Source organism: Cavia porcellus, unplaced genomic scaffold, assembly GCF_034190915.1.
Source record: "Cavia porcellus strain 051 isolate PalLab524CR breed Dunkin Hartley unplaced genomic scaffold, mCavPor4.1 scaffold_2, whole genome shotgun sequence".
In the NCBI taxonomy this organism is placed as follows: domain Eukaryota; kingdom Metazoa; phylum Chordata; class Mammalia; order Rodentia; family Caviidae; genus Cavia; species Cavia porcellus.
In genome coordinates, this window is record NW_026947485.1 from 84,099,265 (window position 1) to 84,171,353 (window position 72,089).

The 72,089-nt window shown below is 38.8% G+C and overlaps 1 protein-coding gene across 1 annotated transcript; it reads left to right on the forward strand.

Moving 5' to 3' along the window:
- Window positions 1–18,170: 18,170 nt before the first annotated feature.
- Window positions 18,171–51,416, forward strand: Smc3 (structural maintenance of chromosomes 3). The gene is made up of 29 exons (XM_003475165.5): window positions 18,171–18,327; window positions 19,192–19,267; window positions 23,832–23,870; window positions 25,465–25,532; window positions 26,496–26,567; window positions 26,958–27,037; window positions 27,485–27,563; window positions 28,708–28,825; window positions 29,723–29,898; window positions 30,361–30,441; window positions 30,663–30,827; window positions 31,192–31,313; window positions 32,269–32,482; window positions 38,129–38,232; window positions 38,425–38,524; window positions 38,898–39,058; window positions 39,367–39,508; window positions 41,154–41,304; window positions 41,885–42,037; window positions 43,485–43,636; window positions 44,791–44,949; window positions 45,709–45,816; window positions 46,839–46,947; window positions 47,570–47,817; window positions 47,899–48,111; window positions 48,367–48,558; window positions 48,687–48,864; window positions 49,936–50,042; window positions 51,020–51,416. Exons 1-29 carry the CDS (start codon window positions 18,313–18,315, stop codon window positions 51,089–51,091), a joined length of 3,654 nt encoding a protein of 1,217 aa, XP_003475213.1. The 5' UTR covers window positions 18,171–18,312; the 3' UTR covers window positions 51,092–51,416.
- The last annotated feature ends 20,673 nt before the right edge of the window (window positions 51,417–72,089 follow it).

Below are 72,089 nucleotides of genomic sequence, written 5' to 3' on the forward strand. Positions count from 1 at the left end.
AACTTTGATCACTGTTGAGGTTGTCAAGAATACCAGGTATGGGTCGTTGTAACCTGGTTGTAGTCTCTGTGATGATTTGCCGTAACAGGACTTTAGTAAGTATATCAGCAGTCTCCCTGGTTGTGTGAAAGGCTTTTATGTATCCTGAAAAAGTATAAAAAAAGTGAGAAGACAAAATTTATCTGTCAGTCTTGACCAGGGTTGTCTGAGAAATTGGTGAATAAGAAAGGAAGGGGGTGATCTATATCACTAAGGAGAGGTTTACTAGCAATAACAGGTGTAAGCTGTTGAGGCCTCAGTGTCTGGGTCAGTCTGTATAAACACAAGGGAATAAAAAGCATTTTTAAGATTTAGGAATGTAGAGTGAGTGGTGGAGGGAAGATTTGGCACCACTGGGTGGATTGGGAAGAAGCAGTCTGGAACCTGCACGAAATAGGCCCTGTTTGTAAATGGCATAGGTTGACCATTGATATCCCCTAGAGATTGAGGACTTACTATGGGGGCCTGAATACTCAGGAGAACTCTGTATATATGGCCTCTATGTCCACAAATATAGAAAACATCTTACCTGAGACTTTTAGTGGGACTTGGGACCCTGAGACAGACACCTTAAAGTGGGCTGCTGTTGGCCCTGAGCCCCGTCAGTCCTCAGCAGCAAGTTTAAGCAGATCTGTCAGTGATGAATCTGGCAGAGTTGGCATCTCCTATAAGGGCTGGGAGTTAGGATGGCTTACCCACTTTCTGGTGGCTAGGACAGTCCAGTAGCCCGGGGGTAAGATCCCAAAGGAACGCCAGGATGGGGCACTCTCTTGCCCAATGTCCTTCTGCTGCATGAGGCATGGTCCATGGAGGGGGGGATGCCCAGGCAGCTCCACCTTGTGTCGGTTTACCTGTCTCAGAACTCCAAGTGTCACTGTTATCTCTGTTGTTGAAAATATGAAAAGTCATATTAAGGAGGCTCTATGGAGTTTGAAGGTCAAGTTTTGACTTTTTGTTTGGGATTTGGTTTACAGTAGAAAGTATCTATAGAATTAAGTAAGTATGCAGGAGTCAAATATAATTAACAGGGTATTTATGACTTTAGTAATGGCTTCTCATAAGGAGGACAAAGTCCAGGGAATTTTAGGAACTGAGATGTCATTCATGTCATATATATAAGTATCTCTTTATGTTGTTAAAATGTCTAATGCCATATGATTTTTGGAGGATGGCTTGTTTAATTTTTATCTTTTTATTTAGGAGAGAGATCAGCCACAGTGTCATTTAATATCAGTTGAATATAGTTAATTATGGCTTGGTGGAGGACTGAGCCAGGGTAGGCAGACAGGCTGGGAAAGGTTTAAGTTTGGCTTCTGCCGCAGTGTTGGTCTTGTTGTTTTGCATGTATCATATAGCCCTTGTTTTGGAAAAGAGCTAGTAGTTCCCAGAAAAAGGAATTTATAATTATTTCTTAATTTTAGTTGTTAAACAGTTAGGAGGTTGGTAACAGTACAGTATAATATGTACAGTTATAAGCAGTAAGCTTAACATAGAACATTACTAGTGGTTCACAGCAAAAGGAATTTATAATTACTTCTTAATTTTAGTTATTAAACATTTAGGAGATTGATAGCAGTACAGTATAGAACATTAAATGGTAATCATGAGCATTTTTAACATTTGAACGCCCAAGAAATTTGTGAAACATCTCTAAATGTATATCTGGATCTGAAAGAAAACATTTGTCATGGCTGGAACACAAGAAAAAGGCAGCAGAAACAATCTGAATCTCATATCTGAAAGCACAAATACACCGTTAGATCAGCAACTATGAATTGTCTTAGTCATATGAACTTTAGTTGAGGTATCTCATATAATGCTATGGAGATTTCTAAAGGCTTTAATTGATAAACAAGGCTGGTAAAATTACCAGGTGGCCACTTCCCCATTTATCAGCTTGTCTATTGCTGGCTTATTTAGGCTAAATAAACCTTGATTAAATGGTTTGGGAATGTAAAAAAAAAGGCTGGTATGGACCAAGAAATGAGATCTCTGAGAGCCTCTGAGCTGTGTGGGGGCTGGGACTGTTTGGGAGATGTGCAGCGCCTAAGGTGGGATGGAACTTGTGGGTGGGCAGGGTGTGCCCAGGGCGGGGGCGGCACATGCAGAGTGGGTGCACAGCATGCGGGGCGGGGCTGGAACTGTTCTGGGGAAGGGCACAGGGCTGGGGGTGGTATAAGCAGAGTGGGCCAGGAGGCAGGTGCACAGTGCCCAGTTGGGGGTGGGTTAGGGGTGGGGTGTGGGGTAGAGCTGGGACCCTGCATGCCCGGGACCCTGCGCAGAGCTGGGGCACCACATGAAGCTGGGACTTGTGCGGCCCGTGGAGGAGTTGGGGTGTGGTGTTAGAGCCAGACCCCGTACAGAGCTGGAGCACGGCATGAGAGCCGAGACACCGTGCGGAGTTGGGGCGTGGTGTGAGAGCTTAAAACAGCCTACATGTACCTCTCAACACTGTTTGGGGGCACCTCTCCCATCTCAGTGGGGAATGGGTCGGTGGGCACGGCGGTGGGGGGGGGGAAGCAGGGAGGAAAGGAGATGCTGAGAAAGCTTTGAAAGGCTGTAAAGAAAGATACTATTATCTCTTTAAGTGTGGGGAGGGGGAGGGAACCTGGAAGAGCGGGGAAAGGATGCACATCCCAAAACAAAGGTTTAAAGATAGAGAGTTTTGTAAACTTGTCGTCAGTGCGATAAGCTATAAATAGGTATGGTTTTTTTTTTTTTTTAATTTAAGAGTACTCAGATTAGAAATCAAGCATTGCAAAGGTGTGGTCTTTGGGGAAGTAGAAAAGATATTTTTTATGGCTAAATCTCAGGCGAGAAACGGACTGTGGTCCAAAGGTTGGGCCATCACCCGTGTCCTTTGGAATGAACGGTAGTTATGATCAGTTCCAAATCTCGTATTTTTCAGTCATCACCGAGAGACCCACGAGTGGATTTCTCATGGATTTTAGTAATGGCTCTGCCATTGAGAGCTTAAAGCTCTGAAGGACGTGAGAGTTTCTCAGTGTGGGCCCAGGTTGGCCCAGAAAAAGTCTGCCTTGGGCTGTCTAAGGACATGAGAACATCACACGAATCCATGGAAAGGGGGAGAAAACCCACGTGGGGCCTAGCCCAGCACCAAAGAATTCTCTGGAGTTTGCTCACCTGTGATAAGTTGGGCCGGTGTTGTTTGTGAGCGAATGGTGACAAGTTTACAGCTCCTGAGTGCAGAAGTAAGGAATTAATCCAGGATGCAGTCCAGTCTGCGAATGGCAGGGGACTTAGACTGGAATGGTCCCAGGAGTCTCTTGTCTGCTGTTCCTGGTCAGGGAACCATATGATAGAATTGTGGTGGTGGCTGAAAAGATAAGAAGTATGGAATACAAATGACCTTTATTTTAAGAATGTGGCGAGAAAAAAAAAAAAAAAAGAATGTGGCAAGAGACCCCCGACCCTCTGGGGTCTGACATTGTCTCCCTGGGGTCAGCAATCTCTCCGTCAGACATGTGGAGTGGGGGCATACATGTCGCTTAGGTTGGGGATGGTACCTGAGGGGCATTAGGGATGCACAGGTATCTCATTGGTATTTATTTTGTGTCAGAGCAAATTCCTAGGGGTGGGGAAGATAGAGCTCCTTGGTTCTGCCTGAGGCTTTACCGGCTACAGTGTCCCATCTGGGCCATAATTCTTTCACTAACCAGTTGCCCAGGTAACAGTTCCTGTTACTTCTGTTTCTTCCGAACAGCTGGTCACAGTGATACATAGCTGGTCACTACGATGCAAACTGTAAGAACCAATCAAAAATAGCCAAGTCCTCTGCTTCTGTACACTTCCCACATGCAAACCCCATAGAAGCCCTAGACCATCAGAAATCAGGGACTGATTTCTTTTTATAGGTCAGTGCCCATCAACATCAATAAATCTGCCTCCAAATCCTGGGTGTCCATGTTTCTGTTTGCCATAGCAGGACCAAATGTAGAATGCTGTCCCCCAGTGTCACCCCAGAGCCACCCCACAGAGATGAGATGAATGCAGAATGAAATAAGGGAGCAAAGGCCTTTTCTGGAAAAAGAAAGGAAGAAAGAAAGGGAGAAAAAAAGAAAGAAAGAAAGAATTAATAGTAAGAACTACACCATCCTGGCAACAGCAATGAAATAATCAACAATAATATAATATAGCAGCAATAATATAATATATATAAAATTTCTCCATATTTTGAATAATATAACAACAATAATAAAATAAAAAACAAACTAGATGTTAATATACTGTGAGAACCAATAAAAGCCACCACTGTACCACCCTTAACCATAGGACAGAGATCTGTAATAATATAGACACAAAGACAAAGCAAACATTGACATACAGTAAATAGCTACTAAATGCAACAACTGTACCACCACTAACAGCAGAAAAGAATTCAAAAATAATATCATTGAGTTAACTAAATATGTAAAGTGTTTTTTTTTAGGAATACAAAAATTTATTAGAGAATAGAAATGGGGAATATGAATAACTCCTGAGAAACAGGAGGGGTCCTGAATGGTTTGCTCATCTAAAGATGAACAATGCTTAATAGTAATACTACTACAAATGGAAGAAATTGAGCTGAGTATGGTGGCACACACCTGTAATCCCAGGGAGGGGAGGCTGAGGCAGAAAGGTTGCTACAAGTTTGGGCAAAATAGTGAATTTAAGGCTAGCTTGAACTACATAGGGAGACCTTGTCTCAAACAAAAACAAAGCAACAACAATAACAAAATGAAGGAAGTAGTGGAGAAATGGGAAATGAAAGAAGTAAAAATTTGAAAAAAAATTTTAAAAAGTAAAAATTTGAAAAGTAAAGAAGACAAGAAATATAGAGTAAAAGAAAATGAATAGAATTACATAAATGTAACAGAAAAGAATAAATAAGAAAAAATAAACAGAATAAGAGAAAAAAGAATAAAAGAACAAAACACCAATGAAGAAAACAAAAGAGGAAAATAAGAAAAAAATGTTTATTTCAAGGTGAGTCTCTGCTGTCATTAGGAGACACCATGGACAGAGTCCAGATCTGAGTTTATTAATCCCAGCAAGCCAGCCATAGCTTTATGGCAGGGTAGTGAATAATCCCAGCAAGCCTGCACCTTTAATTCCACTGTGGTTAGGGCTGATTTCCGGTTGGGAGACTGGAATCTGATTTGATTGACTTATAACACTGTGTGCTCCTGTTGGCTTGAGTTTAGCTTCCTGACCTCAGCCCACTTGAAGTTGGCTGTCTCACACTGACACTGCAGTCCCTAGACGGAGCCTGCCCACAAGAGTTCTGAGTTTTGAGCTCAGCTGGTCCTTCTGCAAGATGTCTTCTGGCCAGTTGCCCTCTCCTAGGGGACATCCGAACCTGAATAACTCCCCAGCCACTGCAGCCCACTGTGTCCACTGCCCTGTTCCAGTGGTACACTTCTCCAGGGAGGCCTCTGAGGGTGCCAGTGGTCATTGTGCACCTGCAGGTTTCCACTGCCCTTCCTCCCACTCAGGGAGTCTGGGTTCAGGGACAAAGTGTCCCTGCCTCCTCCCCCTTCATCATGGAAGTCTCTCTCTTCACTCTCCCCATGGACTTCAAATTCTAGTTTCAGATCCTTCCAGGGTCACTTGTTCTCTTCCTCACATTGCTGTTTTTCACACATCTGAACAACAACTCTGAAAGAGGCTCTTTCTCTGCTGCTCGCTACTCTGCCATCTTACCAGAAATCCAAAACACCCATGAAAAGAAAAAGAAATGAATCCAAAATTTTCTCCATGTTTTTGGGTGAGTGGCTTCTTTCTGGGGTCTGTGTTACTGGAACCCACCAGATACAGAGGAGGGGCAGTGAGTCAATACTAAATCCTATTTCATTTGCACACTCATGCTTTTGTGTGTGAATGATGAATCCTGCCCCACTTTCCTACTGGGGCATGGTTGGCCAGTGGTTACTATGCTAGGGCCACTCCCATGTCCGTGTCCTTCTATGCACCCCAGATCACTGCGTTGTCTGCCTAGCTTTATGGCCTGCCCCTCTGTCAGGGCACCTCAGGCTGTGGCAACTGCCCAAAGCAGGTATATCCCTGATCTTGTTGGCAGGTGGTAAAGCAAACAGACCACTGAGTTCTGTGCTGGGATCAGGCAGCAGGGTGGGGATGGGAGTCAAGCAGTTTTCTGGATTCAATGCCAGCAGTTTAGGCCCAGACCTTTTTGAAAATCACACACAGTCAGTGTGACTTCTCACCATGGGAGGGGAAGCTCCCTTGTCCTTTCTAGCCTGAGCTTCCACTTCTTAGACGCCTTTGTCTAGCCCATCCCCTTTCCATGATAATTCTCTAAAAGGTGTTCTATACTTCATTTTAAAACAAATGAACCCTTCCCTAAATGGTTCCTGATTAAACACTCTCAAATATTGTGACCCTTCTGCAATTCTAGCCTGCCATGTAGAAGGAGTTAATTTCAGAGTAAAACCCTATGTTGTTTTTATTTTTATTTATGTTTATTTGTTTATTTATTTACCCCTGCTGTTTTCCGAGGCTTTTTCTGGGAGCTATCACACTGGCCTGGGTCACTGTTTCTCCGTGCAGCTGGCCCTCTATGGGCTTACCTTGTGTTAGCAAAGACAGAGTCCCCCTCACTAGGAGCTGGCATCAATTAATCCCTAGATTGATTTCTCTTTCTTACCAGCCAGCTTTGTTCTTCTCTGTGTTGTGCTGTTTCTCCAGCTTCTCTGCAGTTTCTAGTTTTCTATCAGCTCCCTTATGATTCCCAGGAACTATTGTAAATCCAAATAATGAGTTCAGTCATCCAAGTATTGTCATCCTCTCTCTAGTCTTCCTCACAACCCAAAAAGTTATGCTTATAATCCTATTGAGATGTCATTGGAATCCCAGCAAGTTAACTCCAATCTACCACCACCAATGCAACCCATGCAAGAGTAAAGACACAAAGGCATGTTCCAAGTTAAGGGCAGCCAAGGGATCCTGAGTCCAATCCTCGTGAGGACATGGGAACGAAGGCCTTGATCCTAGGCCTCTCCCAGAATTAATTATCTTGTGAAGAAGTGGGGTGGCTCAGGGATAAGTGACAGTGAGGATGGCGGGAATTACTTGAGTAACTTGAGCTGGCTGGCCAGGTGCAAGATTGGCATCTCTGTAAATTGCAGAGGTAAAGATATGCAGAAGATCAATTTACATAATCCAATTAAGGTAGCAGGGGATTGTTTTGGGGGGCTATGCAGAAGATCAATTTACATAATCCAATTAAGGTAGCAGGGGATTGTTTTGGGGGGCTATCGTTTAGGTTTCTGATGTGCAAACTCTTGTGTCCTAGGGAGTCATAGTCTCATATCTTGAGGCTCTACCCAGTTGACATCCTGGAGCTATTTGCTCTAACATCTCGGATTGCACATATCCTGTACATGTTGTATGAGAATACCATGCCCTGTGTGTTGGCTATGGAGATTGCATATTAGCACATTAGCACTCAGCTAGCCTTATTTGCAATGCTTAGAGCCAATTGAAGAGAGAAGGAAACACCCTTTTAATTTTCAGTATATCTGCCAGCTTTTTACATATCAGTATAAGGAAATGAGTCTTCAAATAATCAAAATCACATTTACTGTTTTGGATTCAAAGGGAGTCACTGGAGTTGTCTCCCATAGGAACCTACTTCTTTTTTTTTTTTTTTTCTCCACCAAGTTTCTGTTTTCCAAGGGTCTTTGATGCCAGAGAAGCTGTATTTTGCAGCCAGTATTTAATCTGCCATTTTTAACCCCTAGATTGATTTCTCTTTCTTTCTTTTGTTCATTCATCTTTCCTTCCTTCCTTCCTTTTATTGACAGGGTCCCACTTTGTAGTTCAGGATGGCTTGGGTTTACTATGTAGCCCAGGCTGGCTTCAAACTCATGGCAATCCTCTTGTCTCAGGTTTCAAAGTGCCGTGCTTACAGGCATGTGCCACCATACCCAGTAAAAATTTCTTTAAAAAAAAATGTCTTGGAGACACATTTTAAACATCAAAAATGTTCATGAAGCCTGTTTTAATCTTCTAGCATTAGATTTTTGGTATTCATGCATTATTCATTCAAAAAGTACTTTTCTGCTGGGGATTTAGCTCAGCAGCATAAATGCCTGCCTTGCAATCACAAGGTTGTGAGTTTGATCCCTAGTACAAAAAAAAAAAAAGTCATCCCAGAAAATACTTTTCTAAATCCTGATAAAGTATAGAATGACCAAATGGTTCTATTGACATCTATTGATCCATTTTTATTTTTTGTTATGGGATCTTAGTGTGTTGCCCAAGCTGTTCTTCGACTTCCTGGGCTCAAGTGACCTTCTTGTTCTCAGCCTCTTGTTCTCAAACAGGTGGAACTACGGTCATGTGTCACTGCACCCGGTATCTATTACCCTTGTGAAGGAATGTGTGTATATCATCTTTTGAAAACAATGGTGTTTATCCCGTCAACTCCCCTAAACCCCAGTACAGTGCCCCCTTCCAGCAGGAAGCAATAAAAAAAAGAAATCTTTGTCCCTTTTCATAATAATAATCATAAGATGGGAATGAAAGAGTTTTGGCCCAGACAGGACACTGTAGCCGGTAAAGCCTTAGAGGCAAAACCAAAGAGCTCCATCTTCCCCATCCCTAAGAATTTACCTATGGCTCTTCTTCCCTACCCCTAGGAATTTACCTCTGGTGCCAAATGAATACCAATTGGCTACCTGTGCATCCCTAATGCCCCTCAGGCTCCCCCCCAAACCTAAGCTACACGTATGCTTCCACTCCACATGTCCCACAGAGAGATCGTGGACCCTGGGGAGATGCCACACCCCAGGGAGTCGGGGGTCTCTCCCCGCATTCTTAAAATAAAGGTCATTTATATTTTATACTTATCTTTTCAGCCACCCCACAATTCTATCAAACAACATTAAAAACATGGAAAAGTATTAAACCTCACTCATGAAAATAAAAATCCAGTTAGAACACATTAAAATACCATTGTTCGCATTTTAGATTACCAAAGATGAAAAATTTGGTTACATTGTGTCGGTGAAGATGTGGGAAATCATTAACCCATTTATGCTGAAGACTGCAATTTTTAAAATTTTTGCATTAAAGTCATATATGTTACTCCCCCAAAAAATTAAAAATGAATTTGAAGAGAAAAAATTTTATGTTCCATAGTTATGAGTGTTCTAAAGATGGAATGCTAAACTGAGGCATTATTGATCACCTATTGTGAGTCTATGCTGGGTACTGAGCAACCAACAGTTAACAAAGTATACAAAACCCCTTTTCTCCAGGAGCATATAGCCGAGTGAGTTGGAAGGCAAATACAATTAATGAAATAAATGGAAATGACTCTGTGTATTGGATAGGAAGTGCTCTAAAGAAAAATAAAGCAATGCAAAATCTGGTGAGTAACTGAGGGGTAGTGTTATTTTAGGCAGAGTGGTGAGAGTAGACCTCTCTGTTAGGGTGACAGTAAGCCGAGATCACAGTGAAGTGAGAGGTGAACCTTGAAGCTCCCAGGGAATGTGAAGTGGTCAAGTGAAACCTTTCATAGATATGAATTAATAAACTGGGCAATTTGCTTAGCAGTGGTTTCTTAGAGATGGCACCCCAAAGCACAAACAACCAAAGATAAACTAGATAACGATAAAAAAATTGGGTTGGGGCTGCTGCTTAGTGGTGCAGCATTTGCCTAAGCAGGTGTGAGGCCCGGAGTGTGATCCTCTTGTTACATACAAAAATTATAGTCAAGAACATAGATGCTTCCAAAGATATTATCAAAAAGTAAAAAGACAACCTCCACAAATGGTAAAAATATTTGTAAATTTGATAATGGTCTGGTATCAATATATAAAGAATCTTAAAACTATACAAATAAAATGATAAATTAGATAAAAGTATGCAAAGCATTTGAATAATTTCTCTAAGGGATTATACAAACAGACAATGAAACACAGGAAAAGATGCTCATCATTTGTCATCAAGGAAGTAAAATGAAAACCACACTGAACTACCATTCCACACTCAGTGAGACAGCTAAAATAAAAAGGGAGACAATGCCAGGTTTTGGCAAGCATGAAAATTGGATCCCCCTACATTGCACATCCCTCATACAAATATACAATGATACAGTTCCTTTGGATATCAATTTGACAATTCCTTAAAAAGTTAAATGCAGGACTATGGAATGTAGCAATCCTACACCTAACAGTACATTTAAGCAAAGTGCAGACAGATGTCTACATAAAAAAAATTGTACACGAAAAGTAAATTGTATACAAGTGCTGTTATGGTTTGTGTCTTGATGTCCCTCAAAGCCTCATGTGCTCATAGGTGGGGGTTTCTCAGGGTGGCTGAATCTAGAGTGTGTGATGCTGGGATTAAGGGGGTGTGATTACTAAATCAGCCCACTGATTGGTTTGGCACCATCCTAATCCCAGCAGCCTAGACAGAGTATAAAGGGGGAAGAAGGAAGCTGGGGAAGCCTCATGCTCGCTTGCTTTTTACCTTCTCCCCACTAGGGACTGATTCTCCTTGGTGAGGCTCCTCTGCCATGCTACCTGCCTTGGAGTCAGATAATTATGAACTGAAACCTCTACAAACCATGAGCTAAATAAACTTTGCCTCTCTTTGGGCCTCAAGTATTTTGTTTCATCAATGAGAAAAGTAACTAAGATAACTGCTCATTACACTTTAGTCATAGTAGGCAAAAAGCGGAAAAAACCCAAGGGTCCGTCTACTAAAGAACAAGTGAACAAAATGTGGAATGTCTACACAATGAAATACTACCCAGTAATAATAAAGTACATTAACGCATACTACAGCATGAATGAATTCCGAAATATCATGTGAGGTGAGAGAAGTCAGACACACAAGGAATCATGGTATATGATTTCACTTCTATAGAGGATGAAGGGGGCAGGAATTTGGCAGGGATTGGGTTTGTTCAGGAAATTATTTTTTCAATGATTGGTTTTTCATAATGTTTGCATTTTTCTCAATACATCTTGGGGAATGTTTCAGGTACCCAAGAAGGCTCATCATTAAGTTTTCATTTTCTGCAAGATCCTTATTCAATAAAATGGTGTAAAACGTGGAACTACGGGGAAAAGACTGCATAGCATGCTAGGAGCATATGGCAGAGCAAAACCACCTATCTCAAGGCTGAAAGTGAAAGAAGGGAAGAAGTTGGGGGTTCTTTAAGTCCTGCTCCCCAGGACTTGAGGACCTGCCACCTGACCCTGCCTTTTATCGTTTTTACAACCTCTCAGAAGTACCACTCTGGGAACAAGGCTTAAACATACATGCTTTGGGGGTATTCCAGACCCAGACTATCACAGTGAGGGAAGATAATTTCAGGGATCGGGAAGGGAAAGGGCAAATCCTTGAGGTAGGGGACACTTGACACCTTTAAATGCACCTAGAAAGAGGGGAAAGTTAGCAACAGATGAGAATACACCAGATTGCACAGGACTATTATCACTCAACATGTTATGTTAAATTTCAAAATAAAAACATTGTACAAGATTTACAGTGAAGGCCGTGTAACTACCACGTAACTTCCCCCCGAATGCCTTGTCATACCTGCTTTATTGCATCTGCCATCTGTTCATCCATCAAGGTTTTAGATTCATTTCCAAATAAGTTGCAAGCATCAGTACTGAATATTTCCCAAGTACTTCGGCATTCATATCACTAGAATTTCACATTTGTTATTTAATGTAAAATTCACATACAGTGGAATACAAAATTTGAAGTGAATAGTGAATGAGTTTTGGTAAGTGCATAAACTTCAGAATCCAAATTCCTATAATGATACAGAACATGAGCACCATTCCCCAGGAAATTTCTTTGTCCTTCTTTCCAGTGTCCTATCTTCCCTGAACAATTCCTTTTTTGTTTTCTATCACAGATTTGTTTCATCTGTCCCAGAACCTTCTATAAATAGCATAGATATTCATTTGAGCACTAAGTCTTTTATTCAGTATTATATTTTGAGACTTATCCATGTTGTTACATGTATCAGTAGTTTTCTTGTCAGTGTTACACTTGCCTTTATTCTGATGGTTACAAAATGACTTTCCATTTTCAGCACCTCTTCTGCTTTTTATCATGAGACACTTATATTCTTATGTTTTGTTTCTTCTTCTTCTTCTTCTTCTTCTTTTTTTTTTTTTTTTTTTTTTGTGTGTGTGTGTGTATGTGTGTGCTGGGGATCAATGTCATGACCTTGTGCTTGCCAGGCAGGCACTTATTCCACTGAGCTAAATCCCTGGCCCACATTTGTATTCTTTTTTTTTTTTTTTTTTTTGTCTTTTTCTTTTTTATCGGTACCAGGGATCCAACTCAGGACTGCCTGCTTGCAAGGCAGGCACTTATGCCGCTGAGCTAAATCCCCAGCCCCCACATTTGTATTCTTTTTTTTTTTTTTTTTTTTATTTTTTTATTTTTTTAAATTTTATTTAAGGAGAAAAGAAAAAAAAAGCAGGGAAAGGGTACAAGTTATACAGATTTACAGAAAAAAAATGAACAGTAGGAAATTACTAGTTAATGGATTACATATTATCATCTTAGAAATAATTGTTCAAGTCACAAAATTAAAGCTTGTAAAGTGGACATTCCATCAATGATACTGCAAACAGTTCTGTTCATTGATCCAATAAAACTCTGTGATATCATTTTCTATCTTATACACTTAAATATACATGCAGTTATATAGTTTGGAGCACTTTCTTTTCCTCTCTTTTGTACCATGACTATTACACATTTTGGGTTTCATTGCTCCCACGGTTCTTATTACTTTTTTGGAAGAGAGTAAAACCAAATGTGACATAACAGAACAGAATCGGTCAAGTCAAAAGGGTGGACATAATAGATAATGTAAAAACATAATACAAGGTGATCAACAATGGTTACCATAATGCCTCCCGCTATCTCTAATAGAATTGCCTATATCATTAGTTATAATACAATTGAACAAAACAGTAAAGAATAAAACCGACAAAACCAAAACATTGGAGACATTGTAGGTCTTCAAAAGTAGATAAAAGTCAACAAGAATGGGCGTCATAATGAATCTCATTATCTTCACAGCTGATGCCTAAACTTTCGAACCTGATACTATCCAGCAAAACAGAATAGGGGAACATCAGTTAAAAACCAGATGGTGAGAGTAATACAGGGCTTTAAATCAAGGTAATGAAAAGTCAAAGTGGGTTACTATAATATATCCTGCTATTTTTTTTCCTTTAATTAAAAGGATAAAGATAAAAAAGTAAATAATGGAGTGGAGATTGAGATAAAAGAGGGCATAACAACGAAACAGCGCAGATCGAAACATAACCATTTAAGCAGAATAGTGTTTCACCACCAGATAATCCTAACCTAAAAGTAGTTACCATATTGTTTCTTTCTTTGAAATCCTTGAGTACAACTTCGTATACTGTAGCATTAAGTATATCAAAACAATGTAAAACCATTCAAGAGAATGACAGCATTACAGAGTATTTAGAATCGACTAACAAAATGAACAATGGTTTCTGTATAATCTCCTTGTCTTTAAAAGGTTTTTGCTTATACTATCGTACATAATAATATCCAGTTTTTGCTTATACTATCGTACATAATAAAATCCAATAAGATACAGCCTATTTAGACCATTGGAGACAGAAGGACAAAAGCTAGATGAGACTTCAAAACAAGATGATACTAAATCTGTATTACCTATTAAGATGTCATTTTCTCCAAAATAGCTGTTCCTATCATCTAATCTTCTCTGCCTCATTTCTGTTAAGCTCTTTTTCTGTCCGTAGCTGTCAGTTTGTCTTCTTCATTTTGTTCTCTGCTCCATTCGTTGTGGCCTCTCTGCCATTATTTCTGGATTCTTTGTATTTTTCTTTTTTTAGAATATCCTGCAATACTCTCTGTAGAGTTGAATTGGTGGTTGCAAATTCCCCCAGTTCCTCTTTATCCTGGAAGCACCTTGTTTTTTCCATCAATTTCCAGGGACAGTTGTGCAGGATATCTCAATCTTGGCTGGAGATTATTATCTTTCAATGCTTGAATTATTTCCCCCCACGCTCTTCGTGATTTGATGGTTTGTGCAGAGAAATCTGCTGTAATTCTGATGGGTGTTCCCTTGTAAGTGGTCTGTTTCTTGTCTCTTACAGCTTTTAATATTCTGTTCTTGTATTGAATTTCTGGAATTTTTATTATTATATGCCTGGGTGTTGCTCTGTTTGGGTTGTAGGTAGCTGGGGTCCTGTATGCCTCATACATCTGAGTATCTTTACCTTTTGCTAAATTAGGAAAATTCTCCTGGATTATTTCTGTGAGTAGCTTTTGTAGTTCACTTGTTTGTGTCCCTACTTCTTCTTTTATGTTCTTAATCCTTAAGTTATGGATCCTCTTATCATCTTCTTGTCTTTGTATTATTGCTGTTTGTTTCTTTGTTACTTTTAAGAAGTTTTTCATTTCATTCTCCCATATTACAAGTCTGCCCTCCAGTTCAGATAGTCTGTCCTTAGTTTCTTTCAAGCTGTTATGCCAGTCTTCTATAGACTTTTTAGTATCTTGGTAGTCCCTTTGAACCTGCTTCACGTATTCTATGCTTTCTCTGTTTTCTCCATCAAACAATTCTCCCCTTTTTTTCTGTTCTTCCATTCCACCACCTGTTTTTTCTTGGGTGGTACTTAGCATTTCTCTAACTATTCTGCATACTTCTAGCTTCAGGTCATTGATAACTTCATTCCTGAATTGGTCTATGAGGCACTCTATATGGTGCCTTATGTGTATTGGTGTGGTGTCTGCTATTGCCTGTTTCTCAGAATTGGAGGCCGAGGAGCCTTTCTTGTTGCTGCCTCTTCCCATGCTGCCTCTTCTTCTCTGTTCCTTATATATGCAAGCTTATATAAGAGGCCCAGCTTCTCTCCCCGTCAGCCACAGCCTGATCGAATTGCGCCGGTTAGGTGTTCCCGCTCACCGCTGCGCACCAGGGAGTTACGGACCAGGCAGCCTACGCGTCTCCCCTCCCGGCCACCGTCAGGCTCTGCGATCTGGGTTGGGACAGTCTACCAGGTCCGCCGGCAGCGTCACGCAGGCCAGGCACTTTTCACCAATCCCGCCCGAGAGGGGGATGTGTGACTGGAGTCGCCACCGCACCCTGCTCCCGCAGGACTGCTCGGGCCCAGAAAGTCCTCTGCTGGAGTCAAACTGTGGTAGTGTGTCAGTTTCTCTCACTCACCTCACCACAAGTCAGTGCACGCCTCCCTGCCGTTCGCAGATTGCCGTTCTCAGAGCTTCCGCGCGTCTCTCTCCTTGCCGCGCCCTGTAGAGGCAGCCAGCCGCCGCGCGGCGGGAAACCCAAATCGCGGCTTACAATGGCGTGGTTCCAGCCTCCACACCGAGTCTTTTCTGTTCCTGTTTTAGCAGCAGGACTGCATTCCAAGTTGGCTTCTCTCAGCCCAGTTCGTTCCTGAGTCAGCAGAGCATATCTCCACCGACTTATGTCTCCTTAGTCCGCACCATTCCTGGCTTCTGAGCCGAGTCTTTCAGAGAGCCTCCGGTAGTTGCTGTTATCTGTCCGCCATGTTCTCCCGGAAGCTCTCCCCACATTTGTATTCTTGATATCTCGATTAGCTGGCATATAGGAGCCAGATGCTTTGCTTCTTGTATTTTCATTCATAAGTATTTATTATTTTTTATGAACTCATTACTGAGGAAATGGCTAGAACAAAATAAAGTAGGAACTCTTGTCCAGAGACAACTATATAAACAAGTAAGAAAATAGCACTATCAAATGCATTTTGTAAAACTTTTATTTTGAAGGTAGTGAAAATACAACAGAAGAAGACAAAACAAAGTCAGTGGGGACAATGCAGTGAAACTGGTACAGAACTTCACAGCAGGTTACTAGGATAACAGTAATAGGTACCATAGTATATCTTGTTATCTTCACAATAGTTGTCCAATCAATTAGGTATAGCGAAATCAAACCAAAACCAGAATATTATAAAACCAATTGAAAGAGAATATTTGATAGGACAAAACAATCATAGCAAAACAAACAGTGAAAACGTTTGCCTTCAAACAGAACATAGAACGAAATCCCCATATTTGCTATATTGCATATGGTAATCCTCCCAAGAGATGCTCAGACCTCTGTCTCCAGTTGCTAAGGGGGTGGGGTTGAGGGGTTTGGAGGGTGGTGGCAGATGGGATGTTTGATTCTCAGCCTGCATGCAGATGCAGGCCCACCAGAACGGCTGACAGGTTCTCTTCCTGGTTCACCCCGGTGGCACTTACCAAGACGGTGGGTGAATTGCTTTCTTGTGCAGCCACCTAAATTCCACCATGGCTGGATCTCGGGAGCGGCTGACTGGTTCTCCTACTGGCTCCTGCCCGAGGTGCTTACTCAAACACATTTTGATGTTTTAGTTTTTCATTGAAAACTAAAGTGTTTCTGCCTACGTAATAGTTGATTATATAAGATTCACTTAAACCCGGGATAGCTGAGGCAGACAAATCAAAAGTTCAAAAGCCAGCCTGGGTAACAGCCAGATCATTTCAAAATAAATATTAAAAAGATTGGGAATAGCTGGAGTGGTGCTTGCCTAGAATTCTAGGCATCAGAAAGCAGAAGTGCAAATCTCCAAGACTGAGGTAGGAGGGGTTCCAAATTAGGGCCCAGCCTTGGCAACTCAGTCATTTAGTGAGATCTGACCAAATTTAAAATGGAATAGGGACCTAAATTTGTGGTTATCACCCCCATCCTGGGTTTGATTCTCAATAGAGAAAAAATTATTTAATATAAGGCTAAGGCAGAAAGTAGAAATCTCATTAGTGTGAAAGTTGAAAGTTGTGACAAATATTTTGGTGGTTTTATCAACCTTGGGTTTGTTTGTTTGTTTGGTCTTTTTGAGACAAGATCTTGCTATGCAGTTCAGGCTGGCCTTGAGCTTATTTTGTAGCCCAGGCTGGTTTCAAATTTGCAAAAATCCTCCTGCTTCAGCCTCTTGAATGCTGGGATTACAAGGCGTGCATCACCACTTTCAGCTCAACCTCCTTTTTATAAACTAAAAGGTGGAGGCTTAAAACTTAAATACCAATAAAATCCCTAAAATTCCACAGATAGAGACCTTTAATCCTCAGGTGAAATGTTTAAGCAAGTTTTTGTTTTGTTTTATGAATGTGGCAATGAGGAGCTGTATACAATTGGACCTGGATTCCAAAAGAGGTATGTTTATTGAGTTTGGAGGTTATAAATACAGTTCAGTCCCACAAACAATGGAGTGGGGGCAGAATTGCCTCACGCAGCGAGTTGGGTGAGGGGGGACCCATTTGGGTGTTTTATTCTCTTTGCAGCAAGTAATTTCAGCTTAGTGCAGAGGTCCAACTTTAAGAGGATATGTTTTTCTCCCAATACTCAGGGGGATCAGATACTACTTACTCCACTAGTACCTATTAGCATTGCGATTTTTATTTTAAAAGGAAGCATTTAATTTCATCTACATGTTGGTTAAAGACTGTACAATTCTGCCTAGATTTAAAAGTATATAGCAGAGGCAACAGCTCCCGGGATATTATCACATCCAGGAAAAATTTCTAGCATTGACAGAGCCCTTTAGGGGTTATCTTGAGCGTGGTCTCGGAAGGTATCTCAAGCTGGTAAAAACTATTCGGGGCCAGAGCTGCAGAGACTCTGCACCCTATAATTCTAGCTGTCATCAGGATTCCGAGAATTACAGGACCCGCAGGGTCCCACAGCTCTACACGTTTTAAACAGCTGGGAACCACGTGGCTACCTGCCAGTTCCGCTATTGGCTCTTCCAAATTTACGCTCAGCTTGGCGCCGAACTTTTTCCCCTACTTTTGGACTCTACCATTAGCTCCACGTACGGAGGGAGGATAGAACAACTTTATAATCAAGACTTCTCCAGAGAGAACTTCCAACTAACCCTTAGAAAACAGGCACACATTTCTAAGCCAAATGAAACCACATAACAATAGAGAAGAATGCTCGTTTTTGAAAGTAAAACGAAGACAAAACCGAAGCGCAAACCAGCAGCTGATTCCCCTATATATATATATTTTTTGTTTGGCTTCGAACTTGGTTCCGTCCAAGGCGCGGGCTCCGCCTTCCCGCATGCCGCCATTTTCTTTGGCTGGAGGGGAGCGAGTGGTGCTCGGGGGGGAGGGGTCTCCTGGCGCTTCTTCTGAGCCTGCGGCCCGGCTGTAGCAGCTCCAGGGGAAGACCCTCTCCCCGGCGAGGGGCGCAGAACCATGTACATAAAACAGGTAGGGACCGCGCGTCCCTCCCTCCGTCACGGCTAGGTGAAGACCGCTCTTGGAGGCGGAGGTTTTAAGCGCGGGTGGCGCGCGGCCTCGTCTCCTCCTGCGGTGGGCCGGGGCCAGCGGGGCGCGCGGGGTGTGTGACGGGAGGGGAGGGGAGAGACGCGGGCGCTCCCGGGTTGTGGAGGGGCGGGCTGCGAGCGGGCCAGGCCTTCCCTGGCAGCCAGCGAGGGCGTGGGGCTGCGGGTTGCGGGGTGGCAGTCTCTTCTGCCTGGGCGCCCCTCGGGGGCGTAAGCTGTCATCCGGGGCTTTTCCGCAGGGTTTACCCGGGAAGTACGGGAGTAGGACCTGCTTCTTAGGGACGGAGCGGCGTCTCTGCGTCCCGTTGTTTACTAGTGTCAGAAAGGCCTTCCCGCCAAGAATCCACCCCAAGAATGGGCCCACTCACACGAGTTGGAGAACGCTTTTCTGTTGTATATGTCGGCCTCTGAGCGCCCCTTTGGAACATTGGCTCTTTGGGGCTGGCTGGGGTATCGGCTGAGCTCTGGAGAGAGCAGTGGTCCCGGAGCTGTCTGTCTGCGTGGTAGACTTATTACGGCATTGCAGTGTGCAGTGACCCAGTTAACTTCAAGTGTTCTTGATTTTGAGGATTCCTTAACGGATGACTTACAAAAATAAACACTGCATTGGGCAGAGTAGTGAGAAAAGGTTGAATTTTTTTTCCAGAATTTCAATCTCCACGTTCCAGAATGAATTTTTCTTATTATGGAAGTCAGAGTTTTTCTATTTTGCACTTAAAAAGGATAAGAAAGAAAAGATGCTGATTTAGAGTTTTTTCTTGTGTGTTCTCAAAAATATCTCTTTTATTAGGTGATTATCCAGGGTTTTCGAAGTTACAGAGATCAAACAATTGTAGATCCTTTCAGTTCAAAACATAATGTTATCGGTAAGTGTTTCTGATTTACTATATCAGATTTACAATCTGTTAGCAGATAAGTACACTCTGTCCGTCTGTATAGAGGCTTAAGGACATAGGAGTTGTCTTTGAATGTTAAGTAAATTTTTTTGTCTGATAGTCACACTAATGAATTGCTGAGTTTCTATACTGTAAAAACTTAAAATCTTGGGGTGTCAATCATAAGTTACTGCTTTTGGGGCCTGGCGGTATAACTGAGTGGTAGAGCCTTTGTCTTGCAAAGTTGGACACTGTTGGACCCCCGCCCCCAGTACCAACCCTTGCCACAAGAAAGTCCTCATTTTTGAATATAGTTTGTATGTATGGCAATGTATCTTAATAGCTTTAAATTTATAGGGAACAGTAATTTAGCATTTGAACCATTCTGTTCTTGATATGTCACATCCTAATTCAAATACTCACCATTGCTTTATTTAAAAAATGATCATTCTTTATTCATAATTGAAATTCTCAGTCACCCCTGCCCCCTGTAGTCGCACTGCTATATAAGCTTGATGGGGCTAGCAATAACAGAATGTGGTTCAAATTTGTTTTTTAAACCTTTTCATTCTTCTCATTGCAAAGTGTAGATGATACCTTGTTTCAGGGATTTTGGGAAGATTAAATGAGAAGGCATTTGTGTGAAAATAAAGAGCTAGTGTGATTATTAATAGTATTTAGTTGGTATAGATTCTTAAGGTAATAGTGTCTATTTGAACTATTACAACTAACAAAAATGTTGAGTAATCTTATAAAGGATCTATAAAATCATGACCATTTGATTATGTCTGTAAGGTCTCAAGTATTAACTTTTAACTCAAGTTTTAACTTTTGTCAGGCAACTGTTTTGCTACTTTGGTTGCAACATGAGGACTAACAGTCACTTTGTTTTTTGAGACAGGGTCTCACTTTGTGGTTCAGGCTGGCCTTGAACTCACTGTGTAGCCAAGCCTGGCCTCAAACTCATGGTGATCTTCTTTCCTCAGCCTACTAAGTGCTGGAATTTCAGGTGTACACCACCACCATGCCCAGCCGAACAGTCACTTTTACAAAGGAAATATGTCTAAGAAGTTTTTCTTTTGTGTTAACTAAAACACACCTAAGATGACTTTATCGGGTTAAGCATGTTTTAAAAACAGGTTCTGTAGCCAGGCATGGTGGTGCATGCCTATAATTCTGGCACTCAGAGGCTGAGGCAGGAAGATCATTGAGTTTGAGGCTAGCCTCGGCTAGATACTGCATTAGTGAGACCCTGTCTCAAAAAATAAAATAAAATAAAGGACTTAATAATCTAAGACCAAAAATAGTGTGTACTGAGATTGACTTTAAAAATATGTGGTAAAAGGATACCACTGGTTGTTTAATGATTTTGACCCTTAAAAATATCTCGATTTGAAAGCAGTTGTCTCTTGTACTGAGCCTTGGGTGTTTGATACATGTACCAAACACAGCTTGTCCTCCTTATCTACCTGTTCCCAGTCCTTAGATTCAACCAAGTGCAAACTGTAAATGTTAGAGGTAAGTTGAGTCTTTACTGAATATGTATAGACATTTTGCCTTGTCATTTTCTGAACAAGATGACTGTATGTAGCATTTATTGGCAAAGGTAACAAGAGGCCGATTTTTAGCTGATTTTTATTCTTCTATTCAACCATTAACGTATTACATATTGCAAGTATTGTCAGAGAGGATACATGTAGGTTGTGTGCAAATCTTATATGTTGTTTAAATATAAGAGCCTTAAGCATTGTTGGATTTTGGTGTTCACTGTGTGGGAGGGTTGCCCTTGAATCATTATCCCATGGAGATGAGGAACGACTACATACAGTTCACCTTTTTAGGATTGTTTTAGCCCTGTTTGTTTAACAGTACTGGGGATTTAACACAGGCCTCCTACCCACTAGGCAAGTACTCTTGGCCATGAGTAATATTCCCAGCCTTTTTAAATTTTAGTTTGAGACAGAACCTTGCTAAATTGCCCAGACTGCCTGAGCTTCAAAGTGGAGCTGCTGTGCCTAGACTCTCAAGCCTTCTAACAAAAGAAATATGTATTGGTTTAGAATATTATAGGAGAACATAAAAGCTAAGAAGAAGAAATCTAAATTGTAGTTCTAGCCAGCCATGAATTTCTTAATAACAGTTCATACCAGTGATGGCGAACCTTTGGAGCTTTTATGATAATAAACAGCCCAGTGTTACAGGTGTGCCATAGGTTTGGCACCACTGACCAGTGTGTCTTAGCCTAGTTTTGTAGAAAACAGTAGGGTTTAGCTGCTCAGGCCTTAGTAGGAGGTACTGTCTAAGGGTAGTGAGGGAAAAGCTGGTCAAGCTTTGTAAAGAAGACAGCTGGTTTGTGGTTGTGTTAGGTAATTTTCAGACAGACCTCGTCATTGCACCATGCCTTAGACAAAAAAAAAGAATGGTACAGAGAATATTTAATGTATCCTTTACCTAGTTCCCCTGTGGTTAACGTTGTCTCTGCTTGTCTTACTGTTTGCACACACTCTTGTGTTTTCTGTGCATATTTTTTTCTTAAGAATAAGTTACGTACATTGTGAGTTTTTTGCCTCTGACTTCATGCCTTTTTTTTTTGTATGGCACTGGGAATTAGACTCAAGGGTGCTAATCCTCAGCCTCTTGAACACCTGGAATTAGAGGAGTGTGCCACTATGCTGGGTTCAATATGTATTTGGTAAGAACAGGGAAATTCTCTTACATAATCATAGTACAGTTATCAGCTTAACCAACTTAATATTAATGTCATAATTTGTCCATTTTTCAGTTATGTTGATTGACCCAGAAGCATTCTGTATAGCATTTTTCCCTGTATTAACAGGATCTAATTTAGGGTTAAGTGTTGGATTTAGTTATGTCTCTTTCTGCTCCTTTAACTGAGTCATTTCCTTGAGGTTTTTTTGTTTGTTTGTTTGTTTGTTTGGTGTTTTTGTTTTTTTGGTTTGTCTTGACACATTTCTGCTGGCTTTAACTGCCAGTGATACCAGCATGACTGCCATTGGGTGGCTTGTACCACTGGTGTACAAATGAATTTAATCACTTTTTATCCATCTTTTCAGTAATAAAACCACTTACCAGTTTACCCCAAGTATCTCTTGGGCAATGCGTTTGTTTACATACTGACTATTCTGAGTGATGCTCAGACAGGTGTCATTTCAAACAGTGGATTCCTGTAGTTATGTGTGTACCACCCACCTGGCAGTGTGGCTGTGTCATTATTGTGTTACTACATTGTTCCTTAAATGATCTATCCTTTTCAGAGTAGCATATATGGAGGCACATGTGGTTTTTCTACCTCTTATCTGTGATACTGTGTTACTTATGATTAGCCAAAGATTGTAGCCAGTGTTTTCACTATGTAGTTACTATTTTTTTTTTCCTTTAGAACTAATTAACATTTTGGAAGATGTTTTTGAATCATGCAAATATTGTGCTTTTCGAAATTTTCCCTTAGTTTTGGCATCCTTTGATGACTCTTGCCTTTCTTTTAATGGTTATAAAATGATGCTATTTGTAGCACTCTTTTTGCTTTTTATTGTTGAAACTTGGTATTTTTCCATACATAAGAATCCTCTCTTAACCTAATTATTGTTCTTTACTATGAGTATGAGCTTCATGGATTATTCTCCCCGCCAGTAATAAATATTTAGGAAGTTATTTTGGTGCTTATAGTGCTCTAGATTTAACCGGCAAAAGCCCTCATTTGGCTCTGCTGCTTGTTGTATGCTTTTGTGTATGTTTGGAAATGTGTGTACACTTTACTAGGGATTGAGCCTAAGGCCTTCTCACTGAGCTACCTTTCCAGCCCTTTTGCTAAGCTGGGCTCAAGCTTGCAATCCTGCCTCATTCTCCTTGAGTGCTGGAATTAGAGGTGTATGTCACCATGCCTGACGTATAGATTGTTAAAGATAATAACTATGGAGATAAAATGTCTAGGCTGTTTGAGTCAAAACTGAGAAAGATTAGTGTAGTTACTGATGACTTCAACACTATTTCACTAAAATAACCCATTAAATCAAAAGTATTTGATATCTTTACGTACAGCTGCTTACGTTTGAAATGAGATTGTAAGAGAAAGGACATAATTGCTGGCATATTTGTAGTTCTGTTAGACTATACATGCTGTGTATGGTTGATGTAGTTTTAGCATGAGACTATTCTAGAATTTGAAGTGTTTTAGAATGTTAACTATATGTAAATCTTTAAATTTCTAGATATATGTATATATAATTAAGTAGAATTGTACCTCTGTTGGTATGATTATAAATTATAAGTATCAAGTAGCATATTTACTGATGTCTGTTCATTTTAAACGGAGAAAAGCAAGAGAATCAAAATGTCTGTTTTAAAAAAATATCTGAAGTTTATACAAAAATTACTGTCATTTGCTTAGGTTTGTTTAATCTCTTGTTCATCATCATTCATTTAATTTCAAACTTTAAAGAGTTAGAAAATTGGATTTCAAAAATTCTGGCACATTTAACAGTTTGTGTTACTAATTTTCTGTATAAAATAACTTGTACTTTTTGAAATTTTACAGTGGGCAGAAATGGATCTGGAAAAAGTAACTTTTTTTATGGTATGTATTATTTAAATTCTAAGTGTATTAAGATACAGATGTTTTAAGTTAATTGAAATCATTGCTTTTCTAAGATTATATGGACATGAAACCCAAGAAATATTTGTACATATAGGGTTATGGCTTAGTATAGAAGGTAAACTTTTCGGAGTATAATGTCTTCATTCTACTCTGTATCAGTGAATAATTACGTGAGACTTAGCAAAACACTGTCTTGGATTATTTTCATTGTAACAATGAAACCATTGCTCTTAGGTGGGTTATGAGAATCAAATGAAATAGTATAGATTAAAGCATTTTTAAAACTTGAATGCAGTAAATAACTATAAATGCATATGTAAAAATTACATAAATGAATAAGTTGTAATTTGGGAAAACTATTTCTGTTTTACCACTTAAGAACATAGTCTAAAACAATCATTTTTGTAAAGAATTGGAAAGGTCTAAAGAATTTGAGACTTAAAGACTAATGTCAGTTTGAAGATAGTAAGAAGAACTTTGAAAATTCTCTCTAAAGTATATTTAAGTATAATAGTGCTTGTGTTAAATTTTTTAGGAGAAAAAATATTTTAAGAGAATTGGATTGAAGAAAGAAATAGGTTGGAAAAGTTTGAGCTTCTTGGTTGGATAGTACTTGAGAAAAAGAGGAGTTTAAAGATCCAGTTTATTTTGTGCAGTATACTGTAAACCCCAAAGATTTGTGGACTGCATACCCGCCAGTGGTTGTAATTTGCTGATGGCAAGAGAGCAGATTGGAGTGGAGTGTGCATTTCAGAATCTCAGGTGTGAGGGCTATGAGTGTTAAGAGTTCAGTTTCTTGGGCACTGCAGCCCAATTAGGCACTCTGGAAGTTGGAATGGCTCCTCATTAAGTCTAGAAGGTAAGGGTAGTACAGGCAGTGCAATAAAGTTAGAAATCTAAACCATTTCCTAGTATTTTCTTAAGTTTAGAAAGATGCATTATACTATGATGGTAATTTGGATATGATTTCACCAGACAATACAATTTTTTAGCTCTCTTGTAATGCCGTGGGATCACTACTGTATAGTGGTTTGTCTTTATGGAGTGCGTGACTGTATAATGTTAAGCTAACCAGTCAGTTGTGAGTTTTGAATGAGACGTAGCTCCTAGTTCTGCTTCTCTCATTGTTTGTACCTAAGGGTTTTCTCTTTGTTTTCCTTTCTTCACATGTTTCAGTCAGAAATAAATACCCCACCAGCTGGGGACTGAACCATGGCCTTTGCACTGGGTTACATCCCCAGCCCTTTTTTAAAAATCTTTTTTATTTTCCAGACAGGGTCTCCCTCAGTTGCCCAGGGTGGGCTTGAACTTGCCATTTTTCTGCCTCAGCCTCCCAGACAGCTACTGTATCTGGCTTAGTGAAAACTTTTAGTATCTTTGTTGTATCATTTCATACCTGATTAGTCTACTGTACAGGGAGATTTTCAATGGTAATTTTGTCTGTGTGAAGCAGTCTGTTATCTTCAATGTTTGTTACCTGACACACTGTATTCTGTTAAGGTGTGAGAAATTATGAAAAAAATAGTAAGTTTTCTTTTAGAGTATACTAATAACTCTGCTTTTTTATTTTTAGCAATTCAGTTTGTTCTCAGTGATGAGTTTAGTCATCTTCGGCCAGAACAACGATTGGCTTTGTTACATGTGAGTGAGATCACTTTCCGATGTTACTACGTATTTAAAAAAAATACATTGTCAGTCTTAGTTAAAAAAATCATTTGTTCAAGTTTCAGTCCTTTGTAAATGTGATACTGTGTGTCTCTTAAGTGCAGCCATTGAAACCAGAAACTAAATTGGTACTTAGCAAATTTTGAAAAATACTTATAGACAAAATGAGATTCCACATTATGTCTTAAATATGTCTCATACACAGGGAGTTTTGTTTCACTTACCATCTTTTATTTTTTTCTGCATTTTGAATTCATAGCTCATAATCAGGATCAATATCTGAATAAAAAATCAGATAGGCATTAAGAGAATTATTAGCCTCTTTACATATCATTCTTCATTTTGTTGAGTGATTGCAGTTTCTAGAACCTACAAATGATCTGGACTTGGTTTGTAGTTGTGTCATGGTTTGGTCTAAATGTGTTATGTTAAATGTGTAAATTTCTGTCGTAAAATTACATATAAAACAGAGTTTTGGTAATCTCACGATTTCTTATTTCTTTCCAACAGTAAGATGAGGCTCGAAGAACCTCAAGGTATATATAAGTTATTAGCAACTGGACAGAATTAGGTGACTGTGGGGTATTATGGTCTAATAAAGTTCCTAGTTTACAGAATCCAAGTTTGTTATCTTCTGTATAGTTCTTTCAGAATCAAAAACTGAGAAGTTTTTTTAAATCTTGATTCTGTGTTTCTGATACTTTGATAAGAAGAGTATATACTATCCTAACAGAAATTTTTCTCCCTTGAGTGCAGCTTGTTACCATATACTGGACTTCGAAAAGTGTTTAAAGATAAGGATGAGGGTGTGACTCTGGGAGAATGCTTTTCATGCACAAGACTCTGGAAATGATCCACAATACCACTGCCATCCCAAAAAAGATGTTTAATATGAAATACTACCTAAATGATAATTTTCTCATTTTTCTCATGTTTCAGGAGGGTACTGGTCCTCGTGTTATTTCCGCCTTTGTGGAAATTATTTTTGACAATTCAGACAATCGGTTACCAGTAAGTACTTTACTCTTTCTTTTAGTAATAATGATGAGAATTTTATTGATACAGCTAGTTTCTTCGTATTTTGAAACATTTATGGATCTACTTCTTTTATATATATTTACTATAAAATAATATATAATTACATAGTTTAACTCCTGATTTTTGTCTTCTAAATTGTAATGAACATTTTGATAAACAACAGATAGGATTGCTACTGTAAAAAATATCTTTGAGTATTTGTAGCATCATCTTCAGTGAGATGGAAACTAAAATAATCATGGTTAAGGTCTTTTTTTAATACAGACCCAGATTCCAATATGGTTAAGGTCTTTAAAATGATCTGTTTCTAAAAAGTTTCCTATTATGTTAAATTAACTTGGAGCTTGTACATTTTTCATTTAGATTGACAAAGAGGAAGTTTCACTTCGGAGAGTTATTGGTGCCAAAAAGGATCAGTATTTCTTAGATAAGAAGATGGTCACGTAAGCTTTTTTCTTACTTTGACAATTTATTTTTTGTTTACTTTTTTCATTTTGTTTGACTTAGAATCTCACTGTGTAGTTTAGGCTGGCTCTAAATTCACTTATGTAGCCCAGACTGGCCTCAAACTTGCAGTGATCTCCTTCCTTAGCCTCCCAAGTACTGGGATTACAGGCATGTGCCACCACATCTGGCAATAATTTCTTTTAAAAAAAATTAAAATATTCCTTTACTTCATATATATAAGAGGTATTAATCACCTTATGTTTAGCAAGTTTGTATTTAGAGGATGAGCATAGGAATCCCAAAGTTTTCTGAAGCTGATGCAGTGGATGGTTTAATGGTGAGTCTGTAATTCTAATGCAATTTAATTCAGGAGCTGGTCTGCTTATTCATTGTTGTTGGGTGCTTTAAAATTACCTAACAGGAATTTTGGTGTTTATCAACAGGAAAAATGATGTGATGAACCTCCTTGAAAGTGCTGGTTTTTCTCGGAGCAATCCGTATTACATTGTTAAACAAGGAAAGGTAAAACAATTATATGTGCTTTTTATGTAAAAATTTTTTTTCTAAGTGTATGTTTCTTGTGAATGATGAATGTTCTTTATTAGCTCTAATTGTTAAGCTGAAGCAAAAATGAACCTTACTGTCTTGTTTTCATTGATTTATTTTCGATTGGAATGAGTATTTTGTGTGGCCTTAAGGCACCAAGTAGATCCATTGTTGAGATACAGGTATTTTGGCACACTTCAGTATTCAAAGCTTACATTAACAGAAATCTGCCACAGTGTTACGTGCTATTTTCCTGTAAAGAGATTATGTTATTTAGCAGCTCTACTACAAACTGTTGCTCATTGTTCTGCTGCTGCCTCATTTTATTTTCAACTGTATCTTAGCTAATTTCTTTTACTTAGAACTTGCCTTCCAGTAGGGATTTGTGGGTTTGGGGTTTTGTCTTTGGTTACTGCTGTCTTAGGGACTCTCTGATGTGCATACTTTTGATAGGCCATGTTTCCAATTTTGATTCCTGATCGCTTATAGAGTGTGAAAGTGATTGTCACATCAGCTTTGAATGCGGTGACAGCAGTTTTGACTTTAGTGTTGTTTGTTAAATTGCGTGGTACTTAAGTTGTACCAGTTTCTCTATATTTGGAGCATGCTGTTTCTTGTTCTACTTTTAATTTTATAGTTTTTTTTTTTTTTTTGTCTTTTTTTCGTTTTTATCGGTACCAGGGATCGAACTCACGACTGCCTGCTTGCAAGGCAGGCGCTTATGCCGCTGAGCTACACCCCAGCCCCTAATAGTATAGTTTTTTTAAAAAAAATGTGTATTCAGTGATGATTTTCCCTTTTTCTTTGAGAGTGTAGCTTGTGTATTTGTACCTTATTTTTGTCAAGAAAAAAATGATGACATGGGATCATTTTCAATTGTGTTAGTTTTTTCCGCAAAGATTTCATGAATATATGTATTAGCTTTACTTGGTGATTTTCATTTAAGGAGATACAGATATATTAGTGTATGTATTACATAAATTATATTGGCCAAGCTATATATACTAAAAATATACCTTATGTAGATATATGTACACACACTCTCTTTTCGAGGTGTAGTGTTCATATTCTTCAGTTGTAGTTTATAGTTCTATAATAATTATTTTTCTAAAATCTTTAGATTAATCAAATGGCAACAGCACCAGATTCTCAGAGACTAAAGCTATTAAGAGAAGTAGCTGGTACTAGGGTATATGATGAACGAAAAGAAGAAAGCATCTCTTTAATGAAAGAAACAGGTAACATAAGTGCTATACGCGTTATTTCTTTTTGTAGGAAGTTATTTTATTTGCTATAATAGTTAAAAAGTGTTAGAGTATATGATAATTTGCCTGTTTGCTGAGTGGAGAGAAAATTATTCTGAGGCAGTGTGATGTCTGAGATGTTCAGTAATTGAATAAATAAGTTTTAGGACTTTTTTTAGGTCCTTTGCAAGTCAGCTGCTGTACTTTGATTAGCTTCCTCCTCACTGTTAGTGATGACAAAGTTGAGTGTAACCCCTCTTTCTCTGGCCCCGTTGGAGTTAGCAGTTGACATTAGGTTTAAGCTATCCAAGAGCACATAAATGTAAAATTTGAATTTGGACTCTTCATTAGTACATTTATTATGGAAATTTTACTTTGCTTTTCAAGTGCTATGTCACATTGTGGCATAGTGTCATACTGGGTTTAGAACCTCACTATTACAGAGACATTATGACTTTAGAGTGATCTCTGGTCTGAAGCTTCTCCATGTAGTCTTATTTTGTAAATTGTGGTGAGTAGAGGAGCAAAGTAGTCTTGTGACTGGGAGCATACATTCAGTATATGATAGCTATAGGTAATGCTACTATTGATAAATACTGGGATCAGTAACACCACTGATGTTAGGGTTTTTTTAAATAATGTTATGGGAAGGCACGTTGACTTGAAAACAAAACTGTATTACCACATGTAATATAAGAATTACTTTTACTATGTGTAAGTTCTTTGATTTAAAAAATCATGTCATTTTAATATCTTAAGTTATCACCTAATACTAAATAATGCTGTAGTTTAAAGTAAATTTAGTTCATGTTATATTTAAAAAGTGAAATTACAATAAAAAATTTTACTCAGTTCCTCCACTTCCTCCTCATTCTTTTTTTTTTTTTAAAGAGGGCAAACGTGAAAAAATCAATGAGTTATTAAAATACATTGAAGAGAGATTACATACTCTAGAGGAAGAAAAGGAAGAACTAGCTCAGTATCAGAAGTGGGATAAAATGAGACGAGCCCTAGAATATACCATTTATAATCAGGAACTTAATGAGACTCGTGCTAAACTTGATGAGGTAAAGTATTTACCTGTGCAATTAAGATTAATTTTATTTTTATGAATATGCTAAAATCTTGTATTTATATTTTTTAATGATTTTTAATTTTTAGAAACTCAACTACAAATCTCTTAATTCATTAGTGACTGATACTTTTTTCCTTCCAGTTTATTGAAAGGAAAATGCCTAGACCTATGTGATACTTGTTATACTTGTACCTGAAATATGTAATGATGGTATCAGGCAGACCAGATGAGAGACAAACTATCATTAAAGCTTTGTGACTTTTTCTTAGCATACTATAATATATTTTACAAAATGCATTGTTGGCACTTTAAACCAAAGTTGTTTTATAGGAGATTGTTAACAAAATTTTTAAATGAATGGTCTTAGATTATTTTAGCTGATATAAAAATGTACTGTACATTATGAAATATTAAGTACAAAATAAATTAAAAGTGATGTGATTATTTTCTTCAGCTTTCTGCTAAGCGAGAAACTAGTGGAGAAAAATCTAGACAGCTAAGAGATGCCCAGCAAGATGCAAGAGATAAGATGGAGGTAAGATTATAAAAAAGATTAAATTTTACTTGTATTTCTGACCAGACTGAGCTCTTTTTATACGAGTTGCAGAATGGTAACCAAAGGAGAGTAGGGGATTATTAGATGGAGTGATACTAAAGATATGAGTGAAAAAAGAACGAGGGATGGGTTGATGGAGACATGATTCTGCTACTATACTGCTAATTGCCTGACATATTTTTCTGGTTCTTTTTGAATAGGATATTGAGCGGCAAGTTAGAGAATTGAAAACAAAGATTTCAGCAATGAAAGAAGAAAAAGAACAGCTCAGTGCTGAAAGACAGGAGCAAATTAAGCAGAGGACCAAACTGGAGCTTAAGGCCAAGGATTTACAAGATGAATTAGCAGGCAATAGTGAACAAAGGGTGAGTTAATATGCTAAAAATATAAGAGCCAGGCGTGGTGGCGCATGCCTGTAACCCCAGGACTTGGAGACTGAGGCAGGAGGATCTCCATGAGTTCTAATTCACCTTGAGCTACATAGCTAGACTCTTTCAAACAAAACAAAACAAAACAGCCCCCCCCCCACACACAAAAGCTAAAAAATGAAAGATAGGAGAACTATCTTTTCTGTGACAGCTTGTATGCTTGAATGTCTTGTATGTCTGATGTTGCAGTGTTGGTTTTCTTATGAATTTTAATGCAAAAGAAAGCATTTTATGTTAGACTTAAAAAATAAGCAAAAAATTTTAAACATAGCATTTTTACTTATCTCGCTTTATTTTACAGAAACGTTTATTAAAAGAGAGGCAGAAGCTACTTGAAAAAATAGAAGAAAAGCAGAAAGAACTGGCAGAAACAGAACCTAAATTCAACAGTGTAAAAGAAAAAGAAGAACGAGGAATTGCTAGGTCTGGAAATTTTTACCAACACTTAATTTCTATAGTTCTTCTATAGCGCCTGTGTAGCTAGGGGGTTAAGGTGGCGCTAGCACTGTAATGAAGGGCAAAGGTTAAATGTCCACCTCAGAATAAGCATAGCCAGTGTGAGGCAGCTGTGTGGGTCTTGTGCTGTTGTGTACACACCACTTACATTATTTCTACTCAGAAGCCCTAGGAGATTGACACCATCCTTACTTTAAATCCAACAAACTTGATTCTCCAAGAGGTTCAGTCATTTATTCAAAATAGCATAGCTAAACCTTTGACTTTTATTCTAATGGTGTGTGTTTCATTCTGCAATTTTCTTTCTTCACCCAGTGCTGGTGTAATATCTGGACGTGAGACCTTGGTTTGACTTGCTAATATTTGCCAATGTCTCATATTTTAGTGTATTATGTTTTTACACCTCTTTACATTATTTTAGTGAGTTGCCTGGTTATATCCTTGGCCCAGTTTTTTTCTTCAGGTTTTTCTCCCCTTTACTATTTTGTGAACTGTTTTGTGTAATCTGGACTTTGGTATTCTATACTTTAGACACTGTTTTCTCTTGACTATTCATCTTCAGAGTGTCTTCATTAAAAGGAGTTGAAAACGTTGATGAAGTTAAATTTAGTTGGAATACTTTCAACAGTAACCGAGAATAGGGAACTAGCATTGTCTAGTTTTATTCACTCAGACCTAGAGTTCACTGGACTTGCCTGAAATCCAGTAACAGTATGGGTGACTCTTCCTGACTTCATTTGTAATTTCAGTGTTAGTGTTACATAAAATTATTTTCCCAGGAAGATGTATTGTATAGCAGTTGATTTTGACATTGTCTTAGACATAGTTTTTAAGGCTGGACTATTATTGATGTTAGTGATTGCAATTAAACTTGGTTATTTCTTATTCTTATTTTCACCTTACTCTCTTTCATGTTGTGTAGACTGGCTCAGGCTACCCAGGAAAGAACGGATCTTTATGCAAAGCAGGGTCGGGGAAGCCAGTTTACCTCGAAAGAAGACAGAGATAAATGGATTAAAAAAGAACTCAAGTCTTTAGATCAGGCAATAAATGACAAGAAAAGACAGATTGCAGCTATACATAAAGATTTGGAAGACACAGAGGCAAATAAGGAGAAAAATCTGGAACAGTATAATGTAAGAACTTTTATTATGCTTTTGTTAAAATTTCTGAAGGATTCAAATACAGTTTTACCTACATGAGATTGTATTTTTAAACAAGTTTACATGGTACTCTTAAAATACATGGAAGTTACATACTTAGAAAAGTCCAGCACAATTTAATCTTCATGTAACAAGTTCTCTTTTTTTTAAAGAATGTTTTGTCTATGTCAGTGGGCATTCGTAGGTATTGAGTATATATGAAATCTTTTTAGGAATTGGAGGTGTTTACCTAATTTAATTTTAATAGGACTACAAATCTAAAAGAATATTATAGTATATTTAAAAGATTTTTGTTTTGTTTCTGTTTTTAGTATTGCTGGGCATTGAACCTTAAGACACTCACCACTGAACCATATCCCTGGCCCTTTGGATTTTTTTTGTTTTTGAGGCAAGGTCTTGCCCAGAACTTGGAATTCTGCTGTGTAGCTGGAATCAAAGTCGTACACCACTGTGCCTGGCTTCCATTTTTGTGTTCTAACATAATTTTTGTCAGTTTAATAACACTGTGAGATATATTCTTTATTAGTTAAAACAACAGTAGATTTCAGAAGCATTTCCCAAATGAATTAAACATTGTTTACTATGGTGCATTTTTGGCATTTTCTTAAAAATTAAAGTAAAAGAATCCTTATTGTTAGTGTAAAAAAGATCTCGTTTAAAGTAAGAAATGGGGGAAATGGTGTCTTAAGTGCTCGTGACGGCTGTGTGTGATAAAGGCCTTGACAGGAAGGGAATGTGTAGGACAGGTGTAGAGTGAAGGGAGGGTGTGTGTAGGTGCACAGGAGGAGCTCTCCCCACATACAATAGTTCATTGTGTGGTTTGTATTTCCTGGTATTATACTCTGCCTAAAGGTAGCTTTTAAAAATTGAAATTGGATTTTTCAGTAGCTTCACTGAGCTGCTGAATTATTAATGAATTATATAATTTATATATAATTTTACATAATTAACTATCATTTAATGAGGTTCAGCATAAACTCATGTAAAACATGTTCATTATTTAGATGTTTCTCATCTCTTTAGTGTTTCCTCTCATCTTTTGCCTCTCCCATTCTTTTTGGAAACATTTTTTTTTCTTTTTAATTTTATTTTAAGGAGAAAAAAGAAAGAAAAACAGAAAAAGGGTACAAGTTATACAGAATTTCAGAAAAAGTAAACAGTAGGAAATCACTAGTTAATTACATATTGTCATCTTAGAAATAGTTGTTGAAGTTACAAAATTAAAGCATATAGAGGGGACTTTCAAACAGTGAGACTGCAAACAGTTTTGTTCAATGATCCAACAAAACTCAGTAATATGGTTATCTATCTTATACACTTAAATATATATGCAGTTATATCTTTTAGAGAACTTTCTTTTCCTTTCTTTTGTACAATGACAATTACACATTTTGGGTTTTACTACTCCCACAGTTCTTACTACTTTTTTTTTTGAAGAAAGTAAAACCAAATGTGACATACCAGGACAGAGTCAGTCAAATCAAAAGGATGGACATAATACGTAATGTAAAAACAAAATACAAGGTGATCACAAATGGTTACCATAATGCCTCTTGTTATCTTAAAAAAGAATTGCCTGTATCATCAGTTATAATAAAATTGTACAAAACAGTAAAGAATAAGACCAATAAAACCAAAACATTGGAGACATTAGAGGACTTCAAAAAAAGATAATAGTCAACCAGAATGGGCGTCACATTGAATCTTATTGTCTTCATAGTTGTTGCCTATACTTTCAAACTTGATACTATCAAGCATAACAGAATAGAGGAAAATCAGTCAAAACAAGATGGTGAGAGCAATACAGAGTTTCAAATCAAGTTAATAGGAAATCAAAGTGGGTTACTATAAGATATCCTGCTATTTTTTATGTATTTTTCCCTTAATTAAAAGAATCAAAATGAAAAAGTAGGTACTAAAAAGGAGATTGAGATAAAAAAGAGGGCATAACAACAAAACCGCAGGTCAAAACATAGCCATTTAAGCAAAATAGTGTTTCACCACAAGATAATCTCGACATAATAGTAGTTACCATAGTGTCTCTTCCCTTAAAATCTTTGGGTATAACTTCGTATACTGTAGCATCAAACATATCAAGACAATGTAAAACCGGTCAAGAGAATGACAGTATTACAGGGTATTTAGAATCAACTAACAGAAATTAAACAATGATTTCTATATAATCTCCTTGTCTATAAGAGTTTTTGTTTATATTATCACATATAATAAAATCCACTAAGATACAACACGTTAAAACCGATGGAGACCAAAGAACAAAAGATTGATGGGACTTCAAAACAAGAGGATATTAAATCAGTACTAGCTATTATGATGTCTTGTTTTCTCTAAAATGGCTGTTCCTACCATCCAGCCTTCTCTGCCTCATTTCTGTTGAGCTCTTTTTCTGTCATTATTTGTCAGTTTGTCCTCTTCATTTCGCTTTCTGCTCCATTCATTGTGGCCGCTCTGCCACTGTTTCTGGAATCTTGGTATTTTTCATTTTTAGAATATCCTGCAGTAATCTCTGGAGAGTTGAATTGGTGGTTACAAATTCCCCTAGTTTCTCTTTATCCCGGAAGCACCTTGTTTTTCCATCAATTTCTAGGGACAGTTGTGCAGGATATATCAATCTTGGCTGGAGGTTATTATCTTTCAAAGCTTGAATTATTTCTCCCCACGCTCTTTGTGATTTGATGGTTTGTGCCGAGAAGTCTGCTGTAATTCTGATGGGTGTTCCCTTGTAAGTGATCTGTTTCTTGTCTTTGACGGCTTTTAATATTCTGTTCTTATATTGGATTTCTGGAATTTTGATTATTATATGCCTGGATGTAGCTCTGTTTGGGTTGTAGGTGGCTGGGGTCTTGTATGCCTCATACATCAGTATCTTTACCTTTTGCTAAATTAGGGAAATTCTCCTGGATTATTTCTGTGAATAGCTTTTGTAGTTCATTTGTTTGAGTCGCTACTTCTTCTTTTATATTCTTAATTCTTAAGTTATAGATCCTCTTATCATCTTCTAGTCTTTGTATTATTGCTGTTTGTTTTCTTGTTATTTTTAAGAAGTTTTTCATTTCATGCTCCCACCTTACAAATCTGTCCTCCAGGTGTGATAATCTATCCTTAGTTTCTTTTAAGCTGTTATGCCAGCTTTCAATAGAGTTTTTAGTTTCCTGGTAATCTCTTTGAATCTGCTTCACATATTCTATATTTTCTCTCGTTTCTCCATCAAACAATTCTCCCCTTTTTTTCTGTTCTTCCATTCTACCATCTGTTTTTTCTTGGGCAGTGCTTAGCATTTCTCTAACTATTCTACTTATTTCTTGCTTTATTTCATTAAATACTTCATTTTTGAACTCATCTATGAGGCTCTGGAGATACCGCTTTATGTCTATAGGTGCCGTATCCGATATTGCATGTTTTCTGTCTTCATTCTCTTTTGCATTTACCTTTCCTGGATCAGTGTTCTCAGGATTGGGGAGGACCCTTTCTTGTTGCTCCCTTTTCCCATACTTTTTGTTCCTTCCATACAAGCGTATGTAGGAGGCCCAGTTTTTTTTTTTTCTTTTTGTCTGTTACAGTTTGTTTGAATTCGCCGGCTAGGTGTTCCTGCCCATTGCAGTGTACTAGGGAGACACAGACCAGGGCAGCCTCTGCTGGGCCCACCCCTCCAGGTCAACCTACTACTGAATGCTTCACTGCTAGGGTGCACCGCCAGGCGCAGGGACCTGATTTGGGCTAGCCTACTGGATCTTAGTCCGCGGCGTCACCAGGCCAAGTGCTCTCTACCACTCCCGCTTGAGAGGGGAATATGCGACTAAAGTCACTACAGGGCCCTGTTCCGGCTAGTCTGCTCATTCCCAGAATGTCCTCTGTTGGCGCCTCCTAGTCTATGAAAGGGTCCCCATTTCTCTCACTCATCGCAGGTCGATGCAGGGCTCCCTGCCAGTCCCGCTCTCAATGCCGTTTGGTTCGCCGATTCCAGCTCTCAGAGCTTTCGTGTGTCTCTCTCACTGCCGTGTGGATTGGGAAGCGGTAGCAGCAGCAGGAAATTCAAATCGCGGCTTCCAGTGGCGTGGGATCCAGCTTCTGCACTGAGATTTTGTCTGTTCCTGTTATAGCATCAGGATTGCATTTCCAGTTGGTTTCTCTCAGCTTAGTTCGTTCCTGGGTCGGCAGGGTACATCTCCCCTCGCGTAGGACTCCTCACATGGCACCACTCCTGGATTCTAAACTGTTAATTTCAGAGAGCCTCCGTGGCTGCTGTTATTTGTCTGCCATGTTCTCCCCCTGTCCTCTCTTTTTGGAATCATTGATCTCTGTCCTGAATTAGTTTGATGAAATTGAATTTTTTTTTTCAAATCCATTTTATTTCAAAGAGAAAAATAAAAGTTTCAAAACACATCAATCAGGGGCAACAATGGTGCATACGTTGCTCATTGTCCCCAAGTCATTCGCCCAGAGCACAAGAAAATCTGTATTCAGTTTTCTGAATAGTATCAGCACCAATCTTTCTCTTCAGTGAACTTAGAGAAATTAGTAGTATAACTATGTTAATTATGTTTTTTATATACATATATACATGTTGTTTTAGCTTTTCACAATAGTGTTTACTTATGTGTCTTATTTATTTCACTTATGAGTATGGTCTTAGTTTGCATCCATTTACCTATAAAAGTCTCCAGTTTATCCTTTTTTATGGCTGAGTAGTACTCCATTATATAGAAAACCCTATCTTTTTTTATCCATTCTTCAGTTAATGGGCACTTAGATTATTTTCAGGATCTAGCTATTACAAGTTGTGCTGCTATGAACACACATGTATCACTGTGGTATGTTGTTTTTAATTCTTCTGGATAGATACCCAGAAGGGAAATAGCTGGGCCAAATGGGACCTGTAGTTCTAGTTTTTGAGGAATCATCACACTGATTTCCCAGAGTGGTTGCACCAGTCTACACTCCCACTAACAGTAGAGAAGGTTCCTTTTTCCCCACAGCACCCCGAGCATTTGTTACTGGTTGGTTTCTTGATACTAGCCATTATTTCTGGAGTGAGGTGGAAACTCAGTGTTTGTTTATTTATTTATTTATTTATTTTGGTCTTTTTGAGACAGAGTTTCACTGTGCAGGCTGACCTCGAACTCACTTTGTAACCCAGACTTGCGTGGAACTTGCAAAGATCCTCCTGCCTCAGCCTCCTGAGTGCAGGGATTGCAGGCATACACCACCATGCCCAGCTACAGTGTTGTTTTAATTTGCATCTCTCAAATGACCAATGATGTTGACCAATTTTGTACATACTTATTTGCTGTTTGTGTTTCTTTATCTGAGAAGTATTTATCTCAGATACCTGTTTTTGGATTGGCTTTTTAAATCTAGGAGGACTGATTTTTAAAAAATTCTTTGTGTGCTCTCAATAGTAATACTTTGTCTGAGGTACAGCTGGCAAACATTTTCTCCCACGTTGTGGGTTGTCTCTTCGCCCTGTTGGTTTCTCTTGCTGCGCAAAAGTTTTTCAATAGGATGAGATTCCAGTTGTTGATTCTTTGTGGTAGTTCCTATGTGATCAGAGTTTTGTGATGAAATTGAATTTAAATTTGTATTCTTTTTTTATTTCCACAGAAACTGGATCAGGATCTTAATGAAGTCAAAGCTCGAGTAGAAGAATTAGACAGAAAATACTATGAAGTAAAAAATAAGAAGGATGAATTACAAAGTGAAAGAAAGTTAGTATAGATGAAAATATGTTTTATTTATTTACTAATTTATTTATTTTTAGTAATTCTCGTTACTGGTTGTTACCTGGTTTTTAGTTAAAAATGACTTATTCAGGTGATGTTAGTTCTTACTCTGAACCATGCAGTCTTAGTGCATCTTATGTATTTAAAATTAAAGGCTGTCTGACCTTTGTTGTTTAGTTACCTGTGGAGAGAGGAGAACGCAGAACAGCAAGCACTTGCTGCCAAAAGAGAAGATCTTGAAAAGAAGCAGCAACTTCTTAGAGCGGCAACGGGAAAGGTGGGCAGGCTCTTTTCATTACCTGAGTTAGAGTCAGCCGATATCCTGCCAGAGTTAGCTTCAAACTAGTAGTTCCAGTGGCAGAATAGAGTCCAAATCCCTTACTCCATGAATATGAAACAGCAGGAATTAAGCAGCTGTGCCATCTCTGGTAGTAATGGTAACACTTGATGTTTAGGTGATGGCCCCATTTCTAACAGCGTCATAGAGCAGAACGCATAACATGAAATGTTACTTGGGCTTGGCATATTTTTAAGGATAGTGTGTTTGTCTGTGAGTGGCTGTCTGGTATATATTGAAATGTACGCCCAGTGGGCTTATTTCTTAGCAGGACTGCCATTGGTGACAGTGTCTTTCACTAAACAATTTACAGGCCATTTTAAATGGAATAGACAGCATAAACAAAGTGCTAGACCACTTTCGTCGAAAAGGAATAAACCAGCATGTTCAAAACGGCTATCATGGCATTGTGATGAATAACTTCGAATGTGAGCCAGCCTTCTATACATGCGTGGAAGTCACTGCAGGGAACAGGTAAAAGTTTTTTATTGCTATTTACAGGACTTGGAAAGGATACAGGAGTAACATAAGATGCAACTTTTTATAGTTTTTGTACAATCTGTCTTCTATGTTTTTCTCATAATTGAAGTAAATGCTAAATATTTCTAATTATAGAAACTAGAACTTTTCTCCGCTTGAGGCTCTCACTTGCCATTGGCGTTTTCTCAGTATCCTTTTCTTCCTCCAATACAGATTCTGTTGCATTAGGAAAAAAATGAATTTTTTGCTTCATGTTTGTAACACTTCATTGGTAAAGACGTGTCTTACTTTGTTTTATGTAGGTTATTTTATCACATTGTTGATTCGGATGAAGTGAGCACAAAGATTTTAATGGAATTTAATAAAATGAATCTTCCTGGAGAGGTCACTTTTCTGCCTCTTAACAAATTAGATGTCAGGGACACGGCCTATCCTGAAACCAATGTAAGTCAGTGTCTCTTATTGAGAAATACTTTTATCATAGAATCTGCTTAATACAGGCTAATGCTCAGGTGCTGTATACTTGGAATCACTGATTGAGAAGGAAAACAGGTCATAGTCAGACTTGAAACAAATATTCCAAATGTGTAGATAAAGTGCGGGAATTGGGGAAAATGTTGAGGAACTGTCATTTAAAGGGAGTATTTTTAAGTTTTCTGGTTGTGTTTTTTTTTTTTTTTTTTTTTTTTTTTTTTTTTTTTTTTTTTGGTCTTTTTTTGAGACAGCGTCTCGCTATGTAGTTCAGGCTGGCCTTGAGCTCACTTTGTAGCCCAGGCTGTTCTCACTCGAAACAATCCTCCTGCCTCAGCCCCCGAGTGCTGGGATTAAGAATGCTGGGATTACAGGTGTGAACCACCATGCCTGGTTCTTCTGGATATGGTTTTAAAATAGTTTATAAATTAAAGGTGGCTAGCAATTGATAGAATTGGAAAGCATGTTACTTTTATTACTAGTAAGTGTGCTTTAAATGAATTAAACTTTAGAGATCACTGTTGAAAAAATTAATTGCTTTGAAGTATTTGACCTCAGAATATTGATGGTAGCACCAACTTTCATCCTTAAGGTTTAGGTTGAAACCACATTAGAATGATAACAATTTAAGTGGAATTTTGGGAATCTTAGAAGCCTCTAAAGGATTAAACTCATTCTGCTTTTAAATATAAAAATGATATTTAGAGTGTTGGGAAGCAAAATTGAGTCTCACTACATGATATATGAATGAAACAAGATACAGAAGAATACTCATAGTGTTGTTCCATTCCTCAAGCATAAAATTGAATTTAGATGACTGAACTAGAAGGAGGTATAAGGAGGCGAAAAGCAGAGCACAACCGTAATCACCAGCAGGAGGTAACCACCGCCAGTGACTGCTCTGTGGTTAGGAAAGGGACAGTAATAGCTTTTGGACTGTGAGCAGTACCGTAGTTATACTGGGGTTTTCTTTATTAATTTAACATGTATATTGCATTTTTCTCTATGTATTTCATAATTTTTAGAAAAAAATCTAAAAGTTCTTTTGCAGCAGGAAAAAATCCTTTTGAAAAAGAAGAAAAAGTAATGTTTTCATGTGAAAATGTTTTCTGGATAGCTAATTTAGATGTATGTAATATATAAAATTAAAATATTTTGAGGAAATACTATTAGTTTTGTTTGTATAGACGTATGAGTGACAGATACTATCCTGAGTATTTTGTGTTTAACTAACTTTTAAATTTATTTTTATTTTTAAAGTAATTTTTACAGCTTTATAATGAAAGTAGATAAATAGTATAACTTATCTAGAGAAGTTACTTATCTAGAGCACATATGTGATAGGTGGAAAACTAGGATTTAAAGTTGGGAACTCTGGCTTTAGAGCCACGAAGCTCTTTTATCTCAAAGTTCTGTTATTAAAAGTCTTACATGCTTAAAATTTCCACGACATTTCAGTAGAATGACTGTTGTAACTTCTTCAATAAAGAAAGCCAGTAGTTTTAAAACATTGGAATATATGAGTTTTGTATTTCTTACAGTTGTAAACCATAATTCTTCAGGTAGCTGTTAACTGTATTGTGATCTCTCTGATTATTAATTAAATACTCCTTTTTAGGATGCTATTCCGATGATTAGTAAATTGAGGTACAACCCCAGATTTGACAAAGCTTTTAAACATGTGTTTGGAAAGACACTTATTTGTCGTAGCATGGAAGTTTCAACCCAGCTGGCCCGTGCTTTCACCATGGACTGCATTACTTTGGAAGGTTTGTAGTAGTAGTCTTTGTTTTGAATACTTCTAATGAACTATTTAACTCATATAATAAGCTATATAATAATAAGTCTTATGATGAATGCATCTTATATTGTAATTAACTCTGAGTTTTGACAGTATCTGATAATTCGTATCCAATTATTTCATTTAAAAAAAAATACTGGTTTGTTCAAGTGAAAGTACAAACAGTCGGTGCTTGATATTTAGGAACTGGTATTAGTTTTAATGGTCAGATTCCCAAATGTGGCTGTTGGGAGTTCAAGCTAGATCCTGTGTCTTGTCAGTACGTCCTTGTTAGTGTTTAGCATTTCTTTTTTTTTTTTTTTGAAAGCTGTTCAACCTCACCTAGAACGCACATTTTTATTATTAATTTTTTTTTTACTTTACAAATTTCAGCATTGGAAAGTGAAGTTTTTTAGGGTAGCTTAAATTCTTTTTAATTGTTATATTATGTATTTAAATTCTTTTTAGGTCTCTAAAGTCTTTTGATTACTGTTGGCTTTTAAGTCATTTTTATCATTGAATATAGTAGTTTTGTACAGAATCACTACCTTTCTTCTGTTTGTTTACAGGTGACCAAGTCAGTCATCGGGGTGCTCTCACTGGAGGTTATTATGACACTAGAAAATCTCGACTTGAATTACAAAAAGATGTTAGAAAAGCAGAGGAAGAACTTGGGGAGCTTGAAGCAAAGCTTAATGAAAATCTGCGCAGAAATATTGAAAATATCCTTTGGTTTTCTGCTTAAAGATAGAACTACATTTTAAAAATTGTAATATATAATCTTTTTCATATTGGATGTGGTTTTTCATATGTATGGGGGAAAGATGTTCCGTGTATTTCACTTTGGCTTTAGTTTAAGGCAAAGAGTTTGTGTTTGTCTGTTTATTTCTAAAGAATAAGAGGAAAAAGTAATTCTGAGGAGTCAAGGGTTTAGCTCAGCAATACAAGCACCTGCGTGGCAAGTGTGAGGCCATGAGTTCAACCCCTCCATACCAAAACAACAACAACAAAAACTAATGTTGATTTTTGCTGTTATTAAATACCTATCAATGAGTTGTCTGAAAGAGCCTGAGTAACAAACAGATTTGAGATCATTAAGCAAAGAAAGTGGAAAATGAAGTCTAGTCAGTGAGTTGTGAAAGGAAAATATGGGTAGAGTTTCAAGGAGGAGAATGGGGAGACAACAGTAATGCCACATACCGTATAGATGTCAGACGAGTGTCCATTAGTTTGTCTTGAGGTCATAATGGGTACAGATTCAGTGCTGGTGGGGAACATGGATCACAGATGCCCTATGTGAATAACCACAGTTATTTAACAAAGATGATGCTACATGAAAAGCGATTAGTTCAGCTTATAGCTGAACAGTTACGCATTATTTTCTTAAAACATCTGGTGCTTTGGTATAAGGTAAAAGTACTTATAGTATGCTTCCTGTTTTGTCACACGATGCTTAGTATTACAGGTACTTGAGCATTGAAAGGCTAATTTTTACTGCTACAAGACTGTCTACATGAAATCGTTATTTTTTTGGACTTCAAGTTTTTAGCTGTGTGCCATTGGTGCAGAGAACAGAGAAAAAGAAAGGCATATTAAGTGTGATCTTACAAGAATCTGCATTATCAGACCTTAAGAACTACTAAATTTGGCAAGGTGCTAACGCAAGGAAAGTAAGGAGAAATATTACACAAAGGGTGTTGACAGCATCTATCAGCTACCTTCCTGTTTTAAATAGTTTAGTTAGATGATTTTTCCACACTGGGAAAGACCTATTTTTCCTACTTTCCTCCATAAAATAATGCCTTAAGCATACTAGATTTCACAGTAAATGAAATGGTTGGCTGAAAAAGATATTTAAAAGTACATAAAATTGTTCAATTTAATTTCTTTTAGGAGATTCCCAAGAGGCGTGCTTGTTTTTAAATTTTTATATAGTTATTAATAAAATAAGTGTACATGTTACTTTGAGAGTTGAATGACTGGATCAAATGTTGTAAGATTGAGTGCTTTTAAAGCACTTGTATTTAGTTCAGCAATGTGATTAATAGATTTTTGTAAAATACTTTATTTAGAGGTAAATGGAAAGATCATGATATGGTGTCTATCATAATTGATGAGAATTTAGAATATATATGTACCCTGGAAAGATTTTTTCTTAGCCTTGTATATGGATTAATAATGAAATTGATCAGTTGATGAACCAAATGCAGCAGATTGAGACACAGCAGAGGAAGTTTAAAGCATCCAGAGATAGCATTTTGTCAGAAATGAAGATGCTGAAAGAGAAGAGGCAGCAGTCTGAGAAAACCTTTATGCCTAAGGTCTGTATGTCTTTTGCTAACGATTTGTTTGAATTATGTAGAGTTGAGGGGTTCTGTGTTACATGGGTTACCATTGCATCTCATACGTTCCATTTTTGTTTGGACCTATACTTTGGTATATCTGCATCTGTCTCTGTCATACTTAACACTCACATTCTCAGTCTTCCATTGTAGGTTGCATTCAGATTTAATTGGACAAATGGACATTTTTAACCATGATATAGGATCACTTTCTGGTAGTCAGTATTTAATTTCTCAGTTAACTGTTTTTGTCTGCCAAGCCCTATTGGAACTCTTCGACATTTGACTGTATTTTGTTCAGATTTTATTAGAATGAGTCTTAAAAGGGATAGATTATTATTGTCTCACACTTGAGTTTTGACCAAAATTCTTTCAGCATCTCAGTAGTCCTGACATCAGGTATGAAAGAAATAGGAAGTACCTCCAATTACACTATCTCAAAAGATTCTGTTAGCTTATTGCTCCTATGACTGTGACTAAAGAATTTTGGTTAAACTCTAGTTTAACCATGGAGTATGATCTGTCTTTTGTCTCATCATACCGCAAATTAGTATTTTTCTTGACTACATAGTTGTAATTTTCAAGTTTAATTAGTACAGAGAATCAAGGGAATAATTCATTGGTGGAGCATTTACCTAGTATGTAGGATGCCCTGAGTTCATTTCCCTGGTATTAAAAAATTATTATTAATAGTATCAGTTACATTGGCACACAGTGTAATCCTAGCAGTTTAGCAGACCGAGGCAGGAGGATCACCAGTTCGAGGCCATTCTGGGCACTTTAGCAAGACCCTGTCTCAAGTGTTTAGAAAGGAATGGGAATATAGGTTAGCAATAGTCCACTGCCTAGCACATGTGAAGCCCTGGGTTCAATTACCAATAACCTCTTTCCCAATTTTTTTTTAATTTGGTAGATATGCTCCTTGACTTATAATGGAGTTGTACCCCAGTATAACCCATCAGAAGTTAGAAATAACACAAGTAAAAAAGCACATAATGCCTACCAAATAGTAACAACGTATAGCACTTAATGTTTTAATTTTAATGTTTGAATTTTAGTTTACTGTAAGTAGATGGTTTCCAGTTTGTAACAAAGAGAAGTAGATTGACTAATTTCTGTGTACTGTCATACAGCAACGTAGCTTACAAAGTTTGGAGGCAAGTTTGCATGCTATGGAGTCCACCAGGGAATCACTGAAAGCAGAACTGGGAACTGATTTGCTCTCTCAACTTAGCCTAGAAGACCAGAAAAGAGTAGATGCACTGAATGATGAAATTCGGCAACTGCAGCAGGCAAGTATGCTTGATAAGAAAAGAAAAATCATTGATAATTGGCTATTAGGAAAAGTGCCTTTCTTGCTAAAAAAAACGAATGCAAAAAGAAAAAGTTGAGAAAGTATAAGAATGATCCGAACACAATGGTACACACCTGTTACCCCAGCTACTTGGGAGTCTGAGGCAGGAGGGTCACAAGGTGGAGGCCAGCCAGGCAGTTCTGCAAGACTCTTGTCACAAAAGAAATACAAGACATAGCTTCCTAGTAACCATAAGAATAAATAAGGGTCAATAAGTTTTTATAAGCCTTTCTGGGTATGTTAGGATTGTATAAGAAATCTACATTTTTTTCATCTCATTTAATGCACAAATCCATTAGTGAAATGGGCTTCTCAGTATATCTGTATGCACACATGTACACACACGGATATTACCGCTTTGTGTATTTAATGGTGTTTTGATTAAACACTTAATAACGTGTGATATTTTTTAATGCATAGATGTAAACAACCAGCATTGGATCTAAAAACTGAAAAGCAGGAGCAGTATTTGGCAGGATATTTTATAAAATGAACCAGTTAGACACAAAAAAATCGGTATTCTGTTGAATAGGTGGGAGAAAAAATGAAGAACGTGTAGGAATTCTTGGAAGGATATAACAAAAACTCCATTTTACCTCATTTGAGTGCAAATAATGGACAGCAGATTAACAGCGTACCTGTATGTAGAATGTTCATGTTTATGTAGCTGCTACTTTTCCTGTTTTCTTATTTGTAGGAAAACAGACAGTTGTTAAATGAAAGAATTAAGTTGGAAGGTATTATTACTCGAGTAGAGACTTACCTCAATGAGAATCTGAGAAAACGCCTGGACCAAGTAGAGCAGGTACAGTGTTCTTTTTTGAGGATTCTTTGGTAAAGTGGTTATTGAGAGACTGATTAAAAGTCAGAGTTTTGGAGACAGAAAAACCAGCTGTGTGTCCAGAGGCTGTGGCTTGGGAGGTTAGCACTATTGTCTAATGTTGAGATTTTGAGTAAGTCATGTAATATCTCTGTCCAGTTTTCTCTTGTGTAAAATAAGTACAATTATATTGTAGTACCTGCTTCATGTAACTGTGCTCATGGCATGTTCTAGGTACTAAATAAAGGTTAGTTAATATTTTTTAGTACTGGTCAAATAATGAGGAATTTTCTAGTAATTACATTACTACTTTCTTTTCCTTTTTAATAGATGCTTTCAGTATTTGCAACTATATATTTTTGTCTGACTATTCAAACTGTGTTATTGAGCTTTTTGTCACTGTGATACAATAGCTGAGAAAGTCAACTTAAAAGGAGGAAAGATGTATGTTATCTCATGGTTTCAGTTGTACACAATTTTTTTTTTTTTTTTTTTTTTGTGCCAGCAATCAAACTCACAACCTTGCGCTTGCCAGGCAGGCACTTAAGCCACTGAGCTAAATCCCCAGCCCATCTCATGGTTTCAGAAGTTTGAGTCCCCACTCCACTGATCTCCTTCCCGCTAGACCTGTAGCATGATAGAGGCTCCATGGGGGGAGTGGATGGTAAAAGAAAGCTGCTCAACTTGTGGTGACCAGGAAGCAGGGCATGAGAGTATGTGTGTCCGGCCTTCTCCTACATTCGTTCCATCCAGGACTCCACTCCACGGGATGGTGCTACCTGCATTCGGGGGCGGGGAGGCTCTCCTATATTTGTGTCACATATGGCAGTTGTCTCTGAAAACACCGTCCAGACTCACCTACACTGTAATTGCCTGCGTGTTTCTTCATCCAGTTAAACTGATAAACAATGTTATCCATCACACACAGCAACAGCTCTAGAAGCCCTTGGCTGTCATAACATTTTGATACTAAGAATATTCATATTTTTTGGCTTAATGTTTTACAGGAACTAAATGAACTAAGAGAGACAGAAGGGGGTACTGTTCTCACTGCCACCACATCAGAACTTGAAGCCATTAATAAAAGAGTAAAAGATACTATGGCACGATCAGAAGGTACATTTTTCTGTAGTAAAACTTGATATTTACCTTGTTTTAGTAAGCCACTTACAGAATGAAAAATCTAAATAGGCAAAAATCATGTGCTCCTAATTTTTTTGTTTTCCATCATCAAATAATTTATAATGAAGCTTAGTGAGTTGATTATAAATAGTAACTGTGTTGAAATGTTTGCAGTGTTAGGTGTTTGTGATGGTTTTAGCAGAAGATAAATGACTAAATCAAGTTTCTTTTAGTTGCTGAAATGAAAATTTTTAGCTTTATATAAGTGTGTACATTAAATAATGGGCAGTTTCAGGATAAGTCTTGAGTGACTCATGTACAGTTAACTTTGTCTTGAAAAAAATGATTAGTGAATTTGCACAGTAAAATGTAGACACTGAAAAAACCTAAAGTTGCCTATTTTGGGAGATTAAAATCTTACTCAAAAAACATTTTGACTTTTAAATGCATCTTACAGCCTGATTTTGTTTTTCCTCATCTTATTTTTTAAAATTTCTTCCCATTAATACATGTTTGTAGTACATAATGGTTACATTTGCTGGAGGAGCTGGTACTCCTACGTACCTAACATGTTTTAATTCTTTTTCATCCCTTCCCTTGCCTTTCCGCATCTTAGATTTGGACAATTCCATTGATAAAACAGAAGCTGGAATTAAGGAGCTTCAGAAGAGTATGGAGCGTTGGAAAAATATGGAAAAAGAACACATGGATGCTATAAATCATGATACAAAAGAACTAGAGAAGATGACAAACCGACAAGGGATGCTGCTGAAGAAGAAAGAAGAGTGTATGAAGAAGATTCGAGAACTTGGCTCACTGCCCCAGGAAGCATTTGAAAAGTACCAGACACTGAGCCTAAAACAAGTAAACCTTGTTTTTAAGTTTGAAATCTCTGCAGATTTTCCTACAGTACATGAATTTATATGTTGTTTTCTCTTTTTGTAGTTGTTTCGAAAACTTGAACAGTGCAACACTGAATTAAAGAAGTACAGTCATGTTAACAAAAAAGCTCTAGATCAGTTCGTAAATTTCTCTGAGCAAAAAGAGAAGTTAATAAAGCGACAAGAAGAGCTTGATAGGGGGTACAAATCGATCATGGAACTGATGAATGTACTTGAACTTCGGAAATACGAGGCCATTCAGTTAACTTTCAAACAGGTATATGTTTACAGTACTTATAGTTACAGCATACAGTGGGACAGTCTCCAGCTCTCAGTTGTAGGGTAACCCCGTTTCACACAGAGTGAGCTTGTGAGAAGCTTACATAATATGTTTTATACAGCTCTAAAAAGATTTTAATCAGTTTTTCTTGTTAAAATTGAGTACTTCTGGTTGCTATTAAGTGTTTGTGTTTAAGCGGTAATACCTGTAATTCCTAAGCAAAATGTGTATTTAAATTGAAACTTTTTTAAGGTATCCAAGAACTTCAGTGAAGTATTCCAGAAGTTGGTACCTGGCGGCAAAGCTACTTTGGTGATGAAGAAAGGCGATGTAGAGGGCAGTCAATCTCAGGATGAAGGAGAAGGAAGTGGTGAAAGTGAGAGGGGTTCTGGGTCACAAAGCAGTGTCCCATCAGTTGACCAGTTCACTGGAGTTGGAATTAGGGTAATACCTTTACACTCAATTTTTGGGGATGCATTATTTCACAATAACATTTGTAGACACAAAGTTACATGCGACTTAATGTTTAAAAGTGATAGTGATTCTGCCATTAACTGAAAACTTTTTCTTAGGTGTCATTTACAGGAAAACAAGGTGAGATGAGAGAAATGCAACAGCTTTCAGGCGGACAAAAATCCTTGGTAGCCCTTGCCCTGATATTTGCAATTCAGAAGTGTGACCCAGCCCCTTTTTACTTGTTTGATGAGATTGACCAAGCTCTGGATGCTCAACACAGAAAGGCAGTGTCAGGTACGGTTTTGTTTGGTTGGTTGGTTTTTGGTGCTAGGACTGAACGCAGGGCCTTGAGCTTGCTTGGCAAATGCTCTGCCTGAGCTGCATCTCTAGCCCCTCTGGTTTGTCTTGTACTTACTAGTAAGAATGTGTTTAGAGATGAGACCTCTGATGTAGTGACTTGTGCCTAAGGTACTGGGAGGAGGTGGTACACATTCAGTAAGTAAAATAATTTTCTTTTAATAGTTTTTGTTTTCGAGACAAGATCTCGCTTGCTGTGTAGTTCAGACTGGCTGTGAACTCACTGGGTAGCACAGGCCAGCCCCAAACGCATGGCAGTTCTGCGTCATTCTCCTAAGTGCTGGGATCATAGATGTGAACCACCACACCTGCCTAGTTTTTTAATACAAGATCTTTTTTCAAAGTTTAGTTATATGAGAAATAGATGTAGTTACTTATTAAGTCATACTTAGGGTTTAATTTTTATACAAGTTTAATTTTTAATCTGTTTTTTTCAATGTTGCAATAGTACCTATCATAAATAATGTTAATCCTATGTTAAAGAATTCAGTTCTTGTAAATTCAAAAGATTTGGGGAGATGGTTACCAGAGGGAAGGTGATTGTTTTTAGAATGTGTGTGAACTTTATTCTGACATTATTTCTAATTCTGGGCTAGAAGTTTCTTCTTTTTTTTTTTTTGTCTTTTTCGTTTTTATCGATACCAGGGATCGAACTCACGACTGCCTGCTTGCAAGGCAGGTGCTTATGCCGCTGAGCTAAATCCCCAGCCCCTCTTCTTTATTTTTAGTAAAAACTTTATGTTGTGTGGTTTTAATCGTAGCCACTTGAGGCTGAGGCAGGCTTGCTAGTGAGGCCAGCCTAAGCTGTGCAGCAAGACTTCGTCTTTAAAAAAAAAAAAAAAAAAGATACTGGATTTAAAAATTATACCTCAGTTATGAAAATTAGCTTCGTATTTTTTTTGGTAGATGTATGTATAAGAAATGTAAGTCGTGAACTCTTCTGATAGTTTTGAATTTTAGGTAAGAGTAATCAGATCTGCTAAGGGATTTATTAAATTCTTTTCACAGATATGATCATGGAACTTGCTGTACATGCTCAGTTTATTACAACTACCTTTAGGCCTGAACTGCTTGAGTCAGCTGACAAATTCTATGGTGTAAAGTTCAGAAATAAGGTAACCTTATTTTACAGAATTTAAGTTTGATAGTATTTAATCTATTTGTTGAATTCTGATTTTATGTTGTTAAATAGTAAAAGAAGACTTAAGTCATTGCTCATTTGGTTTCTTTATAAAGAACTTTTTCTTCAAATACCTGTGGTAGATTGGGTATGATGGCACACGTAGCCTGAGCTACTTGGTATTCCTTTTTCTTTTTTGGCACTGGGAGTCAAAGTCAGGACCTTGTGCTTGCCAGGCAGGTGATCTGAGCTAATTGGGAAGTTGAGGCAGGAGGGCTTCAATTTCCATTGTGAGACTGTCTTGGGATTTTTAAAAAAAGTTTAGAGGATGTAGCTCAGTGGTAGATTGCTTGGTTGGAACAGGTATGTATGAGGCCTTGGGTTCAATAACCAATACCACCAAAAAATCCCCCAAATACCTGAGGAGTTTAGCAGTTTTTTAGTAGCATTTCTGTTTTATTAAGAGATAGTATCGGGGCTGGGGATTTAGCTCAGCAGCATAAGCACCTGCCTTGCAAGCAGGCGGTTGTGAGTTCGATCCTCAGTACCAATAAAAAGTTTTAAAAAAAAGAGAGAGATAGTATCTTCCTGTCAAGTCTATTCGGTATAATGCACGATCTTTAACAAGAATATGCATTAATTTATATTTGGTTGGACCACATAGGTCTTCCTGGTGTCTTCCAGTTTTTCAATTCTTAGATGAAATAGCAAAGTAATATAAACTGAGTAGAAAGGAAGTTGTGGAGTGGATAGGCATAGATAGTTATCTGTATCTTCAGAGCATTAAAATGTAGTATATTTTTTAAACCCACATGGACACCATTGTAAATAAAGATTTTAACAGTGCTTCTGAATCATTTGACATGCTGTGTAAATAGGCTGTATATTTAAAATTGTACCCTGTATAATGCAAATGCTGTTACATTTTTTAAGATTTAACTAATTTTGTGTTAACATTTAATTGTTCTTCAGGTTAGTCATATTGATGTGATCACAGCAGAGATGGCCAAAGACTTTGTAGAAGATGATACTACACATGGTTAATTTAAAAATACTGCCTACTATCTTGGAAGATTGTACAGTAATATGGCTCTCAAAGCCAGGAACTGTAAATTTAAACCTAAATATTTGATCATTATTAATAATTTTCAGACTTTGGAGTACACATAATCTTTTTCTATTTCTGTCTTTGTATTTTGTATTCTGTGTAATGTTATATTTCTACTTATAGTTTAAGAATTTTATTTCTCACAAGCATTTTGTAAAGTGTCCTACTTTAAATCTTTTGAAACATTCTAAATATTCTTTCCTTATCAGTTATATGCCTCTTTTTGTATAGCTTTAATTAAATAATTGGTTTTATGACTTTTATGTGGCTTTTATTTTTCATCATACTGATTAGAAATACTTTTTTCTGAAACATACTTTTTATTTTGCCTAAGAAAAGATTTTCACTTTGAAGATTTAAAAGTATACTTTAATATTCCATTCATTGCACTAATGGTTCTCAATCCTGGCTGCATGTGTGGATCCATGAGGAATTTTTTTTAAAAAAATAGTGGCACTGTGTTGAATCAGAAGACTTTAAGGGAGCAAGGTTCCAATAATTGCTGTATCTAACATTTCTTGTGAAGATTAGAATCCTTTAATTCAAAATGGTCTTTAAAATTTATTTTTAAGATGTCAGTACGTTTCATGGAATTAGTGTTTGGGAAGATAATTTTAAATGTAACTGAGGATATTAAAGCCCAAAAAAGGAGCCATAGAGGCTTGGAATGTAGCTCACTAGCACAGCACCTGCCTGGCAAGTGCAAAGTCCTCAATTTGATTCCTGGTACCAAAACCAAAAAATAAGCCATGTAATTTCCTTATTTTTCTGGCAGTTTAGTTTGTTACTGAGTCCTGCAGCCCCCAAGGTGTTTTTAAATGGCTTTATTGAGATATAATTCACAGACTTTAAGATTCACCCTGTCTACCTGTGTGCCATTTAGGTATTTTTAGTGTATTCACAGAATTGTGCAGCCATCTCTGCAATGTAATATTAGAACATTCTTAGTTACCGAAAGACCTGTGATTTCTGCTGTTGCTACCCCTGTTTCTCTCAGATCTGGAATGTGAGGAGCTTGTTATCCCAGGTAGGATCTGACCCCGAAAGGCAAAGAAGCAATGCTTGTAGGTTTCCTGTTAACCAACTGAGGGTGAAAAGTACTTGGGAAAAAAAAAAATGGAATTGTTTTTGGGCTCATGTTTCTCTGCTGACTTAGGGGATTCTGTGGTCCTAGTTGAACATAAAGAACATTTATTACCCACCAAAGACATGCAGTAGCATTTAGTAGTTTACTCCTCTCAGTGCCTGGCACAGATTAGCTTTCTATCTAAGTAGCGCTCTGAACGTTGGTGAACAGGTTTTCATGTGGATACACACTTCCGTATCACGTGGTTGTACATCTGGGAATGGAGTTGTTGGTTCTTACGTACTAACTTAGCTGTAACATTTTGAGAAATTGCCAGACTCTGCAAAGGATCTGAGCAGTTTACAGTTATTCATGCAGTATGCGTGAGAGTTAGTGGTCTTTTCACGTCCCACCAGCATTTGTTACTCTCTTTGTTACAGCCATCCTTGTAAGTATGGAGTAGAATCCTGTGGTTCTGACTTCCATTTTCCTGATGATTGAGGATGTTAAATATCTTTTCATGTTTATTTTACCATGTATCTGGTAAAATATCTGTTGACATCCACTTAATTTTTAAGTTCTGTTATTTTATTACAGAATTTTGTTTTGTTTTTTTTTTTTGAGTCAGTCTTGTTCAGGCTTGAATTAAACTCACTGTATATACCCCAGGCTGGCCTCAAACTGAGAAATCTTCCTGCCTCAGCCTCCCAAATTCTGGGATTATATACATGTACCATCATGCCCAATTGTGTTACAGAATTTTAAGAGATATATTCTTGGTAGACATCCTTTCTCACATGAGACCTGATCAAAAATAGTGAATTTTTTTTTTTACATTTCAAAGGATGTCAATCAGGGTAACAATGGTGTATATAAATCGTGCATTGTCATCCCCAAATCATTTACCTAGAATACAAGAATTTGCCTTCAATTGTCCTAACAAAATTAGGACAATCTGTCTTTTCAGTGGACTCAGAGAAATCAGTAGTATAACTATCTTAACTATTTTTTGTTTTTTGTTTTTTTTTGGCGGGGAGGGGTACCAGGGGTCGAATTCATGACCTCGCACTTGCCAGACAGGCACTTATGTCACTGAGCTAAATCCCTGGTTGTACTGCTTTTTTTATATACATATACATAAATACATGTTTTCCTTTCAACTTGTCACACTAATGAAACAGTATGATGTTTACACATGCATGTCTTAATCACTGATGAGTATGTTCTCAAGATGTACCCATTTACCTATAAATGTATCCAGTTTATAATTCCTTACAGCTGAGTAGTACTCCTTTGTGTAAAAATACCACATCTTTTTTTATCCATCAGTCAATGGGCATTTAGGTTGTTTGCAAGATTTTGTGATTATAAACTGTACTGCTATAAACATGGGTGCACAAATATCACTGTGGTAAGATACCCAGACGAGGAATAGCTGGGTTGAATGGGACCTCCAACTCTAGCTTTTTGAGAAATCTCCACACCGATTTCCACAGTGGTTGCACCAGTCTGCATTCCCACCAACAGTGGAAAAGGGTTTCTTTTTTCCCACAGCCCCCTCCAGCATTTGCTATTGGCTGATTTCTTGTTACTAGCCATTGTTTCTGGGTGAGGTGGAATCTCAGTGTTGTTTTAGTTTGCATCTCTCAAATAACCAATGATGTTGAACATTTTTTCATGTATTTATTTGCTGTTTGTATTTCTTTGTCTGAGAACTGTGTATTTATCTCAGATACCCAGTTTTGGATTAGGTCTTTAAATCTGGGAGGATTGATTTTGACTTTTTTGAGTTTTTCATAGGTTCTTGATAATAATCTTTTGAGGAACAGATGGTAAACATGTCCCACATTGTGGATTGTCTCCTTACTCTGTTGGTGATTCTCTTGCTGTACAAAAGCTTTTCGATAGGGTGAGATCCCAGTTGTTGATTCGTTGTGATAGTTCCTGTGTAATCTGGGTTTTGTTCATAAAGTCTGCCTATGCCAGTGGCTTTGAGAAAGAGTTTTACCTACTCTGTCTTCCAACAGATTTAATGTTTCTGTTTTAATACTAAGATCTTTGATCCATTCTTGCTGTTTTTGAGAAATCTTTGTTTTCCTAGTTGGTAACTGCAAGCCTGTCTTCAATATGTGAGATCCTGTCCTCATATTGGCCTAACTAATCTGCTTCAAATACTTTCTTTTTTTTTTTTTAATTTTATTTAAAAGGAAAAAGAGAAAAAACAAAACAAAACAAAGCAGTGTAAGGGTACAAGTAATACAGAACTACAAAAAAAAAAAAAAAAAAAAAAACAGTAAGAAATCACCAGTTAATAGATTACACATTATCATCTTAGAGATAGTTGCTCAAGTCACAGTATCAAAGCATACAAAGTGAACATTCAAACAGAGAGACTGCAAACAGTTGTGTTCAGTGATCCAACCAAAAACATTAATATGGTCAGCTATTTAACACCCCTAAACACACTTGCAGTCCTATCCTTTAGAGCACTTTTTTCCCCCTCTCTTTTTTTACAACAAAATTTACACATTTTGGGTTTTATTATTCCTTAGTTCTTATTACTTTTTTTTTTTTGGAAGAGAATAAAGTCAAATATGGCAAAACAAAGCTGTCAGTCAAAACCAAGGATAGACATAGTACATAATGTAAAAACAGAGTACAAGGTTATCAATAATGGTTACCATAATGCCTCTTGTTTCCTTAAAAAGAATTGTCTATCTCATTAGGTATTATAAAATTGAACAAAACAGTAGAGAACAAGACCAATAAAACTTAAACATTGTAAACATTACAGGACTTCCAGAGGAGATAATAGTCAAACCAGAATGGGCATCTTAGTGAATCTTATTGCCTTCAAAGTAGTTGCCTATACCCTCAAACTTGATACTATCATACAGAATGGGACAGAGTCTAATCAGTCAAAACAAGATAGTGGGAGTATTACAGGACTTCAAAACAAGTTAATAGGAAATCAAAAAAAGTAACTATAATATATCCTGCTAATTTTTAAAATTTTTCCCCTTAATTAAAAAAAACCATAAAAAATAACTAATTTTTTTTAATGAATAAGGGAGAGATTGAGATAAAAGAGGACATAACAACATAACAATACAGGTCAAAGCATGACTGTTTCAGCAACCTAGTGCTTCACCACCAAATAACCCGACTTAATAGTAGTTACCATAGTGTCTGTCTTTTTCCTTGAAATATTTGAATATAACTTCATATATTGTACCTATATACATATATACATATATATGTATTCTAGCTTCAAATATTTCTATATCAAGAAGCCCAGAATAAAGCCTTTCCAATTAATAAGTGAAAACTTTATAAGGCTTCAAGGCCACATAATGGGGAATCATGATTACCACCTACTTCTATATATTTGAATCATTACTTACATTAGGGAAACTATTTGGTATTCACACATGCGAGATTGATTTATTTCACTTATGAGTATGGTCTCAAGCTGTGCCCATTTATTGATAAATATCTCAATGTGATCCTTCTTTATAGCTGAGTAATACTCCATTGTATAGAAATACCACAACTTTTTTATCCATTCCTCAGTTGATGGACAGTTGGGTGGTTTCCAAGATCTGGCGATTACAAATTGTGCTGCTATAAACATAGGTGCACATATATCACTGTGGTGATGCTTTCAGTTCTTCTGGGAATATACCTAGAAGTGGAATAGCTGGAATAAATGGGACTTCCAATTGCAGCTTTTTGAGAAATCTCCAGACTGACCTCCACAAAGGTTGTACCAGTCTACACTCCCACCAACAGTGTAGGAGAGTTCCTTTTTCCCTACAGCCTCTCCAGCATTTGTTGGTTTTCTTGATCCTGGCCATTCTTTCAGGAGTGAGATGGTATCTCAGTGTGGTTTTAATTTGCATTTCTCTAACGACCAATGATGAACATTTTTTCATGTATTTATTTGCCATTTGTATTTCTTCATCTGAGAAGTGCGTATTCATCTCAGATGCCCATTTTTGGATTGGATCTTTGAATTTTGGGGGTCTGAGTTTTTTTAATTCTTTATATGTTTTAGACAAGAGTCCCTTGTCTGAGAGAGAGTGCACTAAAATCTTTTCCTAGTTTGTGGGTTTTCTTTTCACTATGCTGGAGATTTCTTTTGACATGCAGAAACTTTTTAATAAGAAGTGGTCCCAGTTATTGATTCTGGGAAGTATTTCCCATGCGGTTTGAGTCCTGTTCATGAATTCTCTACCTATCCCTATGTCTTCAAGGTTTCTACCCAATTTGTCTTCCAATAGATTTAGTGTTTCTACTTTAATATTCAGATCTTTGACCCATTCAGATTTTAATTTAGTACACGGTGATAGGCATGGGTCTAGCTTTAGTTTTCACCAAATGGAGAGCCAGTTTTTCTAGCACCATTTATTAAAGAGACTGTCATTGTTCCAGTGAACCTGCTTGGCTCCTTTATCAAAAGATAAGGTGGTTGAGTGTGTTTGTAGTTGTGGTTGTATCTTCTAATCTATTCCATTGATCTTCGGCTCTGTTTTGATTCCAGTACCATGTTGATTTTACTACTGTTGTCTTGTAGTATAACTTCAAGTCAGGGATTGTGATGCCTCCTGCCTTGCCTTTGCTGCTTAGAATTGCCTTTGCTATTCTAGGTCTCTTCTAGTTCCAGATGAATTTTAGGAGTGATTTCTCTAGATCTATAAGGTATGTTGATGGTATTTTTATAGGGATTGCATTGACTCTGTATAACAGTTTTGGGAGAATGGCCATTTTCACAATGTTTGTTCTTCCTATCCATGAGCAAGGGATGTCTTTCCATTTTCTGAGATCATCTTCAGTTTCTTTTTTTCAGTGTATTATAATTTTCCCTGTATAGGTCTTTCACTTCTTTTGTAAGAGTAATTCCTAAATATTTCATTTTTTTGCTTGCTAATGTGAAGAGTGTGGTTTCTGTTATTTCCCTCTCTGTGATTTTGTTGTTAGTGTATAGGAATGCTATTGATTTCTGAGTATTGATTTTGTATCCAGCTACATTACTGAATTTATTTATCATATCTAAGAGTCAGTGGAGTTTAAGGGGTCTTCTATGTAGAGTATCATGTCATCTGCAAACAATGATAATTTAACTTCTTCTTTTCCTATCTTTACCCCTTTTATTTCTCTCTCTTGTCTAATTGCTCTGGCTAGTACTTCCAGTACTATATTAAATAGGAGTGGTGATAAAGGACATCCTTGTCTTGTGCCTGATTTTAAAGTAAAGGCTTTCAGGTTTTGGCCATTTAGTATGATGCTGGCTGTTGGTTTGTCATAGATGGCCTTTATTATATTGAGATAAAGACCATCTATTCCAGCTTTCTGTAAAGTTCTTATCATGAATGAATGTTGCACCTTATTGAAGGCTTTTTCTGCATCTATAGAAATGATCATGTGATTCTTACTTTTGGCTTTATTGATATGGTGGATTAGATTTGGGATTTACGTATGTTGAGCCATCCTTGCATTCCTGGGATGAATCCCACTTGGTCATGGTGTATAATCTTGATGATTTGCTGCATCCTATTTGCCAATATTTTATTGAGGATTTTTGCATCTGTGTTCATCAGTCTATAGTTCTCTTTTTTAGTTGGGTCTTTCTCAGGTTTTGGTACTAGAGTAATATTTGCTTCCAGGAATGACTTAGGAAGGATTGCTTCCCTTTCAATTTCATTGAATAGTTTGTGGATTGTCAGCATTAGGTCTTTGTGTTTCTTGTAGAATTCTGCAATGAATCCATCTGGGCCTGGGCTCTTCTTTGTAGGTAAGGACTTAATTACATTTTCAATTTCATTAACAGAGATTGGGTTATTCAGCAGTTTTACATCCTCTTGATCTAGCTTTGGTACTTCATATATTTCTAAGAATCTGTCTATTTCTTCTGTGTTATCAAACCTTTGAGAGTACTTTTCGAAATAGGTGTTGATGATCTTGGGTATTTCTGTAGAGTCTGTAGTGATTTCACCTTTTTCATTTCTTATTGCATGAATTTGAGCTTTTTCTTCCCTTTTTTTTTTTTTAAATAAGGTTGGCTAGGGGCTTATTGATTTTGTTTATTCTTTCAAAGAACCAACTCTTTGATTCGTTGATTCTTTGGATTGTTTTCTTAGTCTCTATTACATTGATTTCTGCTCTGATTTTTGTAATTTCCTCTCTTCTTTTGGCTTTGGGCTTGCTCTTCTTTTTCTAGCTGTTTGAGGTGTAGTGTCAAGTTATTTATTTGTATTCGTTCTGTTTTCCTAATGTGGGAACTCAGTGCAATAAATTTTCCTCTGAGGATGGTTTTCATTGCATCCCACAGATTCTGGTAAGTTGTATCTGCATTTTCATTTTCTTGTAGGTATTGTTTAATTTCTTCTGTGGCCCACTGATTACTCAAGAGTGTGTTATTCAGAGTGTGTTATTCAGTGTGTGTTATTCAGAGTGTGTTACTCAGTTTCCATGTGTTTGTGGTATTTTTGCAGTATCTTTTATCATTAATTTCTAATTTCAGAGCGCTATGATCCGATAACATGCAAGGGATGATTTCAACTCTTGCATTTGTTTAAATATGTTCTGTGAGCTAATATATGGTCTATTTTAGAGAATGATCCATGTACTGCTGAGAAGAATGTGTATTCTGATGTTGTTGGGTGGAACATTCTGTATATGTCTATCAAATCCATTTGTTCGCAGGTGTGATTCAGTTCTGTTATTTTTTTTTTAAATTAAGCCTAAGTATTTTATTATTATTTTTTTTTAAGAGGAAAAAGAAAAACACAAAACAAAACAAAGCAGTGTAAGGTTACACATAATACAGAACTACAAAAAAAAAAACATAACAGTAAGAAATCACCTGTTAATAGATTACATAATATCATCTTGGAAATAGTTGCTCAAATCACAGTATCAAAGAATACAAAGTAGACATTCAAACGGAGAGACTGCAAACAGCTGTGTTCAATGATCCAAAAACATTAATATAGTCAGCTATTTAACATCCCTAAACACACTTGCTGTTATATCCGTTAGAGCTCTTTTTTTTTTCCCCTCCCTCTCTTTTTTATAACATGTATGAATACCGAATAGTTTCCCTAATGTAAGTTCTGTTATTTCTTTGCTCATTTTCTGTCTGGTTGATCTGTCCCTTGGTGTCAGTGGCATATTAAGGTCTCCTGTTACAATTGTGTTACTGATAATTTGAGTTTTCATTTCTGTTAATAGTTGTTTTATATAACTGGGTGCTCTGGAGTTTGGTGCATATATATTTAAGATAGTTATCTCTTCCTCTTGGAGTTTTTCCCTAACGAGTATGTAGTGACCTTCTTTGTCCTTTATGGTCATTGTTGGTTTAAAGTTCACGTTGTCTGCAAACAGAATGGCTACGCCTGCTTTTTTTTGGATTCCTGCTGCATGAAGTATTGTTTTCCATCCTTTGACTTTCAGTCTGTGAGTATCCTTCTGGGTTAGATGGGTTTCCTGTAAACAGCATATGGTTGGATTTTGTTTCTTGATCCATTCTACTAGTCTGTTTCTTTTGATTGGTGCATTGAGACCGTTTACATTAATGGTTATTACTGTTAAATGCTGGTTTATTGTTAACATGTTATCTCTCTGCTGTTGCATCTTTATCTTTCTGTTCTGTTTAATTATCTGCTTTGCTTAGTGTTTTTTTCCTTTGTGTATCTAAACTGTCTTTCAATATTTTTTGCAGGGTTGGCTTGGTGTTCATGAAGTTCTTCAGCTGTTCTTTGTCATGGAAGTATCATATTTCACCATCAATTTTGAATGATAGTTTTGCAGGGTACATCAGTCTAGGTTGGAAATCTTTTTGCTTTAGGATATGGAATACTTCACTCCATGTTCTTCTTGACTTTATTGTTTGTGCTGAGAAGTCTGCTGTGATTCTGATAGGTTTTCCTTTATAAGTGATCTGTCTTTTCTCTCTGACAGCTTTGAATAATCTATTCTTGTGTTGGATTTCTGGGATGGTGATTATTATATGTCTGGGTGTAGTTTTGTTTTGGTTATGACTATTTGGAGTTCTATATGCTTCACTGATCCTGATGTCAGTTTCTGATCTCATGCTTGGGAAATTTTGAGCTATTACTTCTCTAAATATCCTCTTGACATCCTTTATGTTGTCTCCTTCTTTTTCATTAATCCCTATCAATCTTATGTTATTTTTCTTTGCATCGTCTTGCAGTTGTTGAATTGTTGTTTCCTGATTCCTTGTTATTTTTAAAAGATCTTTCCTGTTCACTAGCTGCAATCCTGTCTTCAAGGTCTGAAATTCTATCTTCACTTTCATTGAGGCGGTTTTTACAACTTTCAGTGGAGTTTTTTATTTCCTGTATATCTCTGTGCATCTGCATTATATGTTCTGTTCGTTTCTTGTATTGCTCACATTTCTGTGTTTCAAGTGTTATTTGAAAGCTTCCTCAAGGTCTATTGGAAATCCACTTCTATGTTCGTAGCTCCTGGGACTCTGGTACCCAGTTACCCCAAGCCACTGGGCCTGTAGAACCAATGGCCCTCTTCTGCCTGTTTAGAACTCCGTAGTTCCAGATAAGCTGGGCTTCAGGGACAGTGTGCGCCCACCTGCTTGTTGGAAGCTCCACAGTTCTCCAAGTGCAGCCAGAATGGGGAGGCGGATGTAGATGCCTCAAACCCACGTTTGGGCTTGGCGCAGAGTGCACTGAGCACTTACTTCAGGCTGCGGGGCCTCTGGCACCTGCAATGCTTGCCTGCTTGCTGAAATATCCACAGTCCTCCAGACACACGGGGAGGTGGATACAGGTGCCCCAGATCCACCCAGCCCTTCCTCTGCTCAAATATTTTCAATGGAGTTTTTATTCTCTAGATAACTGTGTGAATCTGCTTTATGGATCCCATTTCTTTCCTATGCTGAGCTTCCATAGTTTTCCTAATCTCTTTCATTTTTTGTCTGTGTCTGCTCTAATGTCGCTAAGCATCGTGTGTATTTTGGTAATCTCTGTAGTTATCTAAGAGAATATATCTGATTTCATTTTTTCCAGATCCTCATTCAATTGATTTGTTACCACTTCAGAGAGACCTGGTGGGGCTCTTTTGGATTGTCCCATCTCATCATCCCCTGGATTTACCTTTGGCGAACTAGATGTTACATTTTTCTTAGTGTCTTCTTATTTTATTTTCTCTGTTTATAATTTAATTCCTGGGGTGATGCTTGTAAATTGCCTGTGGTGGGTTGCTTTATTGGTGCTATTTAGGACTCTTAGATGATGATTATTTCTTTGAGGAATCTTCCAGGTATAGCTGGTTTTGGGGTTTTGTGTCTGTTGGAAGTTTTTGGAGATGAGAATTTGTTTTTGGAGTTTTTGGAGATGAGAATTTGTTGCTTGTTTGGACTGCTTTCTAGTTCATTGGCACTGTGTCACTGTATTTTCTGTGATCCTTAGTTAATCTGAGTCATGGAATACTAGGACAAATAGCTGTTTAGAACAGTTACGTCAGTTTTGGCCATAGTGGTAGCAATAGAATCAAACACAGCCTAGAAAACAATAAATTGAGCAACCTTTAACCATATGAACTAGATTTGTGATTATATAACAAAATATAAAACCAACCAGATAATTAAATGCAATATATGTACATAATGTATCAATTTTGCACTTGAGGGTTAAAATATAAAATGGATTAAGGAGAAAATAGAGAAGTGGAAGAAGAGAAAGAGATGAGAAATAAGCTTGGAGGACAAAGTGGGATCATGCCAACTTGGGGACACTGGTCCCCAAGAGACGGAAGAGATACAAGGAAGAACAGAACCACACTCAGAAACAAGTTAGGAACAGTTTCACACTCAAAAACAATGAAAGAGAAAGAAAAAGCAAAACAAGTAGTCTACTGCTAGGATTCTCTGGTTTCGCTGGTAGACAACCTGTAGAGTCAGAGTCCTGAATGGCGCCACTCTACTCCAGCAAGCTGGCAGGCAGTTGCTCCATGGTGGGACAGTGGATCATCTCAGTACCTGTCCCAAGACCAGACTCATTGGGCTTGCTGCAGTCCAAGCAATTTCCACAGCTCTCAGCCCAGCTTCATAATGGCTCCCGGCTAATTGCTGTCTCTTCTCAAGAGAACTGATTCCTGTGCACTCCCCAGCAGCCAGTGTAGACCTGCCCTCTACTACCACATCTGCAGAGGACTCGGGTCACCAGCCATTACCATCACTGTCACCACACATCCTGAGGTTCGAACAGCTCCTGTTGCACAGTGAGCCCCATCTCGGGGTGAAGACACTACCAGATACCACCTTCTTCCTTGAAGTTTTTCTTTCCACTCTCTCCATGGGCTTCAGTTCACACTTCAGATCCTTCCTGGGACCAGAGGACCTACTTCCTTCCTTCTTGTCTTCCTCATCCAGCATCTGGATGGTGACTCTCGGAGTGGCTATTTTCTCTGCTGCTTACCCCTCTGCTGTCCTAAAGAGGTACTGGTAGAAATGTGGTAAAACATGAAAGCTGACTTGGAAGACTTGCATTTTAAGTTAAATGATAGCAAATCTGTTTGAAATATATAATTATGTTTCCCTCCCAACAGCTCAAGAAACAGCTCACCCGCTGCTCTCACCAAGGAAGGTGACTGGTACTGAGAGAAGAGCACTAATAGTTCACTGCCCCCAGGCAGTGGTCTTCATAGGCTGCAGTGTCCTTACCTCCAAGGTGCAGAATATTTTCTGTTTTAAAGATTTGTTGCGGTAGTAGTAGTATTCTTTATCTTTCCTGGTCTTCCCTCAGGCACATCCCCTTGTAGAACCCTAATAGTCAGGTTATGTATTTATTCTGAGCCTGGTATGTTAAGTAGGGGAAGAATAAGTGGTAGCCAGTTGCATAGCAATGCAGTTAAAAATGTTGATAACATAATGTTAACCTACTGCCTATTAGAAGAAATGGGAACTTCTTTTTTTCTTTTCTTGGGGCAGGGAAGGGGTTGGGTACCGGGCCTTGCTTAGTAGCCTAGACTGGCCTTAAACTCACTGCATTCTTCCTGTCTGGGCACTTGAGTGCTGGGATTACGGGCATGTGTCACCACACCCAGCTAATCAGGGGTGTTTGTTTGTTTGTTTATACTTTGTGTAAAAATAAAAATATCAGGGCCTTGCAGATAAGATTATATTTGGGTTCACAAATAAAAACATTTTCAGTTTCATAGTTTAATTTTACAGATGGGAAACTTTGAGGCCCAGAGTAAGTAGATAAACCAAAAATGTGAACGAATTTAGAAACTGACCAATTTAGAACCAGAACCAGAAAGCAGACATTCGAGTACATAAGCTCTTTGTCTCACATTTAGCTGTGAAGAGAGGGAGGTGTATTATTCCTTGTGTTGTGTTTATTGATCCTACACATTACACTGAGAAACAGATTTTAAGAGCCTAGGTCACTACCGTTTTTAGTTTTCTTTGCTCTTTTGCTCCCTGCTTCCATTTTCTTTAGACCTCGCCTGTTGAGGTACACTCTGGTTGCTTGTCCCTATGTCCTGAAGGACTGGGTTACTCCTGGCTGTCGGTCTCCTGCATGGAAGATGCCAGTGTCGCTCCATAAATCTGCCACCATGTGGCACTTCCTCGAGACAGAGAGTCTCCTGGGTGTAAGAGCTCTTGTGGCAGCCAGTACTTGCACAGGGCAATGAGACTGCATGGAGATTAGGTTTGCAAAGAGAACATGGATATATTTACTCTCTTAAGTCATTGCACTGGGTGGTATAAGTACTGCAAAAAGACAGCAGCATTTAAATTGTATCTTTTAGGGATTCTGTGTAGTTCAATTTCTTGCTATGCTGATTTCCGAAGTGTGCAGTGATAAGTCCTACTGTGTCTCATAAATTCAGTTTAAAATTTTTTAGCCACTAGAAATGATGGTAATAAACACTGGAAATTGGAGTAAACAAAAACCACATAGCCACCATAGAATGTGGGTTAAAGATCAAGTCATTTGTGGAGGAATCATTAAAAGGAGGAGTTAATATGCAACACACTAGGGCTGGGGATTTAGCTCAGTGGTGCAGTGCCTGCCTGGCAAGGTGGTGGGGGGGGGTGGAGTTTGGTTCCTGGTACCCCTGCCCCCTCCAAAAAAACCCAAACATAATGAAGGTGCATCCCACTTCTAAGTAGAGAACTTTGGTTGGAGAAGTTTCCAGATAGGAATCTATCTTGCCACCTCAGAATTAGGAATTATGGCCTCAAGGGTTGGTGAGGTTATGGCTTTCTTGGGCTTTGCTTATGCTACTTTTTCTCTCAAGACCCTAAATCCCAAATTGCTTCATTTTTTCCAGAATGGACCACTAGAGGAGGCTCTTGACATGCCAACCCCTCTTCCCAGACTTTCTGTTTGTTTTCAATCTGCTCTCAAACTTCATAGAGTTCCAGGAGCGCTGCACTGGTCATGGAGTGATATTCTTGTGATTTCTCTGGGATAGCAGATTCTGAGCTAAGTGTTACCTGCTTGCAACTTGGCCTGAATTGATGCGTTTAGTCAAAGTTAACCAGTGCTCACAGCAGGTTGTATTACTGTTCAGGGAGTTACACAGCAGCTGTTCAGCAGGATCTGGTTAACATACTGGCAACCCTTTCTTGCAACAGCCCTGCTTGTTTCTCCCCAGAGCAGTAGTTTTCTCTGCCTGTGTCTTCTGAAGACTCCTGTAAGTCCAGAACAGGTTGTTCTGGTTGTCCTTATTTCCTGTTTCTGTCTCCCGTCCTGCATTTGTTCACCAAGTCAGCATCTTTTAAGTTGGTTTCCAGTTTACTATTTCTAAGTGATCTCCCCCAGAAGTCTTGAGTTCAAGTTCGGATCTCCTGTGTTCCCTCATATAGTGATGGGAACACTTGCTAGTTTTTCATATCAGAAGCCTTACTAGAGACCTGGTAGCCTTGGAGAAAACACTGTTGCTCTGTTTAGGACTGACCCAGAAGTCAGGATTCTCTGCTGCTTGAGAACAAAGCCCTGCTCCATCCTGGAGGTGAGAAGCAAGGGCACAACCTATGCCCACACTGCCCTGCTGCTGTGCCACCCAGTGGGTTCAACCCTGGCCTGCATAGTGCGGCATCTGCTTAAATAGTGGATTGAGTGCTGGCCCTGGGCATGGCCTCAGGAGGGACCAGAGTGTAAGGAATGAGTAGACATACGAGTGGCATGGGGTTCAGTACATGTTTTGTATTTTTGAGACAAGTTGGCCTTAAACTTGTGACAGCATTCCTGTCTCAGTCTCAGCCTCCAAAGTGCTGGGGTTATGGGCTGGTACCACAGTGCCCAGCTGGGGGTCAGTGGGGTCAGTTCTGAGACAAGCAGTTCTGCCTTTCATTTGTGAGGAATCCCAAGAGTCACTGAAATCAGGTGCTCTCAAACTTTCCAGTGACTTTACCTTTTGTTTTGTTTTCTTGTGGAGGTCCTTCTAGGGTCTGTCCATCTACCCTCTGTCCTTGGCTGAGTAGAAGAAAAAGAGACATTTGATTATGAAGGGTTTCTTGACCCTTGAGGTAGAGGCATGAGGCTAGTCTTTAAGAGTCAGTGTCTGCCATATAGAAGTGTGTACAGGCTGCCCTCTGGGTGGTCATTACCTACAAAGTACTGACCAATCCTTTGTCACCTCACATTAGGGCAGCAACTCAAAGGGTGGTGTGAACCCCAGGCTGCAAAAGCGGAACCAAGATTTCCTGACAGTGAAGTAACTTGCCTCAAAATTCCTCTGGGAAATGGAGCTGAAAGTAGAGCCCTGGTTCTTCCCATTCTTCTAGGCCTCTGTGGCTGCCGTCTTCACCTCCAAAGATGTCAGTGACCATGCTTCCCAGGAGAGGACCACGGAAAGGGCAGGAGCATCTGCAAACCTGGCAGGTGTGTGGAGCATTAGTCTTTCCTGTGCTTGCCTCCCCTCCCCACAGAAGTGGAAGGCTTGGCTTGAGCAAGACCCTGGGCCTGCAGACTCCGTCAGGTATCGGAGGAGGAGCTGCAAGTCCAAAGCCAGCAGCAGTCACTTCCCCTCTCAGTTGGGCCCACACACATCTTTACCAGTAGGCTGTTGACTGAGTACCTTTGATCCAGCACTCCCCAGCATAAACCTTCAGTCCTTGTGCCCCAACCCTAGTTCCTGACTCCTAGAGGGAAAGACCTTCACCCCAAACACCATGGCCCACCTGAGTCCATTCACACTTCCTAGGTCCCTTCTTACCCACTGACCAGTGTCAAAGAGCAAATCTGGGAGTCTGTCCCCTCTCCTTTATCTCTGAATTGTGCCTCACTTTGTAGTTTGCAGATATGAGAGAGTTTTGAACAAAAACCTGGGACGTTTGAGGTAGGGAGGGATACAGAAGTTGACAGAATTACAAGTAGTTCCAGGTTGACAAGCTACTTACTGGGCACATGGGGTTGGGCTCAAGTGGCTTGGTATCTCCTGCAAAGCTGCAGGCTCTGAGATCTTGGGGACCAGACCTTGGCTACCAGAGAGAAGCTGCATTCTTGGGGAGGCTCACCCCTTCTTGGGACCACTTTGGCCCCTCGTCAACAGGTAGAGTCCAAAAAAGGGGCAGGGACAGAACTCTCATCTGAACCAACCTGTGCTGGCCTGCTCCACAGTTCTTCTCTTGCTTTAAACAGAATCCTTCCCATGATTTTAAAGTAAAGTCATTCTTAATGATCCACCTTGTAAGCTCTGTGTGTTGGGACCACGTGTCTGGCTGTTTTTGTTGTTTTTGCTGTTTTTATCCAGTGTTTATTGAATGAACACATTACTGGTGGTAATAACTAGCGTGCTCTGGGCTGAGTGACTGTATTCTTTCTGGCAGACAAGCCTCATGACAGCCTTGAAAGAGGACCTGTTGTTCTCATTTTCCAAGAAAGGAACTGAGCATCAAAGAGGTGCAGCTGTGCCCAGGAACAACCAGACTCCAACCCAGGTCTCATCTACTTCTAAAGTTGAGAGATATGGTGACCTGGTCAGTGAAAGGGGCTTTCAGCTACAGGTGGGCAGCCGAGGACCACCCCAAGCTTCCTTACAGGTTTCTGTCTTTCTCATGGTTCTGTTTGGGTCCTACCCGTGCAGTACCGGGGAGTAGTTACCAGAGAGAAGCTGCCTTCTGTGGGCCCATTTTACCTCACCCTAAACATGCACCTGGTGGCCAGGGACTTCCCTGTAAAACTGTATGCGAATGTATTGCTGCATCGTATACGAATGTACATCTTAGCCAAGCAGAGAATTCGCATCTACTCCCACGTTACTCAGGCCTGCCACATCACTAGATACCCCTGCAGCAGTTGGTGACATGCAAGTTGCCCACTCTCTGCCCTTAGACATTAAATCAGCAGGTTTGTGGCAGGGCCAAGCAGATGTGGGGAGACCTGCTAACCTGGGAAATCTCTTGGCCTCCGTGGGGTCAGGTCTTCAGCAGCCGTTGATGCTGAGACACTGGTCTGCAAACCTGGGAGAAATCCTTTCTATAATCTCTAGGGAACTTTTATGAAAGCCAGATGAGTGTGACCACAGCAGTATTGTGTCCTCTAACGCTGTAGCAAGCAGAAGCACTGAAATGACACCCAGGATTTGAAGGCTGATTTATTTTACATTGATGGGCACTGATTGGGATCACTCTCAACATATCAGGCCCCAATCTCTGGCAATCTAGGGCTTTTATATGATCCACAAGCAGGAGATACATAAGTGAGACAGAACAGCCTGGAGGTTCTTCTGATTGGCTAGCAAGGTGAGATCGAAGGCTACAAGAGTAGATTAATGGTCATCAGTTCATGAAGCTTCGTACCATTGTACTATCAGGCACCCTACACAATCGGTTACACTCTCCTGGGCACAGGGGTCAAGAGAGTAGTTACAAAGCCGTGAAGCAGTTACAGAGCTAGGCGGTTTCAAGGAACAGACCTTTTAAAAGAATACTTTCTCTTCTCGGTTCTCTTCCCTGAAGGAATGGTGGTAATTGGTGGGGCAGAGGGTAGTGCCCTGGCTTTATTTAATCATTTAGTACAGTTTACCCCTTTCACTGGTGCAGCAGAGTGAGCCCTGCTCCTGAGGGAAACAGCAAGGGCCCATTCTCAGTGACTCAAATCCAGAACTGGAACAGAAGCAACCTTGATTCTTGAACCAGAGGACCAGGTCCGTACTGTCTTCCATCTGCTGTATTCACCTCCCTCCCCATCAAAAATTTGACAGCAGTAAGATTCCAGAGCCTTCAGCATCCATCCCTACCCCTGAAACCTTCCTGTCACCGCCTGAGGAGTTTTTCTGATCTTATCCTTGAAACCCCTGTTTGGTGGGTACCAGGTTTTCTTATCAGTCTCCTCTCAGGTTTAGGAAGCAGCAGCTGGCTTGTTGACACTTTGGTTCACTACTGTTCAATCACACTTTTGTTGTCTATACCCCTAACCCATACACCCTTACATACATACACCCCTAAACACCTGTGGGTCCCTGCAGCCTCCTGAGCATCATCTACCTACTCAGGACACAGGTATACCTCCCAACTTGTACTAGGCCTTTCTGTTCTTCCTGTTAATCTACAGTGGCTTCAACCTTCTTCCAATCTCCATCCTCAAAGGCCTTCCTCCCCTGACTCTGGCCTCCTTCTGAAGCTTGAGATCTGTAATGAAGCATAATTTTCAGAAATCTGGAGATGCAAGCTACAGGAGCATGAATGAGAGATTTATCTCATTAATTAGGGAACCAGCAGGAATCAAAGTTAAAGAGTAATAAGTATATTATATGTATTGATATGTATTATATATTTACATCTGTATATATCTTTCTCCACCAACAAGCACCACTTCCAATTTATCAATCCTCTATTTCTCTATAAGTTAACATCCCATTTTATAGAGTGTGGGTTTTAAACTTTTTTTTTTAGTACCAGGAATTGAACTCATGGCCTTGTTCTTGCCAAGCAGCTGCTTATACCATTGAGCTAACTCCCTGGCCCTAGAGTATGGGTTTTAATCAGTGGGTCAAACAAAGCCACCTTCCCCAGAGCATTGATGGCAGGCATTTTCGAGTGGGGTAGGCAGCCTGCTGTGTAGTTGTGCCGTAGCTTTGCCAGTACCATCCTAGAGTGTCTGATGACCCTCTGAGGGCTCGCAGGACCATGCTCCTCGTGTGGCTCATGGTCTCTCAGGTCTGATTCACAGCCATGCAGGCCGGGTGGGTGTGCAGAGAGCGGCAGGCAGGGGAAGTGTGGGGCTGAGTGGGGTCAGGCTTTGCTCCAAAGGAGAGGTACACTGGGGACGGGGAGGGACTGCTCTGGTTTTCTTTAATCATTTAGTGGAGATTGGATATAAAAACCTATGGGGTGGGTGTGATGATTAACCAACTTTTCAGATGAAGTTTACATCAGGAGCAGACCCAGAGTCACCAAATTGAGTAAAGTTCGTGGTTAATTTAGGCCTGTATCCCATGAGCCAATACTGTGCGGGAGGCGTGGCCGGCAGGTGGAGGTGATTGTGTGTGTGTGTGTGTGTGTGTGTGTGTGTGTGTGTGTGTGTTCATGTTCATTCACTGGGCAGGAGACAGGTGTGTCTTGCTGCAGCAGCAGGTGCAAAGCCTAGGCCTGGTGTGATACTACCTATCTACACAAAGCCACCTGCAGGGTTCTGTATATCCTGTTGCAGGGCCCTCCTGCTCCTCTTCAGCCTCGGCTACCTTGGGCCCCAGGATGAATCCCAGTGTGCGGACCTTATCCAGGATGGCAGCTGGCAGCACCTTCCACAGATTGGCAAGAACAAGCTCTGGCTTCTCCATTGTTCCCAGGAAGCATGGGTCCCTACCCTTCTGCACCGCAATTGCACCGCAATTGTAGTGGAGGCTGTGATGGTGACAGCTGTGACAGGGCCCTGGGGAGGGGGCTTGGGTAAGTGGAGGAAGGCTGGGCTGGAGGTTGTTTCATTCATCACTCTGAGGCAACTCTCCAGGGCCACTTGCTCCAGGGTCTGCCTCGGAATCCTTAGTGTCACCAGCATAGCCTGTCCTGTGTGTTTTCTCGTTAGGGGCAGGCCCCAGGAAGCTCCCACCCTTCAGGGAGCCGCAATCCACATGGACTCTGGAAGGAGCAGCAGTTTGAATCCCAGCCATGCACTGGTGGTTGAGGGAAAGTTTCTTAGTATTTGTCTCCATTTCTGCTCTGGTAAAATAAGTACACCAGGGGGCGTAGTAGTGCATGTCTATGCTCCCAGACACTTCAGAGGCTGAGGCAGGAAAATCATATATTCTAGGCCAGCCTGGGCAATTTAGCAAGATCCTATCTCAAAATAAGCTAATAAGGGCTAGAGATGTGTCGCAGTGGTAGAGCACTTGCTATGCATGTGTGAAGCTCTGGATTCAATCCCCAGAACTGCACAACACACAGGTACCCTGCGAAACTATGCTTTAAGGTGGCTGAAGAATTAAAGAGAGGCTGCCTTGCACACAGTAGTGTCTTCCTAAGAATAAGGCTTAATTTTTTATGCCAATTATTATACAGGTCACTTTTTTGTTTTGTTTTGTTTTGTTTGAGGCAGGATCTCACTAGGTAGTGCAGGCTGGCCTTGAACTCTTGGCATTCCTTCTGCTTCAGCCTCCCTAGTACAAGGATTTTAAGCCTGTGCCACCATACCTGGTTCATAAGTCACATTCTTAATATTAGGGCCAGGAAAATCTTGAGAAAAGATTTTTTGAAATCTAGACTAAGGGAACAGGGTTCCTTGAGCCAGAAGTCCAAAGTCAGCCTGGTAAGACCTCGGCTCAAAATCAAAAATAGTAATTAACTAAAAATTCATGCTCAGTTGGGTGTAGTGGCTCATACCTGTAATCCTAGCACTCAGGAGGCTGAAGCAGGAGGATTGCTGAGAGTTCAAGGCCAGCCTGAACTACATGGTGAGACTCTGTCAAAAAACCCAACCCAGAACTAAACAAAATTCATTCTCACAAAACCAGGAGTATATATGCTCACTCTGAAAAGGACTTGACAGCCAGCCCCTCAGGAGTTATTGTGCATCCATCTATTTTCATGCATTGAATGACCCCCAAACTTTGGCCAAAACAAGCCCTATTTCATTCTTTCTCATGACTTGGAAGGTCAGGAAGCTGGTGTTAATGGTGGTAACCTGAGTGGGACTGTGCAGGCAGATGAACTGGCATGTCCTTCACTCCTGGGTCAGGTGAGTTGCTAAGGCAGCCAGAAGGCCAGGCATTATCAACCAGAAGTTGCAAGTGATTTCTGTGGCACAGAGACTTCAGGGTAGCTGGACTGCTTGCATGGAAGATCAGTGTTCCGAGGACAGTGTCATCAAATGGCTGAGCTGGGACCTGGTGGCCTTCTGATAGCCTTGCCTTAGAAGTCCCAGATTCTCACATCCATATCACGGATTTTCCACACATGTGCTGTACCCAGCCTAGCTCCAAGGGAGAAGAACTGGGTCCCACCTCTCCATGGAAGAAGAGCCAAGATCCTCGGTCACCTTTAGGCCAGTGCCCTCAGGAAGAACCTTTGGCAGTGGGTTGTTGTGTAGCCCTCTCCCAGGAAGTAGAGCCCTGAAATTAGCCACCAGGAAACCTGGGTTTGAGAGTAGCCAGTCTGTGGTTTGGTCTCCCATTACCTCCAAACCCTTCACCCGATGTTGGGCTCATGCAGAGAGAGTTATTCTTTGATTCTAGATCTCAGCATGGACTTACTTCTGATCCCAGGGTGTTTTGTTTTGGTTTGGTTTGCTTTGTTTTGTTACCTGGAATCAAACCCAGGACCTTGTGCTTGCCAGGCAGGCGCTGTGCCACTGAGCTGTATCACCAGCTGGACCTGTTTCTGGTGTGATGGCTTTCAGGTCAAGTCCCTTCTCACACCTTCTTTCCCATGAGTA

Coding starts and splice junctions, on each gene's coding strand:
- Smc3 (XM_003475165.5), top strand. Junction 38,233..38,424: donor GAATTACAAAGTGAAAGAAA/GTTAGTATAGAT, acceptor TTTGTTGTTTAG/TTACCTGTGGAGAGAGGAGA. Junction 50,043..51,019: donor GTGTAAAGTTCAGAAATAAG/GTAACCTTATTT, acceptor ATTGTTCTTCAG/GTTAGTCATATTGATGTGAT.